At 32.7% G+C, this 71,405-nt stretch overlaps 6 protein-coding genes and 1 long non-coding RNA gene across 11 annotated transcripts; 5 read left to right on the top strand and 2 right to left on the bottom strand.

The window, feature by feature from the left end:
• The first annotated feature begins 15,243 nt into the window (after window positions 1-15,243).
• LOC129317102 (KH domain-containing protein At3g08620-like) lies at window positions 15,244-18,905 on the top strand. 3 transcript variants are annotated; one of them, XM_054961438.1, is made up of 7 exons: window positions 15,244-15,922; window positions 16,061-16,149; window positions 16,756-16,901; window positions 17,161-17,286; window positions 17,403-17,519; window positions 17,647-17,790; window positions 18,481-18,905. In XM_054961438.1, the coding sequence occupies exons 1-7, from the start codon at window positions 15,831-15,833 to the stop codon at window positions 18,625-18,627; spliced, it is 861 nt and encodes a 286-aa protein (XP_054817413.1). In that variant the 5' UTR covers window positions 15,244-15,830; the 3' UTR covers window positions 18,628-18,905. The 3 variants fall into 3 exon arrangements, with proteins under 3 accessions (XP_054817413.1, XP_054817416.1, XP_054817414.1); XM_054961441.1 differs by having other exon boundaries at window positions 15,246-15,922; window positions 16,065-16,149; XM_054961439.1 differs by having other exon boundaries at window positions 15,250-15,922; window positions 17,161-17,277.
• A 1,518-nt stretch (window positions 18,906-20,423) lies between these two features.
• Window positions 20,424-22,168, top strand: LOC129318640 (cytochrome b-c1 complex subunit 8-like). Its single transcript, XM_054963523.1, has 2 exons — window positions 20,424-20,749; window positions 21,970-22,168. Exons 1-2 carry the CDS (start codon window positions 20,580-20,582, stop codon window positions 22,016-22,018), a joined length of 219 nt encoding a protein of 72 aa, XP_054819498.1. The 5' UTR covers window positions 20,424-20,579; the 3' UTR covers window positions 22,019-22,168.
• Window positions 22,169-23,175: 1,007 nt separating this feature from the next.
• LOC129318464 (probable LRR receptor-like serine/threonine-protein kinase At1g06840) lies at window positions 23,176-34,525 on the bottom strand. 3 transcript variants are annotated; one of them, XM_054963238.1, is made up of 21 exons: window positions 34,507-34,525; window positions 34,344-34,418; window positions 34,078-34,249; window positions 33,422-33,572; window positions 32,954-33,025; window positions 31,907-31,978; window positions 31,532-31,675; window positions 31,305-31,376; window positions 31,111-31,182; window positions 30,443-30,517; window positions 29,927-29,995; window positions 29,688-29,756; window positions 29,445-29,516; window positions 29,074-29,142; window positions 28,373-28,875; window positions 27,619-27,780; window positions 25,883-26,166; window positions 25,361-25,412; window positions 24,879-25,129; window positions 24,069-24,203; window positions 23,176-23,729 (listed from the first exon to the last, which is right to left on the bottom strand). In XM_054963238.1, the coding sequence occupies exons 3-21, from the start codon at window positions 34,181-34,183 to the stop codon at window positions 23,385-23,387; spliced, it is 2,775 nt and encodes a 924-aa protein (XP_054819213.1). In that variant the 5' UTR covers window positions 34,184-34,249; window positions 34,344-34,418; window positions 34,507-34,525; the 3' UTR covers window positions 23,176-23,384. The 3 variants fall into 3 exon arrangements, with proteins under 3 accessions (XP_054819213.1, XP_054819214.1, XP_054819215.1); XM_054963239.1 differs by lacking the exons at window positions 32,954-33,025; window positions 33,422-33,572; window positions 34,078-34,249; window positions 34,344-34,418; window positions 34,507-34,525 and adding an exon at window positions 32,932-32,950; XM_054963240.1 differs by lacking the exons at window positions 31,907-31,978; window positions 32,954-33,025; window positions 33,422-33,572; ... (1 more) ...; window positions 34,344-34,418; window positions 34,507-34,525 and having other exon boundaries at window positions 31,507-31,549.
• Window positions 34,526-41,373: 6,848 nt separating this feature from the next.
• Window positions 41,374-42,562, top strand: LOC129318876 (uncharacterized). The gene is made up of 2 exons (XR_008595335.1): window positions 41,374-41,542; window positions 42,175-42,562. It is a non-coding gene; the product is annotated as an uncharacterized LOC129318876 (long non-coding RNA).
• Window positions 42,563-44,009: 1,447 nt separating this feature from the next.
• Window positions 44,010-46,552, bottom strand: LOC129318875 (bidirectional sugar transporter SWEET1-like). The gene is made up of 6 exons (XM_054963853.1): window positions 46,424-46,552; window positions 46,305-46,341; window positions 46,059-46,154; window positions 45,649-45,928; window positions 45,426-45,545; window positions 44,010-45,281 (listed from the first exon to the last, which is right to left on the bottom strand). The coding sequence occupies exons 1-6, from the start codon at window positions 46,455-46,457 to the stop codon at window positions 45,120-45,122; spliced, it is 729 nt and encodes a 242-aa protein (XP_054819828.1). The 5' UTR covers window positions 46,458-46,552; the 3' UTR covers window positions 44,010-45,119.
• An 888-nt stretch (window positions 46,553-47,440) lies between these two features.
• On the top strand, window positions 47,441-51,549 carry LOC129318910 (26S proteasome regulatory subunit 6B homolog). The gene is made up of 6 exons (XM_054963912.1): window positions 47,441-48,069; window positions 48,807-49,037; window positions 49,384-49,542; window positions 49,707-49,859; window positions 50,035-50,118; window positions 51,219-51,549. The coding sequence occupies exons 1-6, from the start codon at window positions 47,572-47,574 to the stop codon at window positions 51,351-51,353; spliced, it is 1,260 nt and encodes a 419-aa protein (XP_054819887.1). The 5' UTR covers window positions 47,441-47,571; the 3' UTR covers window positions 51,354-51,549.
• Window positions 51,550-64,048: 12,499 nt separating this feature from the next.
• LOC129318492 (probable inactive receptor kinase At5g58300) lies at window positions 64,049-68,774 on the top strand. Its single transcript, XM_054963295.1, is given in 4 exon segments — window positions 64,049-64,545; window positions 65,673-66,438; window positions 66,441-67,008; window positions 67,877-68,774. Coding segments are annotated over 3 exon segments (1,890 nt in total). The 5' UTR covers window positions 64,049-64,545; window positions 65,673-65,742; the 3' UTR covers window positions 68,503-68,774.
• Window positions 68,775-71,405: the final 2,631 nt, after the last annotated feature.

Below are 71,405 nucleotides of genomic sequence, written 5' to 3'. Positions count from 1 at the left end.
CTTCTTCTTTCTCTCCTTTTCTGCTGCTCTTTCTCTACTATGTTTTTCTAGCGTTTTTCCCGTGTATGCGTAGCTGTGTGTTTTGCTTTTTCTGCTACTGTGTTTACGTGTGTGCTCGCTGCTCTGTCTCCTTTTGTGTTTGCGTGCACTTTTCTGTTTTCTTCTGTGCATTTTCTGTATACATCATCTCTTCTTTTTTCTATGCGTGTTCCTTCTACCTTCTGTGCTTCTGCATGTGTATTGCTACGTGTTTTTGTTTTGTTTGTGTGTGTCTGTCTTTCTTTCTTTTGTTTTGCATTTACTTTCTGCGTTTTTGTGTTTTCATTTCTGCATGCTTCTGCTCATGTGTGCTTCTAGTTTTCTTTATGTGAGTTTCATGTGTGTTGGTGCTGTGTTCTCTGGCTCTATCTTTTCCTGCTGCACGTGTTCCTTTACTGGCATTTCGTGTTTTTGTTTCTGTTGTTTCTGCTGCATGGCCGAAAGTATGTGTGCATTCATGTTTGCGTCTAGCTGTGTTCTACTTTCCTGTTCCTTCTGCTGTCTTCGTGCACGTCTGGCTCTCTTTTCTATTTTTTTTTCACTCGTGGGTCTGAACTCAGCTCTCTCTATCCCTTTTCTTTCTTTTTTTTAAGAGAAAAATTTAAAAACATTTAATCCTCAAAAGTTGATCCTTAATATTTTTTGAATGATTGAGATGATTTAGGAGAGATTTTAAAAGATTCAAACAAGATTTTTGATTTTATTAAAATTTAATCTTAAAAAGGATTAAATTTTATTTTTATTTTTTATTTTTTTGATTATTTATTATTAAATTTAAAAAAAATCCAGACAAAATACGGTGTTCACACTATAGAATAAGCCATGTTTCACGATTGTTTCTTTCTTTCCTTTTTCTTTTTTCGTATTTGATAGTTATAAACTGTCAAATAAGAGCCCTTCATATATTGGAGGTGAGCTATATTCAACAATTGTAAAATCATCAAATATTGATTTAAATATATAATGATTATAGCCAAACGTCAAACATTGGTGCTCAAATGTTGTCAAAAATATGAGACAAAAAGGTATATTTGACAATTATGGTAAACAATCATTAAATGTGAACATTTTATTTAACAGTTATTATTATTATTTTTAGACAAGAGGACTGCATATCTCCCAGTCCCTTCGCATTAAAGACAATCAGACTGCAACCAAAACAAATATGCTATCAAAACCAATCTAGAATACCTCAAGTAAAAAACCTATCTTTTTTTTTTATCTAATCTCCTAATACATAAGAAATTAAAACCAATCAAAATATGTAAACCTAGCATATTATAAGAAATTAAAAAAGTATGGGTTATATATTTTTGACCCTATAAGTCGATACATTATAAAAGCTTTGATACTCAAGATGAAATTCTTATTTCAATTATACATATAGTCTTATATGTGCGGGCGCGCGCGCACATTATTTCCATTAAAAAATGTAAAGTATTTTTAGTTAAATCTCACTCTAATAAAGTAGTTATTGTTATTAAACTAACCTTATATTTTTATATTTACTTCTATCTTATAAGGTGTTTCACTTTAAAATAAATAGAAAGTAATTTATTCAATAAGAGCACTTAAAAAATACAACGATTACACCTTAAAAAAATTAAAAATACTTTATATTTTTAAACATTTAATCTCTTAAAAAATGACTTATATTTTTTAATGAAAGAAGTAATACAATTGCTCTGATAGGTTAAAAATATAATGATTGTATAATCTATTTATTTTCAACAAGATGATGTTGCACCTGCTCTTAAAGCATTGATTTTATTTAATTTTGCTTTTATTTTACATTTGATAAAATAAATTATGAGAATTATTACTAACAAACTTTATCAATCATTGCAACAAAAGATATAATTGACCTAGAGATTTTGTAACAAATGAACATTATTAGCGCATCAATATATTTATTTACCACAATTATTAATTAAAATAATTAAATAATAAATTTAGTAAATAGATAACAGAGCTTCTCAAATTGAAAAGAATTTTATATTCCAATTGTGCATTTAAATATTTATTCAATACTTACAGGGAAGATAAATTTTTTATCAATTTAATAATATTTTATATTACAAATGAAATTATTAAAAAGTTTACCATAGACATGACAATTATTAATTTTTATGTCATGAAAAATTGACGGGCAAGACTAAAAAACTAAAAATATATATTTATTTTTTTTGTATATTTATACAATTAAATTTAAATATATTATGCCATTGATGTGTGTGTGTGTGTGTGTGAGATTTTTCTTTGATTATCATACATACATACATATTTTGTTATTCCGCCTTGTCCGTGATTTACTTGATTTTAGATCCGATCCGAAGTGTTGGTTTTCTACCCAATTAATGTTAAGTACACAAGGTTTTTAAAGGACGTTGTTTACACCCTATCTATGACTGATCCTTGAATTTAACACGGTAGAACTAATTATAAGACAATCGTGTCTTAAAAAAATATAATATACTCTCTCCCTTTAAAAATATAAAGTATTTGTTGAGAAATTAAATGTTAAAAAATGTAAGGCATTTTTAGTCTTTCGAAGTATAATTATTATTTTTTTTTAAATATCTCTATTAATAATGACTTTATATTTATTATAGGGTGTTTAATAAAGATAAATATAAAAAGATATGGTTAGTTAAAAAGTAAATAATTAATTTATTGAGAAGTAAGATTTGATTAAAAATGTCTCACATTCTCTAACGGAGGGAGTGAGTAGCACTTTTTAATTTTTTAAAAATATTTAAAATATATAACTTCAGATAATGTGAATAACAACTTTTTTCAGTATTGAATAACAATTTTAAATTTTAAAGTATTATTGGAGATCTGTGTATGGATCTTTAAGTTCTTCTTTACCCAGATTTTAAGCACTCATGAGGACCATGCCGCTTTGACTCTCTCCATTTGAATGTGTCGGCTAGAAAGCTACGATGAATCAATGCAAAAGAACGAGAGAAGGATGAAATGTTGGAGATTTAGAACAATATGCAGTAAAAAAAAAACTAAAACACACTTCCTCCTCCAACAAAAAATGTAAAATATTTACAATCAAATCTAATATCTAATAAATTGAACATCTGTATGTATTTAAACTGACATCATCTTTTAATATTTACTCTTACTTAATATGATATTTTGTTTAAAAATAAATGTAAAATAATTTATTTTTTAAGAGTATTTTAAAAACAAATTAATTACGGATATTAAAAATATTTTATATTTTTTATAAGAAATGAATATAAAAGAACAATGGAGTGTAGTTGGTATTTTATGTTGTTACAGTCGAGGCTGTTTTTAGATATTTGCTGGGTCTGTTTTTCTTTTCTTTTTCTTTTTTGATCAACTGAAACTCCGTTCCACTGGAATAACACAAAGTCAGAACCTACAAGCAACCAGAAAGCACAAACACAGAAATGCATGAACAACCACAGACAAAAAAAAAAAAAACAAACAAACAAAAAACAAAAAACAAAAACAAAAACAAAGCAAAAGGAAGCAACAAAACATATAGAATCAACTAACTCCAAAGTAGAGCTTGTAATACAGACTAACATGCAGTTAACTAATTGGCACACAACGGGTTGGCATAAACTACATTTTGCTAGGTTATATTTTTGCCAACTTGTTAATAAAATATATTTTTATACTTATTTTTAATTTTAAACATTATAAATTCACCTCTTATTATTATTATTTTTACAATAAAAAACATATTTTTTAAAAAAACCTAATCATTTGACTAACAAAAAAAGTTTGCAATCACAGCTATGGGGGTCATCAAAACAACTTGCAACAAATTTTTCTTAAGACACTTTAAACTTTGTGCAAATTACATAACCCGCGATTTAGTTAGATGTAATTTATCATGTCAACATTTATCTATTTTTTAATCAAAACATGCATAATTATTTAATCCAATTTTGTTAAAAAAATTATATCTTTTAAACCATGAAATTGAATAATTAGACAATGTCCAGTGCTCCATATATGCTTTAGTTTTTTTCAATTTTTTTATTCATAGTACAAGTTATAAAAAATTTTGACAATAAAAATATAGAAAGTATTAATCTGCTATTATTGTCCAGTTTTATACAATCTAATAATATTATTATTTAATATAACAAAAAATATAATCGACTACATCAACATTTATAAGTAATAAATGATGTTACTCATTTATTAATTTACTTTCAATTCATAGGAGGTATATTAATTTTTTTAGTATATTGCATGGAGTTCAAAACCAATTTTAAGATTTGTTCCGCTGATGTTATTTTAACAACTCTATTTAAGTTTAATTTTTTGACTCACTTACCTGTTTATATGTTTTGAGTTTAGGATAATTCAATGAAACTAATTTTAAAATTTAAATAAAAAGTTAAGAATTACTATCCATTAAGCAAATAAGGATTTATCTTTTCAACTTATTTTCTATCAATGAGATCCAAGTTTTGCTAGGGTGGACCAAAAACGTCCCACATTTAAATTGAACATGTTCTCTCTAACCCAACGTGCTGCATTTTTTGTAGGTCGTGGGTTGAGCTCGCGTGCCGGCTACACCCTCATCTGATATTTGAATGTAGATGTACATTTGTAGCCATCCCAGCTTTGAGGACATCCATAGCTAGCAAATTAAGCAAAGGAAGTGATGGTGCTTTCATTCACCCATGGGGTAAACATCTTCATTACAAGCCAACAAATTAGTTATCGTGTTACATTCATGCCTGGTGAGAGAGACAGACCAGCGAAACCAGTGTTCGAGGTCGTCAAGTCCATGATATCTTAAACCAAATCTCGGCTGAACCATTCACAACGATCTGGCCTGAATTCCTCGATACATTTAACAACGTCTATTTTGACTAGCGTGATAATATATTCCAATGTTTTCCATGACGTTAACGATTGCTGAATGATATATACTTTAATTTTTGTGTTGTAAAGTTAATTCAATCACTTAATTGTAGTGATGGCGCGGCGTTTAACACGTAAAATTCAACACGACAATTACTCTAAGATACTCTTGTTTACAACTTTATCCTGGTAGCTATCATCGATCTTAAAGTAATTAATTGTAATCAAGATCAAATGTTTATTAAGCAAGCAATTATTATATATTTTGTCAATATGTGCAATAATATGTTTTTTAAATGATGCGTTTTGAACAGGAAAAAGGACGCGTGGGTAATCTCTGGGTTGTCAACGAGAAACAGAGAATAAAGGGGGGCACTAACTTAATATCGTCGGAATGCATCCGTTGAAATTGTAAGTCGATTGAAATTTGCAACCTTGTCATGCTCTAACATCATTCATTGGGTTGAAATGCGCACAATCACCACGATAAAAGCTTGGGTGGAACTTACTGATTTGACAGGATCCCAAGCAAATAAAATAAAAACGAATTAAACGTGTGTATGAATTTTAGTTAGGTATGATTAATTGTTAAAAAAAATGATCAATTTTGAATATAATCGATTATATTATCAGATATATAATTGATTTCTAAAATTAATTAATAAGATTGATTTTAATTAAAATTGATTGAAAATTAAGTAAAATCATGATTTTATAAAAGTGCAAAAAGGAAAAAATACATACAGAGTAATCAATTAGGAGCACTCAATATCTTGAAATGAGAAAAAAGGCAAAAGTATCCACAATGTTATATGGGTAGATACAAAAGTGATAAAATCATAAACTTTGACCTAATATCATTAACTTTTACTGTTAAATGCTGATTATGCATGTTACATGTCAATTTTTGCTGAATGTACAAATAAAGGGGTGAAAATATTCACAAAATCATTAACCAGGAGCAAAAATACTCACAAAGTCGTCAATTAGAAGCAAAAATACCCAAAACGTTATTAGAGTTGGTGCAAAAGTGATCAATCCATCAATTTTCTTAAATGTTGACCGTTTAATTGACACCTAAGTAGAAGTTAACTATTTGTTCACTGATATGGATAAAAATTCATCTGGAAATATTTTTTTGTCTACATCAATAAAAAATAGTCAACTTTTACTTAGGTGTCAGCTAAACGATCAATATTTAAGAGATTTAATGGATTAATGAATTTTGCACCAACTCTGAAAATGTTATGGGTATTTTTGCTCCTGAGTGATGATTTTATGAGTATTTTTGCTTTTGATTTATGACTTTGTGGATATTTTTGCCTCTTTATTAGCCCATGTCAGCAAAAATTGATACGTGATATGCACAGTCAGCATTTAACGATTAAAGTTAACGGCTTAAAGTTAATGATCTGGTCACTTTTGCACCCACTTATGTAACGCTATGGGTATTTTTATCATTTTTCTCATTTTAAGATATTAGGTGTTTTTGGCTGACCACTTTGTAGGTATTTTTGCCTATTTACCTTCTGTAAAAATATAACCAAATATCTCTATTACATGTTAAAATTAATTATGAATCCAAAATTATGTTTTTCAATATATATATATATATATAAACACCTATTATAGATGTCAAAATTAATTATGAACCCAAAATTATGGTTTTCTTAAAAATATCCAAACACCCCTATATATCCCAAAATCAACCATAAACCCAAGATTACAGTTATCCCATAAGATATTATTATCTACTTTTTAATTTATATTTTCAATTATGCTTTTCTAAAAATTTATCCAAAAATCATATAAGTTATTTTACAAATCATATTTTTAGATTTATAATTGATTTTGACATATATAAAGGTGTTTGAATATTTTAAAGAAAAATATAATTTTGAGTTCAAAATTGATTTTGGTATGTATAATGTGTTTAAATTTTCTTTTCTTTTTTTTTTTTTGGAAAACATGGTTTGAAGTACATAATTGATTTTAACATGTAATAAGGGTGTTTTGATATATTTTTACAAAGTCAAAATTTTAACTTCTATAATTGATTGAAGAGTTTATCCTAACAAGCGCTAACTCTAACTGAAAAATGGGGTTAAAGATAAAATGTATGAACATTTTTGTTAGGAGAATTGTATATAAGGCTCGTCAGTGAAACATGAGCCTTTTCAATTTTCACTCTTTCAATGAATTTGGGTTACTTAGACGAGGAAAATAATTACACTTGAAAGTTTTTTTTTTTTTTCGCCAATGGAAACATCAGAAACTAACAAAACACCAATCCAAAATGGACAGGTATAAATCCAGCAAAACAACCTGAAAAGAAAATGCAAATCAGAAGGACCAAAACAAAGCAAAATGAAGAACAATATCGTCGACACAGCAACATCCTAATCCAGGAAAGAAACCATTAAGGATGGGGACATAAAAGCTCAATCTGTAGGGCACATCCTATTAGCCGCACCACCAATAATTCAATCTGTAGCTGCGTTTGTAGTTGGCGCTCATCACCGTCATCGCTTGTGATCAGCACCAAGTGATCATCAAGTTGGGAGTAATTTTGGCTGTACATTTCATTTTAAAATAATTTTTACCGTTCATTTAAATTAATTTTAAATATTTTTAATATTGTATTGATTGATATAAAAAAGTTAATATTAAATATGAGATTTATTTAGTGTTCATGAAGGAATGAAGATTATGATACCCATCACTTTTGATGAGATCTAGACTATTTAAATTTAAATTTTTTTACTTTTATTTTACATTTATTAAAATAAAATTTATTAAAAATATAAAAAAACTCATAAATTTATTCATTACCAATTTGGCGAGTACAGATTTAATCTAGATAATCCCCACCTTAATATTAAAAAATTTTATAATTTAACAATCCAAATAAATTTTGGTCAATTCGTATATAATTTGAATAACTTAATTTAATATTTAAAAGTTATAAATTTTACAAATTAACTATTTAAACACACTTTAGATAGTTCAGATTTAATAAAATATTTTATATTAACAAGTGAAATATTAAAAAATTTTAAAAATTAATTTAAATGACTGCAGAAATAATTTTAAAGTGAAATGGAGCGCCATAAGCACCGAATGGGGACGCAATCGTAGACAAGTAGAGTCTTTCTTGGGACCCCTTGAAAGCAACAGCTCCTTAAAGGCTTGCCAAGATCAAAGAAAACAAATCCACAACAATTGTGCTATCCCACACTAGCTACTAGGCAAAGAAAATCACAATTAACGCCAACAACCATTGAGAAATAAACATCCTGGACTAAGAAGTCATGCATTGGGAGAAGATAAAGAAACTCAACACCCTCATGACTACTGAAGCATAAAACCAAACTCTCGATGGAGCCCATCTCTTATATCCAATAATCATTTGAATAGCCCACATAATGAACTCAAAGAGACCCCATATCAAGCAAGAGACCAAGGCAAAAGGTCAATATAAGATATTAGCATATTAAAACTCCCAACCAAAAAATCCAAATCATTCACAGATTCCACCAACACTAATTTAGAACCAAGGAGAAAACTCAGCCAACAATCATCAATAGATCTCGTAAGAAAATACTAAATCAAGCCATTTGAATCCAAAGAGAAAAGGGGTATAGAAGGATAGTACTATGAGAGCCCCAAATTCACTAGCATCGCCATAGTCCCTAATAAGCTCAATACCTAAATCTTGTGATTTATCTGTGAGAGTCAATTCTGCCTTCGATTTAGGGCGCCCAGGTAGCAAATAAAGTTTCGATGTCGACAGGCACCCATTATAGGTCGCTAGCCTTTAAATCAATCCCCCCTTTCATTGTACAAAATAAGCCTCAACTGATGTATCGAACCCATTCTGAACCATTGCCGCCATATTACAGACCATCCTTCCTCTCCTACCATTGCAATCCCATTTTAATCTCCCCAACTCACACACCCTACCCTTCACACACTCACCAACCCACACAACACTGACACCCATGCACTCTTTCTCGGTGGGAATTGAGAAAAGCAACAAACCCATCATGAAAAACCCTCTGTCATTGAGAGAAAGAGCAAAAACCCTTAGCAAAGCGAAGTTCTACACCTCAGTGAGAACTAAAGGGCTCCCAAGAGGCGAAAATGAAAAGTTATACTTCAAGCCTTTTGAATCTGCAAAGAAATTATGTTCATTGAATAGACCTTGTATGTGATTTTCTCCAAAATTCTTGAGACAATGGATCAGAGAGCATTGTAGAATCTAAAATTTGCACTTGAATTTTAATAAAATTTTAAAAATCCACAATTTCAAAATTTTCGCCCATTGGATCCTTATCCCTAATCTTCCCTAAATCTAATAATCTCTGTACAAATCATCCCCTCCTCCTGACTTGACTTTTGTAGGTGTGAAAATAGTAACAAGACCTCCAGTGATTATTTAATGTTTGTGCTGCTTAATTAGTCATTTAGTCTTATATCCCATTCCGGCAGCTTTCATTTTTTTTAAAGGAAAATTAACCTCTTAATCCTCACAAATTTAATCTATTTTTTAATGAGGTTCTTGTAGTTTTTTTATTTTTTTTATTGGGTCCTTATAATTTCTTTTGTTATAAATGTTAATCCTTGTGATAAAAATCTGTTAACTTTAAAGCAACGGCGCGAGTGACTGCTGAGTTGGCTAACAAAGAATGATTAGGCTTCATGACACCTGGACTAAAATTGCCACATTGATTTAAAAAGAAAAAAGAAAAGAAAAGCAGTGAAACCAATGAAGAGGGAGAATTATGCTAATATGAACGAAACGTATCTGGAAATATCAAAGGAAATAGATGCACATCTGACCAAAGAATAAGAAAGTCAACATATGAAGAGGGAGATCTAAACAAAACATAAAATAAATATAAAAATCAACACAACAAATCTGTTAGTAAAACATATGCAGATTTGAACAAAACATGCAAGGAAATTTGTACAAAGCATATGCATAAATCAACAACTCAGTCTCTCTCCATTGAATCAAGCCAAAAACCTTCGATCCGTCTCTCTCCCCAACCTTCTCTCCATTAAAGGAGGTGCGCTTCCAATGTTTGTTCTATAATGGCGATGGAACCTCAATCTTCACAATGCCTTCAACACCTCCAATCCCTGATTCCACGGTGCCTTCGAAAACTTTTGCACCCACCTGATTGAACCCAAGAGAATGATGACCTGAGAAGATGTAACCCAAATACTTGAAAGCTCCTGCTTCTCCCTTCCACAGCTAGAAACCTAACCCGCAATTTTTTTTTTTTTTGGTTCTGTTTGGTGCCTTGGAAAATCTACTGCTCTTTCCTTCTTCTTCTTTTATAAAGATAAAAATAAAATTAAAAAAAGAAGCCACCAATTTTAATCTATGCATGCGCTGAGCTAGAGCCTATTCATCCTCTGTTGGCCACCTGAGCAGCCGATAATCTCATTTTATACCCTGAAATTAACAGATTTTGACTATAAGGATTTAGGTTTGTAACGGTAGAAACTATAAGGATCCAAATAAAAGTAAAAAATTGTAAGGACCTAATTAAAATGTTCGTAAAATTATAAGGATTGGGAGATTAATTTCTCCTTTTTTTAAAATTTAAAACTCGCACCGAGTCGAGTAAACTTTGTGCCAAGCAAAGCATATTGATTGAAAGATAAGTGCTTATAATTTATTCGCCTTTTATTGAATTAAGTTTAGCTGTTGGCAAAAAAACAAAAAAAAAAAAAGAATTAAGTTTCGGAATGGTCCTGTGCGTTTGATCAAGTTTCTTTACTTGAAGGCCTGAGCCATGGAAAATTAGAAATAGATAACGATTTACAACAAGTTTCACTCGTTTATTCACAGGCACTATCATTGACTTGATAAATCAGGAGGGATTTACGTTAACCCCCCCCCCCCCCCCCACCATTGTCGTGCTTCGATAGTAATAGATGTACATGTTGAGATTTATAAGAGCCGAAATTGCAAAGACGGTGTTATGGACTTTAAGTGGGTCGTATATGGGCCAGAGTGCATAGACCTAAAAGTTGTGGACACGGGCTTCGAGCTCGATAAGAATTTATCAGAACCTGACCTTTCTTTCTTTTCGCTCGTTTGGTCGTTGCCGGCTCAAGCCCATAAAAACAAAAAAGCAAGGAGACGAACCAAGATCCACTTCAAGTGGCAAATACCACCCCAATTCCGCAAACAGGCCGCAACGATGCCTTTCGCTTTCTCATCTTCACTGGCTTGAATATTCGAGAGTAACTAAGACCGATATTAAGAGAACCTTGACTGGATAATTATATAAATGTCTCTAGAATTTAAAACTTTAAAATTGAAGCGTGATCAGGATGAGAAAATAAGAATGGCCTACTTCATTTTTTAAAAAAAAATTCCCATCCCTTAATTTCAACAGCCTTGATTTTCAAACCCTTGGAACCATGATAGAGATTGGTTGAGTAAATAATTTATTTTAACAATAATAGCCAACAAAGAAAAATGATACACATATAATGGCCATATGACTAGCGTTAGAGATATGCTGTGGCCTAGTAATCTTGTGAGCAAACACACAGGTAACTTGACTAGCTGTTTGTTTGTTTGCTTGAAGCTAGGATACCGTGGTGGGGGTGCAGAACCGTAAGAGAGATGAAGTCACATGGGAGGACCTAATTAGATCGCATTTGTTGGGCGTAGGGGCAACAGGGGTCCCTTTCTATTTAACATGTTGTACTGTTCCTGTAACGCCACCGTTTGGGACTACCTGTGCCGCTTTCAACCAACCTTTTGCCCCCCCCTCCCCTCTTTTCAGTGGTAAATTGTTGTCTATCTTTTGAAACTCCTGTAGTCATTCTACTTTTAAACAGCCAATGTAATTCTAATTTTTCAGGGTATCAGTGGCTCTTCTAAAAAACACTTTCAAAGCCAAAAAAAAAAAATCCATTTTAATCCTTGAACATTAGCTTCCAGATATGTTGAAGAAATGCTAGTGAGATGGCTACGTGAAATACAATAACAAACGGACCTTCTATTACCCCAAAAAAAAACAAAAGAAAAGAAAAGAAAAGAAAAACTGACCTTCTAAATCCATTGGCCAGCCACCAAAGAAAAATTGACATGAGACATATAGCATCTCCATTGTATTATTTTTATTAGTATTATTATTCACTGATCATTATCGTTTTATATTTTTGGAAGAATGACAAAAGAAATCTTATAAAGATTAATTAATTTAAGTTAGATTTCAAGTTTCAAACTTTAAAAATTTACAATTCAATCTCTCAATTTTATAACTTTATTATGATGAATTTACATCTTTTTTTTAAATTTTAACATAATTGAAGAATAAAAAAAATTATTTTTATATTAAATTTTGAAATGCAAGTTATAAATTTAACATTTGGGACCTAAATTAAATTAATTGGTACTTTTAAAACTTTTCTGTCATTCTCCTTATATATTTTTTTTTTACTAAAAAGTTTCAAAATATTTTATATATACATATATATTATGTCTTTAAAATTTCATATTTTTTACGTGCAAAATGGATTCTAAAATTCAAAACCAGATTTTACTTAAAATTATTTCAGTAAAATAGACCAATACCTGCAATTCATAACTAATTGGACAAATGATTGAGGTGCGAGTAAAAATCATGTTAGAAGGGTGGCAATAGTCTGAATTATTCGTGGCAGCTGGTTAAAAAAAAAAAAAACAGAGAGAATTATTTATGGCCATCTGTATTAGTTTCTTTAAATCACTCATTAGATGATTTCTCATACTTTCTAGTATAAATTAATTTTATAAAGTGATAATGTAGGATAAATTAATCTTTAATTAGCTACAATAATCACAGTTAATTGACTTTCCAATTTCCATCAAGCACCGCTCAAGTAATTTGAGGAAGGGGAACATGCAAGCACTTAGTTTTAAGGAAGAATTTCATTAAATTTTTTTGCATGTGATCTAATTTCAATCAGGTCCTAAAAAATTCTGAAATTTCGCTGATTGAAATGAAATAAATTGTCTAACTTGAATGACCAAAATGCCATTCCATTATAATTAGAATTATTGGTATAACAAATCAACTTATAATTTTTATATGTAATATTAGCAAAACAATAAGTCAAGTTATAGATTTTACCAATAATATTAATAAAATAAATGTAATTTGTTATTCTAATAACATGACTTGTAAAAATCGTAACTTAATTTATTATTTTAATAATATTGCTTATAAAAATCATAATTTAACTTGTCATTATAGCAATATTATTTGTAAAAATTGTAGCTTGCTTTGTTATTTTACTATTATTATTTCTAAAAATTATAATTTAACTCATTATTTTAATTATATTACTTATAAAAAGCATAACTTAACTTATTATTATAATAATGTTCTTTGTAAAAACTGTAATTTAACTTATTATTCTAATAATATTACTCATAAAAATTATAATTTAACTTATTATTTTAGTAATGTTAATTATAATTGAAGAGCATTTTGATCATTCAAGCAAAAAAATTTATTTCGTTTCAATGTTCCAGGCTTGTAGTGAAATTTTAAAAAAAATTAGGACCTAGTTGAAATTATGTTATATCCAAGGGACTTTAATAAAATTCTCCTTGGCTGTAATGTTTTTATGTATTTAACATGCATTGGCCTCAAATATATAAGTTGAAGTATTTAAGTAGGAATTCAACAATAATTATATAGTTGATAGTGGTTTTTTAATGTATAAAAATATCAGAAACTCTTGCATGAACACCTCATCTCATACATGATTCATCCAATAAAATTGCACAAGTTTAATTAAAAAAGATTTTATGTGCTATTGTTTTTGATCACTTTCTTTGAAATAAAGTATCTTTTTAATTTCTCATATTTCCTATGTCTACCATCATTGTAAATAATTTAAAGTGATATAAATGAAAGATAAGATATAAGATTAAATGAACTTGACACATTTTTTTATTTGATAGTATACAAATGACTTGGTACATTGAGTCCATACAAAATTTTTTCTAAAATACACTTTCTTTTATGCTAATTTTTTTCTAAAATACACTTTCTTTTATGCTTTTATTTGACAAAACCACTAGTTAGCAATTCTCCTAGTTACTAAAAGGATCTTACCATATCTTGCACGCAGGCTTATTGAAAAAGGGAAAAACGACAAGGAAGGACTCTATAAAAAAATCAAAGTGAAATTAAATTTTTTTCATAATTAAAGTTTTTAAATTTAATATTTCTTCTTCCATATCTCAATGTTAAAATTCTTGATTTAATATTAATTTTCTTTTGAGGTGCTCACTTGTCATTTTCCCTATTTTCCAGGAAGCCTTCCCCAATTTCTTCGTTCGCACTCCACAAAAATTGGAAACTCTAAATTCAAATTCAAATGCAGTGACATATGCGAACCGATAGTTCCACATTATTTTCACAATTCCTTTCGGGTCCTACATGCATTAATTTTTTTTTATTAAATGACAATGACGTCATTTTCTCCCAAAATAAATCGATCGCCCAATTTTGAAAAAAAATATCATTTACACATTAACTGCCCAGATTTTTTCCATAGAAATATTAACCCTGGTCTTAAATAAAATTATATAGAAAATATTCGAATAAAAAATTTCCAAATAGAATTTGCTGGGGGTTTGGTGAGCTGGAGTAAGACGACAAAGCGGGTGACGTGCAAACATTAAGACGCATCAGATTTAAGACAATTGTGGGGAGGACGATTATCGAAATCAATAATAGCAGCTATTAACCTGTCAAAGTTAATTTTTGCCCTAAAAAATTATTATATTCATAACAAAAATAATATCTCCACATTAAAAAATAAAATATATTTTTAATTAAATTTTATTTTCAATAAAGTAGTTATTTGTTTTTAAATTAATATTATTTTTTTATTTATCTCTATATAATAGAGTATTTCACTTTAAAATAAATATAAAATAATTATTTAATAAATTTTTTTTTTAAAAAAGTACAATAATCATACTTTAAAATGTTAAAAATATTTTACATTTTTAAAAAATTAATTATTAAAAAATGTTTTGTATTTTTAAATGAAATAAATAAATTATATATTTATTTTTAAGATATTTAGATTTTCCTATTTTTTTTAATGTGGTTTTTTTCCCCTACAACACGGAGGAGGGGAAGCTGTTGGCTGAATGGAGTTGTTCGGATGTTTGTTTTGGAAGATATTTTGTATTTGTTTGTGGTGGCGGTAAACGACAGTGTAAAACTTCGAGGGATAAAAAAAGTGAAGAAGGGACATGAATTGATTTTATTTTACAAGCGTGAAGCATGAGGGTGATTGGTTTTCTTTCAATCTAGAAAGAAGCTCATGATCTGGTGACAGAGAGAACCAGTGACCCACATTGCTCATTAGGTCTCTTGTTGATTGAATATCTCTCTCGCCACGCACCCTCATTGGAGCGTGCTTCATACTTGATGCTCTTATTCACCATTTTTACTTCTTATTCGTTGTTCTCATCTTGTTTTGATTTCAAGCTCTCTTCATTTTCTTTGACTTCCCTCTATCTTTATCTGTTTTCCTTCAATCTAATACATGGCTTTAGATTAGAGAGTTTCTTGTGAGTTTTTTCCCCCACAGCTCTGCATATGCAAAAGAAGCCAACGCAGGTACAATAAAATCAGACCAGAGAGAGAGAGAGAGAGATACAGCCTTAAAAGCTCGCTTTTACTACTGAGCTACAAAAGTGAACTCCCTCCATCTGTTTGTTGTTTTGTGCCTTAGGTTCTCCCCCCTTCCATTTTCTCTTTTGCTTTTCAAGTGTAGGTCATTGATTGTATGTTTTCTGGATTTTGAGCCTTCTCCCATCTTCTTTCCTTGAATTTTTTTTTTTGTCTAACCTTTCTGGCTAAAGCAAACTCTTAGAGAATTTGATGTCTGGGTTGTATAATCAAATTTCCTCACCTGCACCTGTAAGGGCCAATTCACCAAACATAAACGTGAGAAGCAGTTTTGATGTTGAAAGGTAGGGGACGATTGTTCTGATGTATATGATAAAACTTGTGAATTTTTTCAATGATCTGCGGGTGCACATATCATAAGTATGGTGTTTCAGAGCTAAATCCAAAACATAGCCTTAGTTCCTTATTTGCTTTTCTTCTAGTCAGTACTTAGCGGAGCTGCTGGCAGAACACCAGAAGCTTACACCTTTCATGGAAGTCCTTCCTCTATGCAGTCGACTCCTGAATCAAGGTCGGTTTATTTCATATTTTCAAGGACTATATTTGTGTTTTGATTTCCATGCTTTTCTTTTTAGTGTTTCTATTGATATCACCTCTCATTTGATTTGAAGAAGGCCTAGTTATAAATTCAATTTTCGGTTTACTTAGACTAGTTTCTCAAGTTATTCTTCTCGTGGGGATTATTGTCTTCTTTAAAATGCTGTGTCATGTCCATTTACTTCATCTAAACTTCCTTTAAGGATCGTACTGACACTCGTAAAATAAAGACAACTCCTATAGGTCCAAAAATCAGCACCTGTTGATCAATTCCCGAAAAGGAAGCATCTTAGACTGATAATTCTGGACATTATTCGATTAACAAGTAATGCCTATACATGTGTGTTTCTTTTAAAATACATACATGATAGCTCTGGATTTGATTGACGCCTGCTACAATCTGCTTATAGCACATCATCCTCTCTTTGGGAAAACAAATTATTTGGCTTCTTTTGACTGGCCTGACGATGGAACATTTAGAAAGCATTTTTGCAACTTACATCAGTATAATAATTCATTCATGTTATTGATGCTCTTGCATTTATATAAAAGTTCTAACATTCAATATTTCTTCAATCAGAGATTTTAAGGGTTTCTGGAAAGAACGGACTGATGCTGAACCAAGGGTTTAGTGACTTCGATAGAATGCAGTTCGGAAGTCCTAGTCTTATGGCTTCACCAGATATAATACCAAATTTCACTGGCTGGAACAGCCTATCACATGATGTAAGAATATCATATTTCGTAGTGGCAAAGTTGCATTTCGTTTTTGAACATTTATTTTAAGCAATATCTGCAAGTCTGTTTGATGTTTTATAACTCTCTGTTCCTACTAATTGGCTCATATTTGTTAAATATACTGTTTCTCTTCTACTGTTTCACCCTTTGTCTTCCATCTTTCATCTGTTTACCCTTTTGTCTCCAATGACTGTTCTTCAGTTTAGCTTGTTTCATTTACTAACGGATTAAGTTAATCATACATCAGAGGTTTGCTGGAGCACAGGGATTGAACGTGGATTGGCAAACAGCACCAATTGTCCCGAGTTCTCCCATTGTGAAGAGGATATTGCGCTTGGATATTCCTAAGGATGCCTATCCAAATGTAACACATGTAGACACTTGAATGCATTTTACTATGTTCACGCCATGACTTTCTATATTTCATCTGCTGCTTTGTAAACATATTTTCTATCAACTTAAAGTCACTAAAGCCAGTTAAATTACCAGTTCAATTTTGTTGGCCGCCTTCTTGGCCCCCGAGGTAATTCACTGAAGCGGGTAGAGGCTACAACGGGTTGTCGTGTTTTTATCAGAGGGAAAGGCTCAATAAAAGACCCAGACAAGGTATCCTTTCTTTCTATGCCATGAAACTACATTAGTTCCCTTTTTAAATTCTTGCCCCAGTTTTTGTAGGTTCCAAACCTGTTTTGTTTCGTAAATGTTAACCCCTCTCTTCCTTTTAACTCTCAAGGAGGAGTTGCTAAGGGGAAGGCCAGGCTATGAGCACCTGAATGATCCTCTGCACATTTTGATTGAGGCTGAACTGCCTGCCAACATCCTTGATATTAGGCTGAGGCAAGCACAGGAAATCATAGAAGAGCTGCTGAAACCTGTGGTATATTTCTTTAACTCTTTGCTGAGTTCATGATTTACTCCTTATAAGGTATTTTGCATAGTATTTTAATCACATTCCTCCGTGAAAAATGCCCTCTTCTGTATCATCTGCGTGCTAAGTAATGTTGTATATACTATATAGCATTTACTTAGCTGTAGCAGTGTTCTTGATGTCCCTTACAGTGATGGTATTTTGGCGGTTTCTTTATGAATGTCAGATTACCTACATTACTTACTTCTCCGGTTCTCGCCACTTGCTGGTGATTTCTGTTGCATCTTTACTATTATGTTCTTGCCCCTCAATACCACTTTCGAGTTTCGACAACCAATCCACTAGTTGTTAGGGATTATGTTAACACTATTTATGATCTCCATTCAGACAACTTGAGCAAGTGAGTTGAATTGATTCAGCACAAGCTATTGGGAGACTGTGCTTGCCCAAACGTAGAAGTCTGAGAGGTCACTGATGAGCTTCTTGCAAGGGGATGTTTTATATATTATAATAAAACTATTAATGGCCTTTTCATTTAACAGTATAAACTTTTTGATTTGCATGGATATTTCTGCTTTTTTTGGTATAAATTCATGGTTGCGTCGAAGAGAAAAGATGGTTTCCTTTGAAGCCAAATGTTAAAATAAACAACCGGAGTTTGCATAGACTTTTTTAAGAATATTCTCTTTCCATATGCAGGATGAGTCACAAGACTTTTACAAGAGGCAACAACTAAGAGAACTTGCAATGCTTAATTCCAACTTCAGAGAAGAGAGCCCTCAACTGAGTGGTAGTGTCTCTCCCTTCACTTCCAATGAAATAAAAAGGGCCAAAACTGATCAATAGTGGCTTTCTGCTGAGAATCACAGACGTTTATGTTTTCTCCTTTATCCAAGTTCTGTATAGCCGCTTGACAAGAAGACCTTACCGAAAAGATCCTGTTTAGGAGAATGCATATTTATTGTCACAATCAACTGCATAAGTGCGCTTGAAAAACTGGTACAATTCTTATCATACTATATGTAGAAATATGGGTCAGTTGGGATGTTATGAACAGTCTAGTAAGCTCATCTTATTGTTATAAACTGTTTATTGATTGTATTGAAATGAAGTGTTTCATATCAGATGTCTACTTTACTGAGCACAATAACTAGAGCACTTTGGTGAGCTTGGCCTCTTCTGTGAGGCAAAAGAATAATTAGCCAGAGGTGCACCAAGATTAGCAAACCCTTTTTGAAGCAAAAGGGCATATCTTAAGGATAATGTCTATATATGGTAGGGCCCATGAATCGAAGGCAAGATGTGGATGTTCTTGTCTTTAACTTTAATGAGACTAGATAATCCTCTTCTGCTTTGACTTGTTAATGATTGTCTTTGTAAAGTGGGGTTATTCTAGATTTCTAGTGTCCATCATGGGCCATTCTGTTTTCATCAGCTTCTCCATCCCTATCCAAGCCAAACCCCCCTTTTACCCTTCAGAGTGTTGAGCTCCAAGCGTGCTTTGATGGAATTTAACTTTATTTGGGAGAGTTTCAAGGCTGAATGGATCTGTTATTTTCATTGATGCTTTGCACGGAATCTTTCTTCGCACCTTTCGCTTCTTGTTTCTATTACACACACACACACACACACACACACACATTGCATGGTTAATAAATGATTCAATTCGGTCTTAATTGATTGGAATTTGGCATCTAAAATTGGTATATTCTATTTTGGCCACAAAAGAAAAACAGAATGGTATATGCTATATGTTTTTTCAGCTTTTAACTTTCACAGTCCATCTGCTTACTGGTCAATTCCGTGCTTTAATGATTTAATCGAATGCAGATCCATATGCATGGATTTGGAGTGTGAACGGGAGGCTTCCGTGAGAACTCAGATGTCCCTTGCTGATCGCCCAACGTTAAAATAACGAGTAAAATTGGTTATATTCAGAAGTGTTAAAATTACGCTTTTTTGCAAATCAAAATATGTGCACGCACACGTGTGTAAAAAAGTTGCATCATAATCCAATCCAATCACATTTTACATTGAGTTTTTATTTTTTTTTAAAAAACTGAAATTAGAATACAGTGTATCATCGCATTGCAAATCTGCCGAGCCAAAAAAATCTTGACAAGAAATTATCTGATAAAAAATCCTTTTGATTATTTTCGAATGCCAATTTGTGATGCGCCACGTGAGTGCTTATTGGTAACAAGGAGATGAAGTCCCTTTTAACAAGGAAATAAGGATAATTTAATTTGCCCTTCCTACCTTAAAGGAGGTCAGCCTCTACTATTGGTGGAAAATATTCTTATCTCACACAACAATAATAGAGAGATAGAGGCGATAATTTAATTTTACTCTAAAATTTATTTTTTAATTTAATCAAGTAATGTTATTATCGAGGAAAAAAAATCACGTAACATCATATATATCAGTATAAAATTTGTTTAACCATCACATCACTGTGTAAAATTAAAATTTAAATGCATCCCAAATATATGAATATAACAGGTTATGGAGATGAATGATGTGTACGATCATTTTTTTAATGGGATAATTATTTTTTTATCAGCCGGATAACTATTTTTTAATAGACGGTAAGGATTAAAAATCAGGGAATAAAATGAAAGCCCATAAGTGGCGGTACAGAACTCGAGCATCCGAAAGCCCAGTTCCCAACAGGGCTTTCAGAGACGAATTTGTACCAATCACCAATTCTCATTTCTTTGTTTTCGTCTCGATCTCAGCAATTCAATTTTTATCGGAGCGAGCAGAGGTTTACAATCGGAATTTGGAAGGAGGACGAGATGGGAAAGCAACCGGTGAGGTTGAAGGCCGTAATCTATACCCTATCGCCTTTCCAGCAGAAGGTAATGACTGGGCTTTGGAAGGATCTACCCACCAAAATTCACCACAAGATCTCTGAGAATTGGATCAGCGCCACTCTCTTGCTATGTCCTCTCGTCGGCACCTACTCGTGAGTTTATTGTTTTTCTTCGATTCCTCTTTTCGTGTTTGTTGATTACATGTAATGGTCAATTTGCTTTTTAATTGGTGATGATGATTTGATTTGACGTAATCGGGCTAATTATGGAATTCTGTACTAGAAATTGTACTTGTTGGGATTGTTGGAACCCTGCTGTTAAGAACAGGTAGGATTCATATGGCTTATGCCTACATTGTTTGAAGAAGGGCAAGAGAACCAAAATTTTAAGAACAATGAGGGTCCAGAATGGCAGAATCTATCGATCATTGAACATTCTGGTGATAGTTTTTTAAGTTTTTTCACAAAAGTTTCGAGTTATGTGTGTCATCCGGGTTATGACTTATTAGTTAATTAGTTAATAGCATCATATTTGTAAGAAATCCTCTTGATACAGTGCTAATGGTGGCAGTCCTTATCCAACGAGGAATTCCAGGGGCACTTCTACAAATGGGCAAAATAATCCTCCTTTTGTTTTTTTTCCCCAATTTCCTAAATAAAAACCTTCACCTCTTGCATTCACGACTTATTTCGAGTTATAAATTTCTTTTTCTTAATTTTGGGGAAAATCTAATTAGCATATATTTTCTGTGGCCTTGTGGACCTTAGGTCACATTGCTCCTGCTGGATAAGATATCCTCAGCATTACTAAATGTGTAACCGAATGACGCTACACAGAACTGGGAAGGAAGCGTGAATCAAGATTAATGGGGGGGAAAATCTATGAGTTTTGTGAATCGTAACTCAAATAGCTAAATGTATATATATTTGCAAAATCCATAATTTCATTCTGGAAGAAGAAAAATAATGTTAATGAAATCCTAGCGAACAACAGGTGTTGCTATGTGGACCACTGATCAGACTTCAGAGCAGAGATCTCGGAATCGCTCTCTAATAAAGATAATGAACAACTGATGGAACCCAAGGATTGTAATTGCTGCACTTGCTTCTCAAAGGAGCTCTTGACGTTTGGTAAAACCTTCTGAAACAAGTCTACTTGTTTCTGGATGTGAATTGATTAGAATTTAGAAAGGACAAGCAAGCTGAGTAATTATGGATTCACCCCCCCCCCCAAAGTATTTGGGGATATTATGATTAATTATAGTTTCATTTTTTTTTTCCCTTGTTATATGGAGACCAAATGAATATGAATATATAAAAGCTTAAATGAACTTAGCAGAGTGTGAATATAATTCATCTCTCAATGGATGTAGGTATGTTCAGCACTACCAGGAGAAAGAGAAGCTTGCTCACAGGTACTGATATCATGCGAGACAGCATGAGTTTATTTGGATGATCATTTATTGTGGTGAAAGCACATTTGCCCATTTCTTGTTCCACCGGCTAATAATATGTTGTTTGTTTGGATGTTGATGCAATGTCAATGTTATGACTTTGAGCCGTTTTAACTTTGATAGACCTTACCAACTAGTGAGATTGGTGACACAGGCCTTTTAAGTAAAACTTTCTAATCAATTCATAATAAATATCTAGGTAGCAGCGCAATTAGTTCGGCGAAATTGCAACATTTGCATGTAAAAGCTACACTTTATTCGGCAAGCTCAACTGCTTCGAAGACTTCTATCTGAACTCATGGTTGGGTAATTGCAGAAGCCCCATAACTGTGTAAAGTATAAACCATAATTACAAGCAATGCAACTAATTGCATGTTTGGATTAGACAAATAATCGATTTTTTGGGCCAAATAATTGATTTGATTGAAAATTGCCCAAACAGTTAAAAATCTCACAGTCAATTATTTTAACCCAAATCATGTTTTGACTAAAGCTGATGGGAGTAGCTTTTGAATTACAATTCTACTGTTCTATGTATTTATCACTTGTTAAATATTTCACTTTCCAAATATACCCCTTAATTAATGCATATATTTTAGTGTTCTTCTTTCACCTCCCGTCTGATACTACTCTCACCTTAATTAATGCATATGGTTCCCCTGATTAAATGTGTACCATGGATTTTGGCTTGTCCTAGTGTTGGAGCGAGATGGATGACCTATTCTTGTTTGATGCTCTCATTTTTGGTACAGACATTAAACTATTAATGTTAATATAATTTAAATCTCCGTAATTAATTAGGTATATAAGTTAAATAATATATTTTACTTATTAAATAAAATTAAAAAATTTAATAATATATACACAGCTTTATTAATATTTTAAGTTTCAAAAATAATGTTCTTGATGATAATTTGTACATATAAAATTGATTCTAATTAAATCATTTAAATATATTTAATTTTATTAAAATTATTTTTTTAAAATAATATCTAAATATGAACAAGTTATAAATTATAATATAATTAATTATAATTAAAATTAATTATACTAATTAATTTTTTAATAATTAATTATACTCAATTAAAATTCAATTAGACCCTAAATTTCATCAACTACGTCAAATTAAAGTATAATAGGTGACCCTAAAAATCTTATACAAAAGCACACCTGGCTATTGTTCTACAGATATATTTTACAAAGGGCTTCCTGAGAAAGAATGTGAATAAAGGGATGAAAAGAGGGTAATATGTTGTCATTGTTCCACGCACAAGGTCGAGAAGCTCAATTTACACAGCATGAATGCTGGTGGTGTCTTTTCCCCACTTCAACTTCTACCTTGGCCTGATGGTTGGCTCTACTCCACTAACAAGTCCGCTACCAGACATATCCCCCGATATAAAAGGAGTTCTGGTAACAGAAGACGAAGATGCTGAACTGAATAATTTTCCAGAATCACTGGATATATATTCAGGTATCTTGGCATTGGACTCGGGCATCATGGACCACATGTTTTCAAGCTCTCGAACCACTTCTGCCATTTTAGGTCGCGCATCTGGCTCGTCTTGGCTACACTTGAGGGCCAGTTTCAAGAACTTCTCCAGCTGCTCAGAAGGATACGACCCCACACGTCTGTCGATAACCGAGAATACCTCCCCAGACTGGTATGCAACAGTAACCTGAAAATCATGATTAGCGTCAAACACCTCATTACATTCATATCTTGAACTTATGAAACGATCAAGAACGCTGCTGTCACATAGGAATAAATTTAGTTTGATAAAAATTGTACTATTTTCCTCAACAAAGCCTGGAGTAAAAGTGAAGGCTAACAAGACGATTGTTGGATGCCACCACTGTGACAGTTGTATCAATTCAATGTCCACAAATAAAAGGAAATAGAATGATGATACAGATATATGTGCCAATAAAGCTCAATCGGCAAAAAAATAAGTCCAGATCAGGGTTGACTCATACACATAGCAGACAGCGAAATTAAGTCCGGATGTGATTTATACCTCTCTAACAAGATTTTTGCCATGTGAGATCGGTGGCTTCCCTGTCAAAAGTTCGAGAAGAACAACACCAAAACTATAGACATCACTCTTGTCAGTCAACTTATGAGTTAGAAAGTACTCTGGATCAAGGTAGCCCTACAAAATTAAAAATGCGAAGAAATAGCGTTAACCTCGCTTCTATGCAGAGTGCTAGTATGTAAGGATACGGCTACAGCATAATATCAACACATTTTGACTAGGGCTGCCGTCCCAGTGCTGATGTTTAATTAAAAAAGGCAACTACCTTTAGAGACGAGGAAATGATAACATTATAATAAGAGTTTATTTTTCAAATAATATTAAACCATAAGTCTTTTGAAATATATGAAAATATCCAAATGAGATAGCTTCCTTGAAGAAGGATGGAATAAATATCCATAAATTGTTGCTTCTATTTTTCCTATTAATGCTGCATCTGTGTTAAATAAACAGATTTAAAAGCCAAAAAAAAAAAATCAATATTGATGGTAAGCCTTGGTCTAGAGTCCTACACTTAATCTTTCAATACCGTTACAGTCCAAGTTCTACCCATATTTTGGCAGGCATAAATGGCATTATTAGAAATTAAAAAAAAAAAGTCGACAACAAAATCTCAACCCTTCAAGCAGCCATGTGCTAAAAAATTGATTTGAGTTCCTAATTGCATTAATGAACAATTATTTATTTAGATCAGTAGGAGGATGTCTTATCCTGATGATAAAACCGCTGATCTTATCCTTAATACATTTCCACATGCATGCAATTTTAGCTAAGGTACAGTGATGAACTTACCGGGGTTCCCTTTACCACTGTAGATACATGACCAGGCACAATTCCTTCAGTATCTGGAACTGGAGCGAGACGTGAAAGTCCAAAATCAGCAACTTTTGCATTGAGCCTGGAGTCCAATAGTATGTTGCTGGCCTTGACATCTCGGTGGAATATTGGAGGATCAGCTTCCGTATGCAGGTACAGGATGCCTTTAGCTGACCCTAGTGCAATCCTCAATCTCATATCAAAACTCAGAGGTTCTTTAGAATTAGCTGTTGTAAAGACATGAAATACACGCATAAAAAAAATGCACTAGTTGTAAAATAAATTAAATTTACCAAAATCTCTTGGCACATCAAATATTGGAACAACAATGGGCGGGAAAAACTGAAAGTTTTTGTTGTTTCATAACATAGTTATCACATCAGTAAAATGCAATGAATTATAAACATCAAGATCAAAAAACATGCGGCAAATTTTGGTAGTCAGAACAAGAGATGTACCAGAAAGATGATCCCTTAGTGTGCCATTTGGCATAAATTCATAAACCAGCATCTGCAAGTATAAGCAACAGCTCAAATGAGGAAAAAATCCGAAACAGCCAAAGAAAGAAAGAAAAGAAGATTAATATGAGCAAACAAGACCTAGGCAGAAAGGAAATTAATACAAAAATGAGGACTTGGATTCTAGACACTTCTGAAGTTCTATTTTGTATCTAAATATTAAGTGGCCCTTGTTTCATTAATTCAATAATGCGTTTGACACCCTTTTTTCTATGCATTTATGCCGGGCAAGCTGCCTATAACCTTTAACATCGTCTAATGTTTAAACTAGTTGATCTAAATCAGCATCCTTTTTAAGTAAAATCACTTCCTCATGCAATCAACATGTGGGAACTATGCTCACGAAACTCACAGATATTAGAACTTCCAATGATGAAATTGATAATACAAAGATCAGTGCAAAACGTAATAAAATTATAATCTAGAGATCGTCAATTTTCATAGATTTAAAACAAAACGCACCTGTTCACCTCCTTCATCACAGTATCCAACCAAAGTCACGAGGTTGCGATGATGCAACCTTGATAGTAACTCTATTTCTGTTAGGAACTCCCTCTCACCTTGCAGTGATCCCACCTGTGCACGTTTTATTGCTACAACAGTGCCATCAGAGAGAATACCTTTATAAACTTTACCATAGCCCCCTTGGCCAGCTTGAGCGGAGTCACTAAAATTGTTAGTAGCCAAGGCCATTTCTTCATAAGTGAAGCTCCGCACACCATCAATTTTTATTGATATCCTAGAAACTGTGGATAAACAGAAGCCTACGTCAAGACTCGAAAGATATTGTCAACTCATATTTGACAGTTTATCGGACATGGTTTACATAAGTGACTTCACAGTTCATTATTTTGTCATGTTTCAGCAGCCATGTAAAAAGTAGAAACAGAGAAAAATAGTGAAGCAAATTGAAACTTCTGCTTCTTTGAAACCTATATCAAAGTTTTGCTATCTTACAAGTGCATTGCTCATCTAACTTCACTAATGTATGTTTGATCAAGACACAAATGAAAAAAAAAATCAATTTTGATTTGTAATGTTGCCATTTTATTTGCTATATCAATCAGACCAAGATTTAAAGGAAAACATTACAAGATGGAAAAACCAGGAGGGGTGTTAAAAATCCAAAAATTCTATTGATCCTGAAATCCAATCAAGCTTTTAACCCTAATTCAAACTGCGGCATGTTAATTATCAGAAATACTTGTGTGTAACACAAGAGGACAAAGCAGTAGAAATCATAAGTTTTAATTGGATTAACGCGTTGGCCCATAATCATCACTATCTATCCCCATCTGTCCTTGAGTCTCCTTGTTTATGTTTTCCTTGATTCTTTCATTCTTTCTTTTATAGTGCGTTCGGTTGGAAGGATTTGGACTCTCATCCCCTTCTTTGGTTAAATAAAATTGAAAGGAGGTGCTCCCCTCCCTTCTATAAAACTCCTCACCTCCTCTTCCCTTCCCTTCATTGAACCAGACACTGTGATAAGGACTATGTATGTATAATTGTAATCAAAACCGTCAGAAGGATAAAAAAGTTTGATATCTCTTCTGTTTTCCCTGCTTCTTCTGCTTTTCTGGTACGTTAACACAGTGATGTTTGCCTCAGGTTTTCAAGGTATCAGAGACAAGGTCTGATCAAGGGAGCCTTAAACTCATGGCACAGTGTTTTTATGGCCTGGGTTGGGTAACACCGCTTATTGCCTTTAACTCCTCCATTCGATCATTAAGAATACAAAGCAATGAGCAATGATAGTTACAGAAAGCATTTGAGACAGTCTACCACTGGGTATTATACCAAGGTAAAAAGGAAAATCTGTCACTTAGAATTGAAAGAAACAGACAGTTTTTGTCCAAACTCCGAAGGCTTTACTTGAGTTAATTTCAATTTGAGACTTTGTTCCACGACAAAACATAGAAATAAAGACAAGAAGAAGAAAGAGTCTTAGTTGCTTCGCTTCTAATGAAACTGTTCTGTGACAAGGTTATGTAATTGTTTATTCTTAATCTCTATGAAATTAGATGCTCCTGCTTCACTTTGAAAGACAATTAAAGAAAAATAGATCTTAAATATGATTTCGACAAAGTAAAAACTTGCATTAAGCTATTAACATCAACAATTATTTATCACTGTGACCTAGCACTTGGGACAAGTCAAAGAGCAAAATAGTAAACATAGCTTGTTTATGAGGTACTCACATTGTCGCTTTGATGAAAGTGCACTGTAATCTCTCATCCGTGCCCTCATGATAAGAAGAGTCACAATTGCAGATACCGTAACTGCACCGGCAATTGTACCTAAGATTATGCCAGCCAGAGCACCCTTGCTTATCCCTGAGCTTGTAGTGGGGCCAATCAACACTATGACCATGATGAACAGTATGAGAATTATCATATAGTAATATTCATACATGGATGAGTACAGCAGATACTATGGAACATGTCTTCATCGATGGGCTTAAAGACGTTAGGTATTTCATTTAAATGGAAGCTCTGCTTCCAGAAATTGCCACAGCAAAGTTATTACGCTTTTCTCAGAGTGTTTTTACAAGCATTAGAATGAAAAATAAAATAAAATATGCTTCGAGAAACAATCAAATAGATGCCTTTCAGCCAGAATATCACTAATAGGCAAAAGTCAGACAAAGCTGACCTTTACTCAGCTACAGAGCAATATACAACAACTGGCAAGGGAGTTAAGCAAAAACTTATACTTGCGACTTGCGAGCATAGGTTAGGTTAGAGAAAGCTAAATTGCTTCAAGGAAGCTGGAGAATAAATTGCTCAGAAAACATCATTCGATCAATCAAATTAATATATATTAGACATGAACATCATTCTTTCAACCAGCTAAAAAAGTTTCAATCACATTTTTATAGTTAATAGGATGATGTATACATTAAATCCAAAAAGCAAGCATTCTGGCAGATCATAAGTAGTTTCTGAGACTCACTATCTTTATAAAGATCCAGAAGAGTGAAGTTGAGCAGCTCATAAGGTCCGAAAAATTCATTGTCTGAAACAACCCATCCTGAGAACATGTTATAAAGACGCAGAACCTCGCTTTCGTTGAAATTACGGGAGCTTGTGCTATCAATAGATTCCGGATAAAGCTTCAAGTACATTTTCAGTCGAAGTCCTTGCCATTCAGGGGTGCCAATATCAACCTGGTTATTCATTAAACTATAATTGGATGCCAGGAAGTTCTCAAAATCTGCCTGGTATGGATTAAAATCGTAAAATCCAGGACTTTTCAGTCGATAACCAATGAGCAAAGGCGCTGCACAGAAACACTTCACAGAAGATGTTTTGGAATATTCATAAGGAGGAGGGCATGCTTGAGGGGGACAGTTAGCACTGGAGTCCGTTGGACTCAAGTTGTTTGTTTCATTGGCACTTGCAGATCCACAGAGCTGAACTAGAGTGTTATTGGAACAAAGAGGATTCCCCTCGAGCCTGAAAATCAGCAAGGTTCATGTAGTCACATAACCAAGTTATGTGAGGGGGAATGTATGATTAATTTGATGTGAACAAATTTCAACCTTTAGTAAAAGGATATAACCCTTTAAAAAAATCCGTAACAAAGAGAATGAAGACAGAATTCTCCACTACCCAGATTTTGGCACTCAGAGCAAAACGACTTTAGAATCATACCTGACTGTGATGTTAGGACGAAGATCAATAGTGCTTGATATGCTTGTAAGATCATTATTTCGAAAATCCCTGCAATATCCAAGATCACAAAACCATGCTCAGTAAATCGAGAGTACCAAAGTCCGTATGTGAGAAAGATTCTGGAACTATCGTTTAAGAACATAGACATTCAATTAATTGTTTGAAAGTGACCTGCCATGGGGAATCATATGTGATAAAATGCCAATCTATTATCTTGTAACTGAGATAATCAGCAATATCAAAAAAAATAATCGCATCTTAGCTGAGAAATCCAACAATACACAATTTGCAAGTATGATAAGGTGGTAAGGAGTTTATTGCATTTTGCTTGTAAGAAGAAGACAACTTACAGTAGTTGAAGACTTGGGAGATCAGAGAAGTAGGATGGAATAGTTCCAGTTAGCTTGTTGTTTGACAAATCACTGCACAATTACTCAGACTTAAACATCAGAAGTATAGACTGTCAAGGTATCATAATATTCTTTAGATTTGCCACAACTTAAAATACCAGTAGACTAATCACGCTGGGAATCCAAATAATCGGATGCCTGATTAGTATATTATAGATGACACAGAATGATTGAAATTCTTACATGGTTGTGACTCTTTCAGAAAGTTTATTAGAAGGAATCGAACCATTCAATTGATTGGAACTGAGGTCACTGAAATTAAAAAAAAAAAATAGTAGTCAGTAGAAGAAATTACATACTGTATAGATTATCATTAAAAAATGTACAGCTAAATACTTACAGTCAAAAGTAATTTCTCTCAAAAAATAATTTGAGAATTCATCAGTTATAGACTGATTTGAGGCAGAATTAGATTAACTTACAGATAAAGAAGGTTTCGTATGCTGCTTAAATCAGGGATTGGTCCTTGCAAGTTGCAGTTCCTAAGGCTCCTGGAAGAAACAAGGAATATTGACGGTCAACCTGTCAACCTTGACATTTAACCTTTCAAATTAAGACTTCCTTTTTGTGATGAAAGTAGAAACTTATTATGAGAGGCATGGAGATGATCAAAAGGAAGAGGAAGCATCCTCCAGATTATTGACCTTAAAAACTCCATGTTTGAGTTTGGCATTACTCATATAGGTGTTCAGCCAATTTGTCTTGCACCTTACATGTGGTTTCCAGAAGCACTTTAACAATTCTACTTTTTGCCTTTTGCCCTTACATTCTCTTTTTCCTCCCACCATCACCCTCTTTTTAGCCTAACACTCTCTCTTTTGAATAATTATCGTTTTTACATGGAATTGTGTAAGCAATGACAAAGGTTTTAGCACCTTGACCTCAATCATTATATTTGGGAACCTACAAATGGACAACGGTTAAGAAAATGTACTTACAACTTCAACAATGTTGAAATGTTGCCATATGAATCTGGAATTGTAGTTCCACCAAAGTCATTGTTATCAAGTTGACTGCGAGAACAAGATTGAAGAAATAATTTAATTACTCTGATTATTCAACAAGTAAAGTTTATTAAATTAGCCAGTAATAAAAAACTACAAGAATTTTTACACTGGCAATGGTAGCAAACTTCATGAATTAGCATATGATAACTATGATATTGATATCTTTGGCAAGGAACCCACTCCTCTGTTTTCTACTACTGAACACTACTAAATCCTCTTCTCGACTCCACTCCTTGTTTTCAAACCATCAATAGCATTGCCAGTCGAACCACGACTACATAGCTCTTGCTTCCCACATTTTTTACAGTCAAAACAAGTCACAATTTTACGACATAACTGAGTACACTAATACACGTCTAGCATTTAACTGCAATAATTGTATTTAATCTTTAACGATTCAAATTTAGATCAATCTGAGTTATCTAAAATTTATTTTATCAAAAATCCAGATTATAAGAATGTTCGAAGGAAAATTATATTGCTAAAGGAGTTTAACACCAGGTGAAGAGAAGGAAAATGTGCCCAGCTTACAAGGAGTGAAGGTTACAATGTCAAAAACTGTTTTTACACACATTTAGGTAAGAAACGAGAAACCATACATTATGCGTATGCTTGGCATCTGGGAGAGCTCAAGTGGAAGATATCCTGATAATTTGTTATGGTCTAGAAGGCTGCAGATCCAAAGATACATATTGTGAACAAGATAAAGACATGACAATTAAGGATTAAACAAAAACCCACAAAATATGTTAGGGGCTTCAATTAAGTCACTGGCATCCAACAACAAACTTACAGGTGAGCAAGGCTTGTCAAGCGGGAAAACTCCGGAGGTATTTGTCCAGTAAGTGAGTTATTGTTCATGTGACTGCTCCATTTCGTGAGGGCAGAGAGAGATAAAAACACTAATTTACTTGCCTTACTTTTATAAGAATAACAAAGGCGAATGAATTCAAAAACAAAACTCAGATAAAATCACAAAAGCGGTCATTCTTAACTGTGTTTTTACGATAAAGAACTCACAAGTGCCTTGTCGTGGTTAGGTTTGCAAACGATGGAGGAATAGGTCCTGTTATATTGTTCTGATCAATTTGAAATCTATTAAGATTTGGAAGATAACCAAGCTCTGCGGGCAGCTGACCTACTAATTTGTTTCCATTCAGAAGCCTACAAAATAGTACATTGAATATGATAAGCAAAGTAGCTATGATGTTCCCTAGATGATAAAATCCTTGTACATTTAGAATTATGCCAGTAATTCAATTATTTTCCTCAGTGAACAAGTATTGGAATTTAATTTGCTTAAAATACACATAGGTTCTGTCGTAAGAAAATAACTAGTTATTTAACAATATATTGCTGCATAACATGCTGCTCAAAAGGGAAGGTTCAACTTACAAGAGTACCAAACTTTTGATATTGCCAATTTCCTTTGGTATACTCCCACTTATGTTGTTCCACATAAAGTCCCTTTCAAGAATTAAAAGAAAAACATGTATCACAGTATCAGCGGAGGAAGGAAAGTATGAGCCCCCAAAGGGTCATAATATCTAAATTGTAAAAGCGGCAGATAGGAATTGCAAATTGATAACTGTTCACACAGGAGGGGAGCCAGAAAATTTTGTTAGAAAGGCCAAAATGACAAAGCATATATGATAATAAAAAAAATATCTACATATATCACTAACATAACATAAATATTTCAACATATATATTTACATTCAATTTTACACACACACATATAACAAAAATAAATATATATCTTCATTTTTTAAGTTTTGCTCTTTAAATTTTTATGACATAAAAATAATTAATTATCATATTTATGATAAATTTTTCAAAAATTTCTTTCTTGATATAAATTATCATTGAATTGGTGAAGATTTCATCTTTCCTACAAGCATTGAATAATTTAAATGTATCATTGAGATCTAAAGTTCTGTTTAATCTAAAAAACTTCATTACTTACTTATTGAATTTACTATTTAATTATTTCAATTGATATGTTCTTTATTCAATATATCTTGAAATTTTTGCCACCGTACTTTATAAAGTTTATTAGTAATAATTCTTATAATTTCTTTCCTCAAATATAAAATGAAAGCAGAATCAAATAATATCATTACTTTAAAAGCAACTGTAATATTATTTTGTTAAAAATAAATAGATCCTGTGACAACTCTATCTTTAAGCTACTATAACAATTGGACTATACATGCGTAAAAGACTACTATAGAATTAAAATGAGAACTCTATCTAATATTTTAAAGCTTTTATAGTGTGCCAACTTAAGGTGTTGAAAATATATAACCCTATATTTTACTAAGAAAGAAAAATTAAAAAGTTAGGAGGGTTCGTGGTTGCTGCTAATCCCCCTATCTCTACCCCTATATTCACATATGTAAAGAGATTGCATTCTATACATTAATGAAAATACAGTCTCACAAGATTTGCAGATAAGACAAGTTTCCAATCTCTGGTGCCAATGTTCCAGACAAGTTCAGATTCAGCAGTCGCCTACATAAAGATGAGAAAAACATAATAAATAGAGGAGGCAATACAAGGATAATTCTAAAACAAATGTGTGAAAATGACAATTAAAGATGTCTCTAAAGTTCAATTGTCTTGAGTGGAGGCTGGAGCTTTTAGTTTGTGTAGCTGCCTGGCTGGCAAACAAAAAGATCATTTTTCAAGATACTCAAATTCATCAATATAAGTTAAGAAAATCATCATACAGAAATTTGCACCGCGACCCAAAGCTCCCAAGTTAATGGATTTAATATCTATATCCGGAATTTCTATGGTGTAAATTATTGAGAATTTTTTTTTTTTTGGCGCACACCAACTATTGTGAATCTTATTTTCAGTTTCATAGATGAGAGGGATAAAGGAAACGAAGGAATAAAATCATACAGTTCTCTAACATGTAAATAGCCATCAGCCTGTGTACTGTTGAAGCAATGAACCCCGCTCCAGCTAGATGTACATGGATCTCCGCGATCCCAGTTGCTCAGATTTCCATTAGGATCAATCAAACTTCTCTTGATGGATTTCAATGCGTCAACTGCAAATCAATGCAAATGAAATCATCATACCACCAAGAGAACCAACAGACATTGTTTGCACATTGCAACGATCGTCTTTTCATCACGAAAACAAGTATACTTATTTTTGCCGTTATATCACTTGTACGTGGAGCTTGTGGTAAATAAATAATACATTTTTCAATAAATTCTTGGCACCAAAATCAATAATTGCTAGGATAAGTGATGAAATGCAAGAAGGATTTTAGCATCGACTATTCCAGGACAAAACTAGATATTCTAGATGTAATCAAATTGAAGTGCACCACATAACTTAATAACAAGTCAACAATTACACGTCAAAATTATATTATAGCACCTTCTCTACATCCATACAAGGAACACATGAATATAATATCCGCAGACTTTGCTACTAATTTTACTTGCTGATGTTTTACACGGCAACAATTCCCATCTTGTAACATTGAAGATCCACCACTCCCAGAAAAGACAACCCATTGAACACTAGATAAGAGGAGCAAATACCTTCGGTAGGGTGAGTGGCGGAATCCTGTGAGGTAACCAGAAGCAACCAGCAACAGAACCAGAAGCTGAAAACAGCTTCACACTTCCCGACCTTCGAAAGATTCATCCCGATGACTGGAGACTTCTGATATATTTTTTTTACGAACCTAATAAGCAGGGTATTTTTATTGCCCTGATAACAGCAAAACAAGAAAATCATACGGCTGTGAATCCAAATGGAACAAATAAATAAATAAAACTCATTCGTGAAACTAACAAAGATTAACCTTTAAACCCGATCCCTTGTGACAAACAGAGCTACCCAAGTTCTGTATAGCAGATGAAACCTGCTAGTTCGAAAACTGAAGGCAAACGAATTCTTACTTGCGAACCGATATTATATACGAAGCAGTCAATAAATAAATAAATAAATAAATGTGCTAAAATTACAAGAAGAAGAGGTAAGCATCGTCTAGAACGACTGGAGTCTGAAACCTCGACGGTGGTAAAATTCTGACCAGGTAGCAAATAGCAATTATAGTCGCTGTCGTTGATTAGGATGGCCACCCCTTTCGTCACAGAGGATGCGATATGGAATTAAACAATCAATGAATTAAGAGGAGACCTCTTATCTAATAGGATCGTGGCTTTGACTTCTGGGAATTGAAGAGGCCGTGGATGAATTAAAAAAAAAAAAAAAAACCGTTGAACGCGTTGAGATAGTTCAACTGAATTTCTTGGCGGCAAAGTTGGGGTTAATTAAACATGCAATAAAAAATAAATAAGAAAAATTAAAAAAGGCACAAAAAATCGCGTTTGTTTGTTTAAATACTCGAATGAAACGTCTCGCCTCGCCCTTCCTGATTGTTGAGTTGTGTCAACTGAACCCAAATTTAGTTTTTTTTTTTTTTTGAATATTGGATTATATCTATTTTAAATTCGATATATGCAGGGACATATCGTTAGAGGTCTCCTTTGATGTTGGGGATCGTAGGTATTTGGCTAAGGACACTAAAATAATATTGAGTTGTCGTTGTTCATCTGTCATTAATTTCAGGAGAAATGAAAATAAAATCCTAATAAAATATATAAATAATAATATTTTTTTAAATGCCATAATGCTTTTTTAATCTTTGAATACTTTTTTGACATTAATAATTTTTTATTAAATAATTAAATCTCTTTTATTTAAAATAATAAGTCACCATTTTTTTAAGTAATCACAACTTTTATTATTTAAATCTTAAAAATTAAACAAAAAATTGCAAATTTTCATGTGAACTTTTTTTCATCATCTAAGTTTTAAAAATAACTAGTCACAATTTTTATTTAAACAATCATAATTTTTATTATGTAAATCATAAATATCAAACAATAAATCATAATTTTTCATATAAAGTTTCTTTTATCATTGAAGTTCAGGTTCTAAAAAAATAATTAATTATAACTTTTATTTAAATAATTATAATTTTTATTTTATAAATCACAAATATTAAACAATAAATCACAACATCCCATGTGAAATTTATTTTATCATTCAAATCTAACTTTTGAAAATAACCAATTATAATTTTTATTTAAACAATTACAATTTGTTATCCTATGAGTTGCAAATATTGAACAATAAATCATAACTTCTCACATGAATTTTTTTTATCACTAAACAAGTTACAATTTATTCATTTAATGTAAAATTATTAATATTAGAAATGTACCCAGAGACTTAAGAGAAATTATAATATTTCAAATGATCTCATTGTTATTTATGTATTTCAATGAGATTTTATCAGCATTTTCTCATAATTTAATGACTGTTAGTGTTTATTGGTGTCTATTGATTCATTTTGTTGTTGTCATGTTGTGTTATTTTTTTAAAAGACTCATTGAATTAGATTAAGGGCTTATTTAGTTTTCTGTTTATTCAAAGTTCATTCGGTAAAATTAATTTAATATAAGACATTTATTGTAATGAAATTTTTGTTTGCATATATTTTTTTAAAATCGATTTGACAAAATTAAAAATTGTTTGGATAGTATATAGTAAAAGTAATTTTTAAATGTGTGGTTACTTAAAAGAACCTATTATAAATAATTTTGTTATGCAAATCTCAATATATTGAAAAATTTTGATTTACAAATAATTTATAAATAACAAACATTTCCAAAAATTTCATAAGCATATTGATCTGTATAACTTTAAATAATTTATAAACAAATACATTTTAAAAATAAACGATTTTGCTCAAAGAAAAGTATAAAAAGAAAATAAAAATTAAGATTATTTCACTAAAAATACATCAAAAATAATATAGGAGATATCAAATAAAATAAAAATTTATTTTATAAAAATTAAATAAATATGATTAAATAAATTATTTTATAAGTATGATAAGAAAATAAGCTACAGAGGTATTATGATTACAGTAGCTTTACTTCACTTTCAAATTGAAAAATGTAGATAAAAAATAGCTAAAAGTTAAGTGTGCATTTAGTTTTTAATTTATTAAAAGTTCATTATAACAAAAGTCAATTAAATAAAGTCAATTATTATAATAAAATATATATTTAAAAATATTTTTTTAAAATTAATTTGATAAATTAAAAATTATTTAAATGATGACAGTAAAATGTATCTTTAAATATACAATTATAAAAAAATATTAATTTATGATGATTTATAATTTTTATTATATAAATGTAATATATTTAAAATGTTTAAAAATATGATAAATTTTAATATGTTAAAAAAATAAAATTATAAAGTTTGATATATTGAAAAAATTATATAATACTAAAAATTAACATAATTAAAAATATATATGATAAATTTTTTTATTCAAAAATATATTTAACCACTTGGACAAACATTTGTTGAGTAATAAAAACTCTAAATAACATTAAAATTAATATATTAATTAATAGAAGTATAAAATATAAAATTTGATATATTGGACAAAATTTATATAAATAGTTGAATATATATCAATGCTAAAAATTAATAATATTAATTGTTCAATTTATAATGTCAAGGAGTTGATCTCTAATAATAATTATTATTTAAATAATAATTATATTTTTAACAAATTAACAATATATTTTAAATAGAAGAATAATATATTAAAAGGACAACATAGTTAAATAACATATCACTTTTTAAATTCACTTTTCAGATCCTTTCTCAAGTTACTTTTATAAATTTACATCTAAATCACTTTAAAAAGTACTTTTTAATAGCACATTTTTTCAATCATTTTATTTCAAACAACTTTCTCCATCTCAAATGTTCTAAAGTGCTTTCCAAATGTAAAATGTAATTTACCTAAATATGCCCCTTAAGTTTTTCAAAACAACATTTTATAACTCTTTTAGCGGACTTCTTAAATGGACTTTAAATTTTTTAAACAAAACCAAACAACTTTGACATTTAAAACTATTCAAAGCACTTTGTAAGTGTAAAAATAAGTTCTTCAAAGTCACATTCCATAACTTTTTCAATGGTTTCCTTAAATGGACTTTGAAATTCTTAAACAAAACCAAACAACTTTGATATTTAAAAATTTTCAAAAGCACTTCACAAATGTAAAAAGTTTAGTATGTGTTTCATTTTTAGTTTGTTAAAAGCTCATTTGATAAAAATTCATTTGGTGAAAATTAATTTAGTAAAAGTCAGTCATTATAATGAAATTTATATTTAAATATAATTTTTTAAAAGTTATTTTCATACATTAAGAGTTATTTGGTTTGTGATAATGAAATATGCTTTTAAATATATAATTATTAAAAAGGATATTGATTTATGATAATTTATAATTTTTATTATACAAATGTAATATATTTAAAATATTTAAAAAATATGATAAAAATTTTAAATAATAAATTTTAATTTATAATGCTAAAAATTTGATCTCTAATTATTTGTATTTGTTTAATTTGTCATTTTAGAAAAAGTGATAAAGATTTATAATTTTTATTATACATTAATGCTAAAAATTAACATGATTAATTATTCAATTTATAATGCTAAAAATTTGATACCTAATTATTATTATTATTGAAATAATAATTATATTTTCAATAAATTAAATAATTTTTAAATAAAAAATGAGGGATTAAACTTGGGGTAGTATGGTTAAATAACATCTATTTTTAAATTTATTTTTTAAAAGTTTCAAATAGTTTCGTTTTAAAAATTCACTTTCAGCTACTGTTTGAATGTGCTTTTATAATGTATTTTTTTATAAAATATTTTATTTAAAAAATTTTTAACTTTTTAAAAGTAAAATTTTATTTTTTGAATATAAAAAGTAAGAAAATCAAACCAACCCTTAATATCCCAACACGCACTAAAATGTGAGCTGTCAATGTAATGTTATTATACTGTGCGTATATTTTTTTGAAGCTAGACGTAGTGCTAAATATCTCATAATTATAATACTATATATGTAGTCGGAGATATTAAAAGCGGATATTCTTTATTTCCTTTTCTGTCTTCACACTGCTTGGATTTTCTTTATTTTCTGTTCATCATCAAGTTTAATTTTAAAAATATACAAACTTATGCGTAATTTAAACGAGACATATAAATAAATTTATGTAATCTATTCTTTTATTTATTTGATCATGCCAATTTAAATATGTTTTTCTCATTGATCCCCACTAACTTCTTCCGCTCCAGGCACGATAATGTTTTATTAGTTAATTAGCCGGCGTTAATTTTGATTACACGTAGCATTAGAGTTAGCTAGAGTATTCGTAAATTGTAATATAAAAATTCAAATGAAAAATTAATTGAATAATCACGTGCCGATATACATGCAGTTAAAAACGATATACTTTAAGGAAAAAAGATAAGAAGACAGCTGGTAAGATGTTTCCTTTGCAATGCTTGTTCGTGTGATCCGCCACACATTGCGAAACTAATATTAAGAAAAAAAGAAAATCAAGCTTATGGTATTTTAAATCAAATAATAATGATGTTCAAACTTGAAAGCTGATTCTAAAACCTAACGCACAAACTTTTTTTTTTTTTTGGCCCGGGGGGGGGGGTGTTGTGTAGCATCCAATAAAAAGAAAATGTTAAGTCGATCGTGTTCAACTCTCAGTAATCCTCGCCCATCGCTCCATTCAAAAACGAACAATTAATTAGTTATTCAAAGGTTTGATACGTCATATGGGGTTGGTGCAGAATAACAACGGCTACAAGTTTCGTCCCGCGAGTCAAGCTTATCGTCAGGGTGGGGAAGGGAGACTGGCCACGATTTTCGTAATTTTAAAATTTGTTTTAATAAAATTTGAGGATTGTATATTTTTAAGATCTTAAATTAGCATATTGTAAAAATGTGAAAAAAACTAGATAAATTCTCATTTTAATTTTATACATGGTATTTTACATACATACAATACAACTATTTTAATAACTTAAAGATATAATTATCATAGAATCTGCTTATTTTTAACAAAATAAAACTATAAATATTTTTAAGGCATTAATGTCATTTAATTTTATTTTTATTTTATATTTGATAAAAAAATTATGAGAATTATTATTGATAAATTTTGCCACCCATCGCAACAAAAATCTCAAAACATATTAAACGTTGTGTGCTTAATATCTATTATAAAATTATAAATTAAGATATTTTTTTAAAAAATTACTTTTTTAAATATATAATCAAGCTATTGAAATCTACGATACAAATGAATTTTATTTTAATATAATTCAATGCCATCCATGTAAAAATTTTCTGACAACTGAGCTTTATTAACTTGTTGATATATTTATTTATTATGATTATCAATATAATTTAAAAAAATAATTAATAGAATTTATTATGATGAACAAAAATTTAGATCTCAATTATAAATTTAATTAATTAATCATTTAATGCTCATAAGTCAGATGAAATTTTTACCAATTTAAAAAATATATATTGAGAAGTACATTACTAAAAAGTTTGTCACAAACTTAATAATTAATAATTTTTATGTTATGAAAAATTAATAAACGAAGCTTAAAAAATAAAAATAATTATTTATTTTTGTTATATATTTGTAAAATTGAATATAAATATATACATTAAAATATTTATATTATATCGGTAAAATATATAGATTTAACTTTCTTTCTATTATCATACATACTTTATCATTTCAGCTCTCTAATAAAAACATTACACGTCAAATTAATGCGTATTACATTAGTTTGATTATATTTAAGGTGAGGACGAGTTTTCTGGTAAAACCGACGTATGCGATCATTAGAAAAGTACAAGCCTGGTCGCTTACACAACTAGAAATGGTCAGGGTGGGAGATACGTATTATGGTAATTCATCGCATTTAAATATGTAATTAATTAATTTGTTGCGTGGTTCAGCCGTTTAGGTAGTCCCAAGCGTTTAAAACGCCAAAAGTTAATTTGAAATAGCTAGTAGGAGTAAACGTGTCCTTTTTTAATCAGTAAAAGCGCTTTTAACCTTTAACGAAAAGTTTTGCAGCCGATGTTTTTAAAAAATAGAAAGCTTCTTCTCCGTGTGAGAATGTGTGCCGTACTCGTAGTCGTACATGTGTTATACATACAAGGAATTTACACTTGCTTGACAGACAGATCCGATCCGCTCATGGTTTGCTATGATAAATATGTTTCGTGGTTTTGCGTGGATGTGTCCAAAAAATAAGTCTTACATTGTCCAGAGGAGTTCTAAGTCCTTAAATAACAAGGAGTGAAAATGGGCTATAATCAATAGGCCAAGGAGAAGAGAAAAGGACTGGCGCACACAATACCAAGTCATCGTGACGAAATCAATTGAAATTTCACGATTCGCCTCTTTGCAATGTCGGGCATATTGCCCTATTAATTATGATTATCACACGTGTTTTACTGGTGTGTTAGAATAGTATTCTTAACTTTTTGAACAAGGACCGAAATCTGCATCTCCCAATAATATGAGAAGAGCTACCCTTTGAAAAAGAATATATAAGTTTCAAACAAACGTAATAAATGTTTACGGAGTTATTTTTCTGGATTGCTATTGCGACTTTGCGATCGCTATCATGTTTAAGTACTAGACATTTACTATATTTTATACCTTTTATGTGACTGCTAACTCAATTATATAGCCGTCCAAGGCTGTTGCTTTAAAATGTTGGTACGCGTTAACTTAATAAGTATAGTCAAATAATAAGAAAACACTGACCAAATCAATTTCCTAGCACACATTCAATTCACGGTGTGGAAGCAAACCCTGGGCATGAGTGCACAGCCCTATGAAATAGTCTAGCGCTTAAATAAACCCCAGGGCCCAGACTAGTACTTTAAAACGAATCGTCGGCTTCAAAATTGAAACGAAGTCGTAACTCATCCTTGTTCGAAATCGCAAGAGACAATGTTAGTGGATTTGGTTGGGGTTAGATGGCCTGCGATGACGTTGCCAAAATTGAATAATTCGATGTCTTTGGTTGGATGACACCGGATTCATCGAGCGCCAGGTAAGCGTTCTGCTCTTTTTTTTTTTACCAACAAGTGTTCTACCTTAGTTATTAGTACCATTCATATCCAGGCAAATTATCAATTGCGTCGCTCTAATTTTCATATTATTATATAGCCAGTATCTTGTGCACGCATTGTGGCGGATTCTATTATCTGAACGTTTGAACCTCAAGTTCTAATTATCTTACCATCACAAGCTATTCCCATCTTTTATATTGGTTTAGATTAGATAATTGTATTTAATACAGGTATTGAGTGCCTATATCATTCAAGTCGTTGACATTCAAATCAACAGTTTAAATACACTCACATATTTATTAATTTTAAATAAAGTATAAATTAATAATTATTAATTTAAATTTTAATGATTTAAATAATATAAATATTTAATGCCTGTGCTAAATATCATCTCTGATATCATAGATATTGTGAGGAAGAGCGTTGCTTTGCTTTCCAACTATTTGGTATTTGAGCAGAACTTTTCACGGATCCACTGTTCCACTTCCACCTACTGGATTATGCCAAACATTAAGGTCAAGGGGGATAGCTGGGTATTTGTTATTCAGGGTCTAGAAAACGACAAAGATATTTATAGTTTACCTTTTGTGATTTGTTTTTAATTGATGTCCAGAACAAGATTATTACGGGACACTACATCTTCAGAATCATTGGCGCGAATGAACTCTCTAAATTCGTTCTGCGTAGTTGTTAGTAAAATTGAAGGGAAGATATCAAGGAACACTACTGCTGGCCGGTTCTACCGATTCTCATGCAAAGTTATAGAGAGAGTGTGTTTCAATGACTTTTATTTCCTCCTCGGTTAAATTTATTTCAATTTTTTTTGAAGTGGTGCACAATAAAAATGTTTGGCCGTTTAGGCGATGCACAGGCATCAAAAAATATCCAGGGGAGGAGAAATCAAACCATGAACAAAGTGTATATCTGCTCGGGTGAAGGGGACCAAAAAAAAAAATCATCCACTCATAAATGCCAAGGAGGAGGTTAAAGATTTTATTGCACGTGATTAAATTGTCTCAGTAATTAAGATCATGCCTTCTAAGAAACAAGCAAATGTACGGACTGATTTATTCAACAACCCATGACATGATTGCATCATTCAACTTTTAAACAGGTCCAAAGCACAACATAATAATAAAATAATAATAAAATTAATATATCACATGTTTTATAATATATTACATAACATGTGTGTATAAATAGGTTGGTTTGTTAGGTTCGTAAATTAGGTTTTGAAAAACTCAACTCAACCTATTTAACTAAATGAACCTAATTAAATGCCTGAAGTAGGCTAGGGTGCAGGCACCTATGACCTCTTCTCACCCTTACTTAAAATATCAAAAAAATATATATAAAAACTAACGACAAAATTCAAGTAAAATACAAGAATTTGATATTATATTTTTCTTTTTATTGACACCAAATAAAAAAGAACACCTATGCGTGTGGGATTGTAATTACACACTTATCATCAACGTAGGGTCGACCGAATTGAGATTCTCTTTATATCCTCTCTCAATACTCAGTCTCATTCATCCATTTAATTATTTATTTGATTTAATGATGTTGTATTGCTAATTATGGCATTACATTTAATAGATTATTTACTATTATCTCTTGAGTTATTTTGGAAAAAAGTTCATAATGCTTGTTTGTGATGATCATTAGATGAATAGTATATTTATTTTAAGGGAGAATGACAAAAAATCTCTTTACATTATGCAAATGATAATTAGATATTATGAACTGTAATAACCCCTCTGAGGTCTATGGAGACTTTTACGGCATTAATTTTTCTTGTAAAATAATTATAATGCTCCTAATTTAAAATAAAATAAATTAGTTGATTTGGTTCCCATTTCCCGCTATCTCTTCTGCTCCATCTTCTTCCTGGATACTCAAGCTTCTGTGCGCCCATCATTTCACCCCAAAGACTTATTCCTTTGAATTGAAGTTGAAATTTTTTGTTGATCTTATCGTCTGCATCAGAGGCTCGTTGTTCCTATTTATTCATCGTTGGCATGCTTTTTCTGCCCAAGGGTTAGTGGTAGAGTCAGAATCTAAAGTTAAGAGATGCAAGATAATTTAATTTATAAATTAATAATTTTTAAAAAAATAATAATTACACTACAACTAAAATTATAATAAAATTAGTAGATCGATCATTATTTTCAATTAGAAAATTATATCAAATACGTTTTTTATTGATATTAAATATGTTAATATACTCTTTTATGTAAATATGTTCTTTATATTTTATCTTGATCATTAAAATATTATATATTTAAAAATATTTTGAGGGCAACTATTTTTTATTTAGCTTAGAAAGTACAAAATATTAAAAATAGAGATGTACAGCTGCAAAATTTATACACCTTATTTATATATATATATATATTTTTAATGGGAAGGTACATTTGTCGGCACTCATGATGATGTGGCTCCATCGCTGCTTGCTATGCCTTGTATTGTGGATGATCCCCTTACTTCCATGATCCATGTTTTTGTTTAATCTTATATGGCCTGAAAGCTCATATATTAATTCATTAGGCTTCATTTGAAATAACGTCACGTCACGAGTCCTTTGGTGTGGTCCTATTTTTAATCCTCCCCATTTTATTTATCACTGGTGTATTATAGTTGAAAACTAAGCGTAAAACATGATCACGTGATACGTGCTTTAAGTACCAACGAAGAATATCTTTTCAAATGAATAAAAATAAGACACATAGATTTTCTACAAATTATCTAAACAATATTAAAAGTAGAACATTTTCAAATTATTAACAAGTACTGGTTCTAATAAAAGAAATTATGACAGTTTAAATATGAAATTTTAAGTTTAAGTTTGTGTGAATATACAAAATTTTATTTAATCTCAATGAACCTTATGTTTCCGCACAGAGCCTTATTTAATCCTCTTCTTGTGAGAAATCAAAGCTTTACTGGTTCAAGCCCCGCAGTGATAATGACGACAACTGACTGATGTTTATTCACTCTGCGGCACCTAAGTGTGATTTGCATATTTTAAAAGGATCTTTTTGTTATTCTCCCTCATTTTAATGCCATGATTAACCATGTGATACCATTAAATTAAACGGATAGATATGATTAAATATTAAAATATGTATTAAGAGAGGGCATAAAGAGGAGAAGATCTGGATCGAACCCACCCTATACTGAGTACCGCCGTGTATCTGTCAGAAAAACGAGGTTGATAACTTGATATCAAGAAAACAACTTTACTGGTTTGAGTAGGACCAAAAATGGATCAGATAAACTCGAATTAAAATTGCCGCAAACTAATTACATGCAGAACCGTAATTAATTCGCCCAACAGGCAAACTAATAGACATGGCTCCAAGACTAGGCACATAATTAGAAGTACAGACGAGAACACGGCACGTTTTTTCTCCTTACTGTTCCGTATTTAACTTGCGAACTTTGACAGTCAATTAATTAATAGTAGAGATCTTACAGTTGGAAATTAACCTGCACACTAAACATCGAAATTCAGCAAAAATAATTAACAATATCATAAATATGGCGATGAATCTCCTACGCGGCATTATTCGCATCGAGTTCGTGCGGTTTTCTGGCAGCCATCTCCACAGACTCCTCTTGCGTCGTGGGTCTCTCACAAGCTGACTTGCTGTCACGATATATGAAGTAGAGTAGCAGTTGTATCGCTCCTAAAGCAGAACCCATACCATTAGGCACCTGCAATAGCAAAACCAGCCCAGCAATTATAATACAGCAGACTTCTTTTTGTAGTATTACATATGCAAAATGTATAAATTAAAATTTTTCTGGCACGAGAAAGCCATTGGATTTCGAAGAATGGAATAAAAGGATGGGGCTTACGGCGACGAAAGGGTCCCTGCCAAGAAGGCCAAAGATGAACCAGGAAGTGCCACACAGGAACACAAGCAACGACACCAAGAAGGGCATGTGCTCCACGCTCTTTGTTTTTATCACCATTCTCTGCATTCCATTACGCCAACTTCTTCTTCATCGATTAATTATATATATGTATCCTCATTTTCACTCTTGTCAAGTAATACTCAATGGCTAGAAGGGCGCTTACAATGATGGAAAGGGGTGATCCGTACATAAATATGGAGAATACGGCGGCGGTGAAACCGCAGAAGAGCATCCTGGGCTTGCCGTGAAACGCGAAGAGTGAGATGACGACCACTGCAGAGAACACCGCAAGCACGAACGCGAAGAGTCCGACAATTTTGAGCTTCTCCTTCTTCGGTGCCAACACGATGAACGTTAACACGTACATGGTTTCAATCACCGCTCCTGTTCCATTCACTGTTGATAATAGTACGTTCCAAGGTGACACAAATGGCAAGCCATACCTGCACTCCGATCTCTTCGTCGTTAGAAAAGGGTTCGTGATTTTCTTGCCTTGCGTGCATGTTTTGTTTTATAGATGACACTTTTGGTACAAGCAAGGAAATCGGAAGCTGTTCGAAGAAGGATATATACCAGGCAGGGAGGAGACGGCTGAGGAGTGTCAAGATGTAAATAACGCCAGAGAATTCCTCCGTGGATCTGTTCTGTATGATTCTTTTGAATAACATCCTACAAACAGAATATGGTAACATTTTCGCCTAAAAAGCGTAATGATCACATGAAGCAAAAAATTACTGTTCATTTCAGGAAACAGAAGTTGAGAGGCCAGTGGAATTTCAGTCGTGAGGATAGAGGAGAAAGCTGGTGGAACATACGTACACAGGAGCCAAGAAGAGGAACAGAGCAGAGGCATTCCCTGCAAGAAGAATGAAACAGAAGAATGAATAACGGAGAAGAATATATATTACAAATCCTAGGAAGAAAGCATGTAGACCCACCGAATATTCCCACGAAGAAACGCAAGAAATCCATGATATTCAAACTTCAAAGAATGATATGTTCCTTGATTAAATGAATTGAGGGATGGACGAGAGTAGAGAGGAATGGGAAAGCGGAAAAGAGAACAAGGTGGCAGTGCGTGTTGTTTTGGGTGTAACTGTAATTAGCGATAACTGTATCTGCCGAATTTGTGATTGAGAACCGTCTGCTTCACGGTTGTAGATGCAGTGACGTTACGTGGGTGATTATCTGCTTTGGTTTTCAGTACCAGTTACCATTTATGTGCATTTGCAAGTTTTGAAATTTCCAACTCACGTAGAAATATCTATCTTGATTCAGATGAGATTACAGTACAGGTTTTTTTTTTTTAAAGTGACCCAATTGCATGGCCTAGCAGAACTGGTGTGGCTGCCCTTCAACTAATGTAATTAATATCGATAGATGGGTTGGGCCATAGTCACTTAATAATGTGGTCTTTGTTGTAGGAATGAATGGGCCTTTCAGTGGGCCTTAACAAAGCTTGAAACCAATAAAATGCTTTGAACAATTCTTGGCAAAATTTAAATGGACGTATTGATGATCGATATTTATTTATAAATAAGGATTTATAATGTTGCATATATTCAGGAAAATATAAATTATAAATAGTATTCTCTTTGATTTTATTTATAGGATAGAGAGAGAAAATTTTTTTTATTCTATTTATAAATCATGTCATTAAATTTTGATCTTAATTTTTTTATCCTCCATTAAATGTTGAAAAAAAAAATATTATTAAAATGTGTATATTTAATAGGAATAAATTTAAAAAATTATTAAATTTTAAAATAAAATTAATAAATTTAAAATTTTTTTAATACTGATAAAATATATTAAAAATAATTTATAAATAAAATTATAGGAATCTATTGCATTTACAAAGTTTATTGGACCAAATGTAAAATGAAATGAGCATGTATCACAAACGAAGGCGGTTTCAGGCCCAAAAGGCCTAAAGATCAAAGAGTCGGTTTTAGACTTTCAGTGGCTGCTAACCAGTGTTTTGGGGAACGCAGCTCCGGCCAATTCTGGTTTCCTTCGCTTTACTCCACCTTTTCATTCTCCGTCGTTTAACTTCTCTCAATTCCGAAGGACAGATTTCGCAGCTATGGCAGCCTCGCCTATGGTCATGGACTCCAAGCCATCTTCGGAACTACCTCCTTTCCTGGCCTCGACGAGATCCGATTACCTTCTGGGTTTCGGCGACGGAACCTCTGACGAAGACGATCTCTACAGTCGCCTTAAGTCGCTTCAGCGCCAGTTGGAGTTTATTGACATTCAGGAAGAATACGTCAAGGATGAGCAGAAGAATCTAAAGCGCGAGCTCCTTCGAGCCCAGGAAGAGGTCAAGAGGATCCAGTCCGTGCCGTTAGTCATCGGCCAGTTCATGGAGATGGTGGACCAGAATAATGGTATTGTTGGCTCGACGACCGGATCGAATTACTATGTTCGTATTCTTAGTACCATCAACCGCGAGCTTTTGAAGCCCTCGGCATCCGTCGCTCTCCACCGTCACTCTAACGCGCTTGTGGATGTTTTGCCGCCTGAGGCCGACTCCAGTATCTCGCTTCTGAGTCAGTCAGAGAAGCCTGATGTCACCTATAATGTAAGTTCGATCATTGTCTCATAATTGCTGTTTGATTAAACGTTGCTAGGAAAAAATTGAATTCTAGGGTTTCATTATAACTTAAAATTAGTTGCTTTTTTGCAATTCAAACCAACCAAATAAAGAAAAAGGAAGAAGAATTCCAATTACCATTTGGTTTTCATTCTCCAGTGTTCTGCTATATAGCGATCATATGCAGAGTTTGAATTAGTGTCAAACCGTCAATCCTGGGCATATTATTCTACATCAACGGGTGCCCTTAACGTTTTATTGGAATTTGTTATGTGAATGGGGAATTGTAGATTTTACTGTGAACTAAGTCATTCTCTTTATAACTTTTATTTGGAAAATGGCGTCTTTTGTTGAAGCTCAATGACCAATTGGGTTTTTGAGCATTCTTGTGCACAACTGTGATTCTCACAATGTTCACTGGTGTCAATCCTGGAGATATTGGTCCATTAGTCGCAGTTCATTGTTAGTGTTAGGGAACTAGAGCTGGGAGTCTGGGACTATGATTGAACATCTATCCCACTGCTTTGTCAGTTATCTTTAAGGCTTCTAAAGAAATTCTAGGGCGGGTTTCTCTGAAATCTGAAATACACTTGCATTCCCACCCAGAGCAAAAATGCATTTTGTATTACACTTGGTAGGCTTTTTGTTTAGCATGTGCACTATGATTATCTTAAAGTACTTTCATATTTGACCCTTAATCCTTGTTGTTATGATAATTTCCTTAGGACATTGGAGGATGTGATATTCAGAAGCAGGAGATTCGTGAGGCAGTGGAACTACCCCTTACTCACCATGAACTGTACAAACAAATTGGTATTGATCCTCCTCGTGGTGTATTACTATATGGTCCCCCTGGCACTGGGAAAACAATGCTTGCCAAGGCTGTTGCTAATCATACCACAGCTGCCTTCATTAGAGTCGTTGGATCTGAATTTGTGCAGAAGTATCTTGGTGAGGTATGATTTCCAAGTCATATGTTTTGGAATGATATAAATGACATTGTAGCTTGTTCAGTTGTCTTAGACCATTTAAGAATATTGGTTCCATGTTTGTATTTATTAATTTAATATTGCTCTTTGCATCATCACAATAACATCTTTCCAGTTTGAGGATCAAGTATACTCTATGGGGGCTCCTTCTGTCCTTCATATGTGGACTTTTTCCCATGATGTTAACTACTGTGCTTTGTTTAATGAACTATGAGTTTCAGATTCATATTATCTTTACTGAGTAAAGGAAACATATAGGTTACCAATGATTTATTGTAAAATCTACAAATCCGTTAGAAATTTTCTGTTTTAGGGTCCAAGGATGGTACGTGATGTTTTCCGTCTTGCCAAAGAGAATGCTCCGGCAATTATATTTATTGATGAGGTAGATGCAATAGCTACTGCTCGATTTGATGCTCAAACTGGGGCAGATAGAGAAGTACAGCGTATTCTCATGGAACTTCTCAATCAGGTACCTATTAAAAAATATTGCTTTCAGTGCTTTGTGTTTCACTAGTATAATTGCAACTGTGTTTGGTTTTGACCATTCTATGAATTTCTGATTCTTCTCTATGGTTTTGCCTTGTTGATTTCAGCTGCTAAATTTATAAGTTAACTCTATTTCCTTATAATCAGATGGATGGATTTGATCAAACGGTGAATGTCAAAGTTATCATGGCAACTAACCGAGCTGATACATTGGACCCTGCTCTTCTGCGTCCTGGAAGGCTTGATCGCAAAATTGAGTTCCCTTTGCCTGATAGGCGTCAAAAAAGGCTTGTGTTTCAGGCAAGGCTTTCTTCTTTTCAGCTTTTGCTTTAATCTTATTTATGTTGGTATTCAGTGCTTTTATTGATTAGGACGATGATGTCCTCATTAGTAACAGAACTGTTGGGGCTTGTGTCTTTGTCAATGGACTTTCAGTGGCTTGTAGCTAATTATTTAGTGGTGTGCTTTTGGACAGGTTTGCACGGCGAAAATGAACTTGAGTGATGAGGTAGACCTAGAGGATTATGTTTCTCGTCCAGACAAAATTAGTGCTGCTGAGGTTTGTTTATCTCTTATATTCTAATTCTAATTTCCTTATATTAAGAAATTTATGTAAATGCCATTTTCCTTGGTATTGATTTCCTGATGGCAAATGGTAAATGACTGATAACTCTATCTTTCAAAAAACAATTGATCTGTCATCTTATGAATTGGCTTGAACCAAAATTTGTTAAATATGTTTTCTTGTACTTTTAAAATTTGAATTTGATTGTATTAGATTTGTCATATGGAAACATTAAGCAATTGATAGATTCATGTGAATGGAAAACAAAGTTCAAATATAAAACCATGATGTTTATTTAAAATCATTGTTTTTTCAATATACATATTCCCTCCATCCTAATTTGTAAGATATTTTTTAACAAAAATCACATATACTAATAAAGTTATTCTTCTTCTTCTTCATCTTCTTTTTTTTTTTTTTTTGCTCAATACTGAAAAAGCTCATTAAATACACTTTTATAATAATATTTTTTTCAAAATAAAAATATAAACCTCTGAAAATACTTTTAATTTAATACTCAATTTGTGAAAAAATATTAAAGAAAGAGGATATAATGAGAAAAGTAATGTTGGAAAAGTATCTGAAGCCTTAATTTTCTGAAAGTGTCTCATATTTTATGATGTCAAATTTCTTCCAAAATTATCTTATAATTTGTGATAGAGATAGTATTTTGAAGTGATTAGATGCACTTGATAGGTTTCTTATTGTGGTTCGCTATTCTGTGATAACAACCAAAGTTGGTCCAATTGATAGAGATTAGACTTGTGCTCCATATGAATGAGTTAAAATCTCACTACTAATGGAAGGATTTTGTTGGTAATTTGTAAATACCTTTGTTAGTGTTTTTTAAACTAAGGCTTATCTTCATCTAATGAGATTTCAAGATTTGACTCACCTATAGAATGTCCCAATAGTTGCACCCAGGGATTCCTAGATTGGAGTATTTGCTCTTTTATATGAAGAGATATCTGGATAAACAATAACAATACTACGTTGATATTGTATATAGTGTGAGCATGGAAGATTGTAATGTCACCGTTTCATTGTGTTATGTAAACAAAAATAACAGTGAGATGGATCTTTGGTGTCTGCAGATAGCAGCTATTTGTCAAGAAGCAGGAATGCATGCTGTTCGTAAGAATAGGTATGTCATACTACCAAAGGACTTTGAGAAGGGCTACCGGACAAACGTGAAGAAACCAGACACCGACTTTGAGTTCTACAAGTGATGAGGAGGGCTGGATAAGAATTTGGAAGATTCCTGTGTTCTTGTTGAAAGAGGAAAAAAAACTGTAATCCTTGTTCTCGCTATAGCACTTGTTAATTTGTGTACCGACTTTGCTGAGTCACCGAAGGGCTGTACTGCTTACAATATATTGTGCATTGGTTTTCTAGAAATCAAAGATCATTCTCATTTCTTCATTAGTCCACATCTATTGTATCGTTCATTTATTGTGCAGCTTGAGAATTTGACTAATTTGGGTGTCATTTCATCATCCATGGTTCATTTGTGCCCTGCTAAGTGCCAATAGACAATCCACAAGGTAGCAAAGGAGCATCAGAATTTGCCCCCAACGCACAGCCTAATCCACGAGAGGTGTTGTTAGTGTCATTACTATTATGATTTGTACTCACTGGTTATCCGATTTAGTTCAGTTTCTGGCTAATTTTTGGTGATTGTTGTCATGCTCAATCTGTTCCATACTACTCGCTCCTGCAATTCTATACGAGGCAATGGCCAAAGCATGTGGGGAGGAACGGGGTGATAAGCTTTCGTGCGGGAATTCTTCGGATTATTAGAGCTTGCGTGGCAATCATTTATCAGCAGATGGGCAGCTGAGTGTGATTGGACAGGGTTCCCGATGCCTGAACCCTTCTAATTTTTTTTAAAAAAATTACAACGGCAAGCTTTTTAACGAGAATAGATGCTCATATACGATATCTCCTGCAGGGGGGGTGGGTAGAAGACCAGCTCGTGTGCCTAAAGAAACCGCCAACTAAAACTAAGAATTGAGACAAGTTAATGCAAAGGCCACAAACTGAATCCTGGGAGCAACTTCTTGTGGAGGAAAAACTGCCAAGGGGAAGGTTTTCCGAAGGAAGCAAGCCAACGAATACATGCATGAGCCGGGCCTCACGTGAAGGTCTTGGACCATGGTTGTGGGCCCCTTGAACCATTTATGTTGGGACCATTTTGTAAGCAGCCAACGGGGGCGTCCATGATCCTGAGAGGAGACCGTGAACCGTTTAATATTTATTGTCTGTTGCTGTGTTTGGACCGAGCCCTGCTTTAAACTCCCACTCCTACCTGTTCCTTTAACCATTATAAATTGATTTGGCATTAGTGAGAGGCACGAGATATGTCACAGTGTTCCCAATGTGTATTTATTAATTAAATAGCATGAGAATATTGAAGCAGAGACTGCATTCATATATTCAGATATTTTAACAATTAAAAAGATGGGGCCCTTCACTCTTGTATTCACCCGTTGCGCCTGCCTCGCTTCGGTCTCGCTCCCAGAAACAATTGCTCACTTGCGTACGCTTGGGATAACATTACCCTCAAAATTAATGAAACCCATTGGGGCTTGCCTTCCCTCTCTCTCCCTTATCTCCTTCACCTAGCTGTCCCTCAATCCTTGCATCTATTAAAAGACAAGAAAAATATACATCAATTTCTGTACATTTTACATCTTTTTTAACAGTAAAGTAATAATTTTTTTTTGAAAGTGGTATGAAATATCTCTCAGGTCAGGAGTCAGAACATTTTACTGCGACTGCGAGTGTCGGTGTCGTGTGTGTGTGTGTGACGCTGGCATCAGGGAGATGTGATCGTGAAATCAGGTTGCAGTGATGAGAGGCCGGTGTGGGAACAGTGAGAATGCGTGGTGGCCTTGTTTCGCTGGGGGACCCCTTTGGATACCATTCATTGAATGGCTTGCTTCTTCTATATGCTTCTCCTCACCAACTTCAACAGTTCCTCAATTCTCCACATTAAATTACTCTCGAAATAAATAATTAACACTATTTGTCTTCATCTAACCTGCACCCACATTTTGCTCGTCAATTGTATTCAACCAGATTCCGCCCAACTTGAAGATGTTTAGTTTAGGTTCTTTACTCTAGTGATTGAACTGATGACTGTGCAGGGTTTAGATTTTTTTTTCCCCCAATTAAGGAAGGGTAACGTCACTTTTAAATTTCCTTTTCTTTTTTTGCAGTAAAACTGATTTAATTTGCGAATAATAACCTTATAACCTAATGGCATGTTTTCTAAAAATGAAAAGTCATGGGTTTGTTTTTATTTATAATTTTAAGTCGGTTAGTGCTTGCTTTTTTAAATCAAAAAAGTTTAATTTTGAGGAGAAGGAAGAGTAAGAAAGGTGCCTTGGTACCACCAGTTTTGTTTGTAATGGAAACGTAAGGTATCTTCAAAAAACAGAAAAGAAAAGAGCCATGTGGACAAAAATTCAAGGAATGAGGATTGGATTATTAATTAGGGATTTAGGGTTGTCACTTGGAAGATTCCCTATCCCATTTTCCGACAATCAAATACTTGCGCGTCAAAATATTTATTTTATTGTGTCCGTTTCCAGAGTCTTTCTCTCTAGTCTACTCACTACTGCATATCTTTCCAATGGATGATAACAAAATATTCATAATTTTTTTATTGCACATCACAAATGTTCTGATCATTTAGTATTTCCTTTTTAAAAATATTTTATTTTATCCTCTATTTTTAATATTTTAAAATTGCTTTATGCTTATTATGATCTTCACGTAAAGTTAATAATGTGATTTCACTAAATTAGCCACAGGCTTTTTTACTTTGCCGGATAAAGGGGAATTTTTTTTTAATGGAAATAAAGGGGAAGTTTTTTTAGGAAAAAAAGAAGGAAGGAATGAGGAATGACCCTTGATTAGGTAAAGATTGACTTAATTTCCTTACCTGATTTTGTGTCTTGTTTTTGTTTTTAGGTTACGTTAGGTACTTAATTATTATGAATTTAATATAATATATGTTTACTGGATTCAGCTTAAAATCGCATTGGATTGTTGGTATACTTATGAACATGATTAATTAAACGTTCAAAATCATAAGACTATCCCATGCGAAAATGACATGTAACTAAAAGTACGCGTAGTTACTTTGCATTTCCTTCTGACATTTCTGGAAATTGATATATACATTATATTAATATAATGCAAATCCAAAGTCCAAACTTAACAATAATCTTCTCATCGTCGCGCAAATAATTGAAACAAACATAGTGCATTTCTTGGCAAAAAAAAAAAAAAACACACAATGCACTCGGATATTTAAAGTACATATCCAAACTAAAGTCCAAACTCGCAATTAATTACAAGGGAATTTTTCCCCAACTGTGAACTCTTTTAATTTATTGGGAATTAAGACAATGACAGTTGTGTTTATTAATCTTGAATCACCCAATTCTATCATTTAATTGTTGAAACAGTGAGACCTGGCTATAACTATGTACATTGCTTATCATGAGAATAAAATTGTCCACTGTCAAAGAAAAAAATGACATGTATGTGTCATGATTTTTTAATGAGCCTCTCTTATCCTCGAGTATTTTTGTTTCAAAGGTTCATTTCTCAATTACACTAAAAAACGCCTAAAAATTATTGCTATTGAAATCTATTCTCTAATGTGATTTATTTACTTCCTCGAAATAACTAATTATAAAATTCTCAAAAGAAGATTTCAATTTTGTTATACATTGAGGACTATGAGAAGCCGCTTGCTGAACCGAAGATAACACGAGATAAATTAACATGTAATTATATAAATATATATACAAATTGACTTTTGATAGTAGTTTCTGCTGGAGTCCTCGAAATAAGCGAGTGGTAGAAATATTGAAATGGCTTGTCATGATTGAAAACAATAACCAAATATAGTAAAACATGACAATATACTAAATTCATAAAAATATAAGTCATGAAAGACGTAAGACCCTATATTAATTCAAAACAAGTGCACGATAGTCTGCTTAGTCACTAAAATAATACATCTGCGAAATGGATGCGAAAATAACTCATCGTGTTTTTCATTTTTCGGGAGGCTAAGTGACATAAAGTAATGGCCTGGATTCTTTATTCTAAGTTATAAATCTGATGTCGTTTTCTCTAACGTTCATTTCAACACCTTCCACGTGATGCCAGTTATTTACAAATGTCACCATGGTTTGACTTAATAAAATATCCAAAGTCAGTTGATGTTTTATTCAAAAATCTAGGCATCAACGTAGTATAATATATATATAAAAAAATCCGAATTTCTGATTAAGTTAATTATAAATAAAATGATATTGAAGCTGCAATTAATGTATAATATGATATAGTTTAATTAATTATTACATCAAGCCTTATTTTTAAAGTCCGTGTAATAATTCCATGTTAATATTTCTAATTATTGTTTATTGCTTAATGATTAGTGTTGTTTAATCGTCTTGCTTGACCTAATAATTGTAGGCTCAAACAATAAAAAGTGAGTTGCAGCCTTGAATAAATTAACAAAATGCTTAACCATGATACACATTTACGTGCTCACTTTTTATATTTTTCTTATTATGGGAATTTTTCAGTATCTAATCAACTAATCTGTATTTAAGTCGTGCTGCGTTTTATATGACGGGAAGAACTGAAGAAGCTCTTTGAACAATGTTTTTTTTTTTTTAATTCACGGTACCTGATTTTAAAATTTTACTTAAAATACACCAAATTTACTCCATGTACAACGGTCGTGAGCATGCCTGTCAAACTCACAGAGTCACAGTAACTTACTGCAGCATTTTAAACGCAGTGAATATAAAATACTCCCTTCATTTAAAAATATAAAATATTTTTTAAATAGTTGTATATTAAAAAATATAAAATATTTTTAATTTTTTGAAGTATAATTATTATTATTTTTTTTAAAAGTGTCCTTATTGATAATAACTTTATATTTATTGTAAAGTATTTAATAGAAGGTAAATATAAAAAATAGGGTTAATTTAAAAGTAAGTGATCATTTTATTAGGAGATGAGATTTAATTAAAAATACCTTACATTTTCGAACGAAAAAAGTACATGATATGTTATGGTTTGATTCACATGAAGAGTATTTTGTCAGTAATCTCGTAGTAAAATGGCATATTTTTCTTATCTTATTTATAAATCACACTCTAAAAGATTCAATTAATTTCATTTTTAAATTATCGTGCGTCTTTTTAAGTAATATTTAAAAAATATTTTTAAAATTATCCTTCATAAGAAAAAAAAAATAATATGATATCATTTTTAAATTTGTTATATAATGAGATATTTAAAATTATACATACTTTTATTTTTTTTACTTTTCTGTATTTATATTGACGATATTCATAAAAATAAATTATAACGAGAATCAAAAGAGTATGAGTTTTCTTGTAACTTCAACTTATCAATGCTTGTCCTTTTAATCCTCAGAGTGAGACTCACATTCATGTCACGTGATCCCAATTTTTTTTTTGTTTTTTGTTTTTTGTTTTACCAACGTCACATGATCCCAATACGCTGCTCTAATTTTTAATATTCTATTTCTTTAATTAACAGGGACTGATATTTTGAATGAAAAGTACAGATAATTCAAACGGATCGTTCATGCTCTAATGATCATGATCCATAAAATATGGCTTCCGTGTGATCAATTTCCACACCCACGAAAGAAGAGGAGGGGGTGGAGTTCGGTCCTTCCTTAAAAAATTATACATCATGATGGTCAAAAAAAAATGCTATAATTTTTAGACTAAAATATGAAATATTATTCAAATAAATCACAAAGCTGTTTAAATTAAGTAACTAAAGAATCAGGTCTAATATGAATAAAGGGACCGACCTCGAGCTTAATAGAAGGTTATGATAGAATAAACATGTCAAAATTTCACTAATTATAAACATTATACTAATAGCATATAAAGACACGATTCTGAATAATTTTAAAATCTAAAAACATCATACCTAAGTATTTCAGTGAGACGGATTAATTATCCAAAGTGGAGAACACTGAATAAAGATCATGCCATGAATTTTGTGAATCCCTGATTTTTCAGCAAAACATATAGGTTTCAAAGGAGAGGCTACCATCACTCTGATACTATAAATAGAAGACAAAAATACAAAAAAAAAAAAGGCAAGCAACACTTAATCAAAGATTCGCATTCTGCACCTTTAACTTTTAGTTTTATTAGTTAGTTTTTTTTAATTTTCAAATTAGACTTGTAAACTATTCACATCTTAATAAAAATCAAAATAATTGTTCTACCAAAGCCTGATGTATTTTTTACATCTTAGTGAATTACGGTAAAAGAGCTTGGAATCTTTTTATTATTAATTGAGACTCAACGCCTCTGATACGCTTGATGTTTGTTGTTCGCACAACGAACATATACTTCTTCCATTAAAAAATATAAGGTATTTTTTGAGGAGTTGGATGTTTAGAAATATAAAACATTTTTAATTTTTCAAGATGTAATCATTATTTTTTTAAGTGTCCCTATTGATAATAATTTTATATTTATTATAAGGTATTTAATACAGATAAATATAAAAAGATAGAATTAGTTGAAAAGTAAGTAACTATTTTATTGGGGGTGAGATTTAATTAAAAATGCTTTATATTTTTTAACGGGAGGATTACATCATTGCTTTTTTATTTTATTGTTTGCAGGATATTTTTATACATTAAATCTTATATTTCCTAACAATGATTTTAAAAAAACAATAGTTTAGAGATATCATATTACATTATTAATTATAGTTTAAGCAACACACACACACACGGTAATTAAGAGATAAAAAAAACAGAAAGATCTAATTAAACTTTCAACTGTCTTATTATTTTTATGAGAGGAAATTTACTATTTTTCGTTAACATTAATTATTCATTGCGATGTTTTTTAAGGATAGTATTTTTCTTACATTAATGATAATATTTGATAGAGTATATAATATAAAATAATCTATAAAATCTATACTATTCATAAATGATGAACAGCATAAATATAATAGCTTAAAATATAAAATTTGACTGATAAACTAAAATAAAAAAAAACAAAAGAATAAAAGTTCATGCAATCGTGAGGAAGCTAGAACAACATCGCATGTATTAGAAAAGGCACAAATAAAAGTGTGCAGAAGGGGCCTTCACGGTCATGCCAGATGAGGGCCTCCCGATTAAAATATGTAATGATTTGCGTTTTCGTTAAAGTTCAGACATCATTAATTATTTATAGAGGGAGCGGGAGGGAGAGAGAGTTGCTGAGTGGGACCATATTAATATATTCAATTAATAATACATTTTGGTTCAATTATTATTTTTTAAATAAACACAAAATTAATGAGCATGATCGTCAGTCTGATGGTTGCAGTGCATATTCCATAATCATGGTTGCTTCCAATTCAAAAACTTTTCATTGACCTGACTAGAATTCCTGTCTCCTCTGATTTGATTCACCCCTTCTCTCTTCTTCTTTCCTAGTAACACTTTCCACTTCCTTTTTTTAAAAAAAAAAAATTAACTGACATTTGTTCCATCATTACAATTGTTCACTCTAAAATTAATTGCTTGACTGCATGTGGCATTTTAAAAGTTAATATTAATTTAAAAACATAAAATATTTTTTTAAAATTAAATGTTAAAAAATATAAGACATTTTTAATCTTTTAAGACGTAATTATTATTTTTTTTTAAAGTGTCTCTGTTGATAATAAATTTATATTTATTGTAAGATATTTAATAAAAGTAAATATAAAAAGATAGGATTGATTTAAAAATAAATAATTATTTTATTAAAAAATAAAATTTAATTAAAATATTTTATATTTTTAAATGGGAGAATATGTTGAAGACGAAACCACATGTAAGTTTCGCAAAATGTCACTGTCTCTTGACAAAGAATTGGCCATTGGGATATTATCAAAGTGGTGAAGTGTTATGCGTGTGTGTAAACAATGCAACAAAATAGTAAGTTATAGGCACGAATATTTATGAAAGCCCTTTCTTTTACTGCTAATTTAAAAGGAGTGCATATGCAATATTTTGTCTTATGATAATTAAAAGTCGAGGAGTGATAGAGACATGATCAAAAGGACAAAAAAGAATGAAATATTAAATTTTGGTTTTTTAATCTGCAACAATTCTTGAGCATTCCCTACATTTGTACGATAAGTAATAGGCAAAACAGTGAAAAGTTTTACGCCCAAAAACTGTCATTCATACGCATAACTACAATTATTGACTTTGCATCTGTTACAACAACTTTTGGCTGTTGTCACATATATCAAAGATGTTGTAGTGATATGTGAAGAAAAAGTAGAAAGGGGGAGTTGGGTTGGGACATCAAATCATGGTAAGGTGCTTTATTTGTTGAATGATGTAGGGTTGTTTGTTTGTACATGGAGGGTATTCAATAATTTTAAACCTAATACTTGTGTTCGAATATTTGGAAAATGGGAGAGGTGTGAGAATCGTCTTGTTTACTGGATTGAAATATGCATATTGAGCGAAGGGGTTATAAAAGAAGGGAGAGATCAAGAGGGATTCAGAAATAATGCAAGAGTGAGGTAGAAGAAGTGGTTGAGATGTTTTTAAAGAACAAGAGGTCAGAGTGGTTGGATCCATTCTCGTGCATTTCCATCTCTCTCTCTCTCTCTCTCTCTCTCTCTCTCTCTCTCTCTCTCTCTCTCTCTCTCTCTCTCTCTCTCTCTCTCTCTGTCGCGCTCGCGCTGAATCTGTCATATTCACACTCCATTCATCATCACAAAGCTTGTGGTTCTCCTTCTTCACTTACACAACACACCCAAATTAAACCACCTCCTCTATGGCAATAAATACCCATTTCACTTGCCCAATAAAACCTAATCCCATGGGCAAAACTCTGAAGCGTATCTTATCACCCTTCCCGGTGTTCAAATCTCATTAGTAAATTTAAATTTTGTTCATGAATAATTCGGGGTGACATTGTGATAAATGTTATATATCAAAGAGGTGGTTCTGATTTCAATTAATCCAAATCTTTATTGTAGCAACACTGTACTATAAGAAAAGATAGAAACACATGTTAAGTGGGCCTTGCATAGTGGGGAGTCAAGATCTTGAATTAGGTGTAAAATAATTTAATAAAATTTAAATTTTTTAAAAATAATAACTATGCTAAAACTAAAATTATAATAGCATAAATAGTTTTATTATCATTTTTTATTTTAAAAAATTTATATTGAACAGATTGATATGGTCTTTTATTATAAATATATATCTTATATAATATTAAAATATTATATATCTACTAAATTTTTAAATCATAAATATTTTTTATTTAATTTAAAAAGTGTAAAATATTATAGTAGAGGATGTGAAGTTATAAATTTTATATACCTCATTTATATTTTTTTTTCAAAGTGTGGTGCATCCCCTCAAATCAATGTGGCCCCGCCATTGCCCTTGCATGTGTTGGAGGCCTCGCGTTAGCTACTGCTATGTTTAGTTGTTTGCTAACATGATACCGTGCGATTAAAGCTTGAATTGCATAATATTTACTAATATTCATTTGACAAGCAACAATAATATAATCCCCAACAATGCAACAAACAGTGATAACATTGTGAGAAAAAAATATTAATACCAGTTGAGTGGCCCCACTTACAAATAATGTCCAATTTCAATGTGCAGTTTTTTAATGTGAAAATATAAGCGATTCAGTAGTCTGTATTGAATTGACGCATAAAGATGTACAATTTTCAATGAATAATGTGTGAATGGATCTATAGACAGAAGGGCACCATATCGCTTGGAGTCACCGGCACAAAGTGATATTCTTTATTGAATAATTGGACTTTGGTTAGTATATATAATAAATTAATAAATGATTTGGTGGAGATGCTAACTGCTTTTTCTCTGTTAATACTATAGTATTCTGTTGACTTTCCTCAAGGAATCAGATTGAATCCAATGCCATTTCTCACGATCATCAAAGTAAAAGTCTAAAAATCAAGAAAGCAGACAGAACACGTGTTAATAATTCTCACATATATTTTTCTCTCCTTAATAATTGAATATTTATGTGCCACCCATGTATAAAATCTATTGTAATAAAACATGACAATTTGTGTATGATCACCGCTCATTTTACGTTCTTAATAGATTTTGCGTGTAAATTTTGTTAGTTTGCATGTTAAGAGGATAATATTGCATTTTATAATCTTATCTTCTTTGTCTTTTTGGAAATATATTGTCCCAGTAAACAGTAAATCAACGTGAACACATTTTATTTTCTTGATAGGCTATATCACTTCAAAATGAGTTATCCAAATAATTAACGTTTTATATATTGGCGTTGACAATATCGATATATTTTAATTTTAAAACATGTGTATAATTATATTAATGCTACTTCCTCCAATCTCATTTATAAAATACATGTTAAAAAATCTATTTGATGTTATTTATAAGTCATGATATACTTTTTTAAGTAATATTTAAAATATACTTTTTAAAATTATTTTTATAAAAGAAAAAAGTTATACGACATTATTTTTAAATTTATTATATAAAAGTATATTTAAAAATTTATATATTTTTATTTTTTAATTTTAATATTGATAAAATTAATATAAATGACTCGTAAAAAAATAAAATGAGTATAGATATCATGAATCTTTTTGACCTATTTAGACATCGTGAATAGGACCTTCAAATTTCAATATTCGTACATAGTCCAAGGGAAAGACAAACCATAAAAGATAAAAATTCAGGAACATTTTGACCTTTTCTGTTATTTTTTATTTAAGTTACACAGGGACACTCATTTATCGAGATTTGTCATTGAAGAGAAATTCAAATTTTAAAAACGAGAGACTTGCATTTGACTTTATGTCAGTGTAAAGGAACTAAAAGAATAAGAGGCGGGGGCAGTCGAGTCATTTCGCGCGAATTTGAATTGAGATGCAAATTCAAAAGCAAATAGATGGTGGAGGATGGTGATTTGACGCCTCTCATGCGCATTGATGTGCTTGGTTGACCACAACCGAGAGAGCCTTCTCCCAAAAAAAAAAAAAAAAAAAAACCCTCGTTTAATTTTATCCGATCAAAGTAACCAATCTCATCTGAACGTTGGAACATCATGGTGATGAGCGCTCTCTAAAATCTGGACGATCCGCATTCATAAGTTTTATTTTATTTTTTTATAATTATTAAAATATAAATTATAAAAAATTAATAAATTTATTTTATCATTCACCTGCACAATATAAATAATCTTATAATTCAGTTTAATATTAAAAGTATTTAAAAATTTTATTTTAATAAATAAAAAATAAAATAAAATATGTCAATCAGGATCATCTAGATTAAAAATTTGAACAGTTCAAATTACTCATTTTGATGAGTACTAAAACGAATTCCTGTCCCAACATGTTACACTCCCCACTTGCAAATGGAAACGCAATCAACACTTGGATTAGATATTATTTCTTGAGATTGATTTATTGGGAACACAGGCACGTTATTTTTTCGTTGGGTTTAATCTTCTTTCCAATCACTCTGATAAAGCTATTAAAGATGTTCAATCTTCAAATAAAACATTGTAAAATAAATAGATACATGAGTCATATTCTTATAATACTTGTTTACTCTCTTTATTAAAAAATATAAATATTGTTTGAGAAGTTAGATATTAAAAAAATAAAAAAAGTTAATCTTTTAAATATAATTATTACTTTTTTTAAAAACGCTCTTGATAAATAAATTATTTTATATTTATTTTAAAATAAATCATCTTATTAAGCAGGAGTGAATATAAAAAAATTATTAATTTAAAAATAAATAAATATTTTATTAAAAATAATATTTCGTTAAAAATGTCATAATATTTTTAAGGGAGGAAAGTAGTATAATTGAATAAAAAGCGTGGTGTGAGACGTGGCATGCAAAGCTTAGGAAGCAAGTAAATGTGAAATGGGGAGGCAGTATTAATGAGGGCACAGAAATACGTGCTACCGTGTAGCCAGCTATGCCGAGGGAAAACTATTAACACTCAGAGCAATATCAAAAAAAGAGGCTGCTGTCATAAATATGTTCTCAATACACCAACCTCAACCCCTATATTCTGAGGTGGTTAGTATTTAGTTTCATTTATTGTCTGTGTTCTGGTATTATTATTGGCGAAAACAACGTAGTTCCTCACAAAACTCCAAGAAAACAGTTCGAGAAATGACGAATGTGTACGCTCATCTTACTAATAGTATACTATAATGCGCCTGAGATACGCCCCTCTGCTAACGTGAATCAGTGAATCAGCGGAAGCTTCATGGTAGGTTGTCCTTTAACCATCATTATCATGTTTGTTGTCCTCATGGCTTGCCTTTAAATCCTTATTTTCACCAATTAATTACTCTCTTTAGTTCTTATTGCAAGGCCTGTGATTGAACCACTTCGCACAAATGAGTGCCAGTCTTCTAGAGTAGTCTTGCCTTGAAGTAGTTTTTTCTTTTTAAGTAATTTTAAAACTTTTATATATTACCAAGCACGTGGTAATCTTATGCTGTTACGATGTAATAAGAGCGTTTCCGAATTCAGGACTCAGGAGTCACAGCCAATCTAACGGAAGAGTCTGGGCTGAGCCCCAGAGGTCAGATAATAGGAGGCTGCACAACGGTGCGTTTCAGTGCTTCGGTTGAAACAAGGAAAGAAATGTGGTGAGTAGGTATTGTCAATTATTAATTAAAGTAATTACAGGAAAAAAACACTCTTTTAGTACCACTGACAGTATTAGCCACTATTTTTTTAACTAAAGGCCGCCCAGAGGAGGATCTCCCAGTGTCATGTTCATAGTACGTGTCTACGTGCCCATTGCCTTCTGACCAATCTCTCTCTCTCTCTCTCTCTCCTCACCTCTCTCTCTCTGGCTGTGCGCTCTGCTTTGCCCTACTGTCCACTTTTTTCTTTAATTCTCTCCTTCTTGGCCTTGCTTTTACTTTTCTTCCTCACTATTTTATTTGTAACTTTCGCCAGAAAATTTGCTCCTTTTCCTCTCCTCTTCATCTTTTTCCCTGTCCCTCCAAACTTTGGTGTTCTTGTGAATCCGCTTTCTTCCTTTCTTCAGTGCTTGAATTGGAGTTGCTTTCACTCTCACGAGCCTAAAATGCCAGCCACTTCTAACCAGATTCCCCGAATTTATGGGCTCTTGTGTTCCCATCTGATGAAACCCACTTCCAGATTCTTACTTTCCTGATAAAAATTTGAGAATCCGAACGACCTCCGTAACTTCCACCGGTTCTTTCAGCAAAATGCAACTTGACTGGGGGCTTCAGCTCTGCTGCTAACGGCTATTTATGAGCTCCCATGAAACCCATTGCTCTCGTTCAGCTTCATTTCAGGTGATTACTCTGCCAAAGTATTTCCTTGTTACTGCACATCATATGTTACTCGTAACTCAGCTAGCTTGTAGATCTGGATCAGTTGGGTAACAGTTATGGATGCTGACTTCTGGGTTTCAAACTTAGATTTGGGGTCGACATTGTGGGCCTGGTTCCCTGAATTAGCTTTGGGGAACTTTCTTTTGTTTATTTCTTGGCTTAATTTTGTGTTGGAATAGTTGGGGACTGGTTGGTCTTTAGGATCTGAACGTAATTGTAAAGAAAGTGTTTTTGGTATATTTTTTCTGAAGGAGATTGGGTTGTTCAACGACTCTGATTCTCTCATCTGCTGGTTTCCTTCATAATCAATCAATGCGTGTGAAGAAAATTTGTGCTTCTTTTGGCTCATTCTTTTCTTTGTAGTGATTCAGGTTACTTTCGTGTTGGGAAAAAAAAAATCAGGAAGAAAGCTTGCATTGGTTTGTAGTTAGCTAGATAACTATTTATTCAGAGGATAAACTGGAGAAATATATGCTCGAGTTTTCTGTCCCGGTTAAAACAGTTTGCAAAGAAAGACGAAACCTAAACGTACCTACTTCTACGACTACAGTTTACATTAGATGCTATCCTCGAGTTATCGTTCAACAATTTTTCTTCATCTTTTCTAGCAGCTGGATTCACGCGTTGAGTAAATTCTATCCTCTACTCACGCTTGAGCTATCTTTCAAAAAAGAGAGAAGTATATTTTACTAATTTGGGTAAATTTCTTGGTGGATCTCATTTAAGACGTTCATATCTCTGGTGGTTGAAAAAGGTGTAAAAGATGAAAGTGCGCCCATTGAACACCACTAAGCTTTTTCCCCTTTTCCATTACCATTGTGTAATGTTTTCTTAATTATTCAAGCAAGCCTTCATGTATCATAATTCAGCTGCACAGTTCAATTCATTTGGATGCTGCTCTCATCTCTCTCTCTCTCTCTCTCTCTCTCTTTTTGTGGTGTGAGATTTGATGCTAACCATTAATGTATTGGGAGTCATTCATTTTCTACGTTGTCATTATTTTAATTCAATCTAGGTTGGTCATATGTGACTCACTTCTTCATCCTGCCCATTTCTTACTTGAATTTGTGATTGTGCTTCTAAACCAGGAACATGAAGTTCGGTGGAGGTTACTCAATTTAATTTGCAGGTTCTGTGAGTTATAGTGAACAACTCTCCATGAAGTTCTATTCAACTTCATTGCAACCTTTCCTTTTGGGTATGGTCATTCTTTTTCCTCTGGCTATTGCTGACTTAAATTCAGATAAGCAAGCCCTTCTTACTTTTGCCAATGCTATCCCCCATCGCCGGCACCTTAAGTGGGATCCATCCACCTCTGTCTGTAAGTCTTGGGTTGGCATCACTTGCAATCCAAATGGCACTCACGTTGTTTCTGTCAGGCTCCCTGGGATTGGACTTGTTGGATCCATCCCGACTAATACACTTGGAAAGCTTGACAACCTTAGAACTATAAGCCTTCGATCCAACCTAGTCAGTGGAAGTTTACCTGCTGATATTACTTCTCTTCCTTCTCTTCAGTATCTCTACCTCCAGCACAATAACCTTTCAGGTGATATACCTGCCTCATTTTCATCCCAACTAAATGTACTTGATCTGTCTTATAATTCTTTCACCGGTGTAATTCCAGAGACATTACAAAATTTAACAGGACTGACTAGATTATACCTGCAGAACAACACCCTTTCTGGACCGATACCTGATCTCAATGCCCCTAAGCTCAAGCTTTTGAACTTAAGTTACAACCAATTGAATGGCTCTATCCCGACTGCTCTTCAGAAATTTCCTAATTCATCCTTTGAAGGGAATTCTCACTTATGTGGGAAACCTCTAAAACCTTGCTTTCTGTCCCCCCCACTCCTCCTCCAGCCACACCATTGGCTCCAGGAAAACAAAGCTCCAAAAATAAATTAAGTAAAGTAGCTATCATTGCAATCGCTGTTGGAGGAGCTGTTCTGCTGTTACTTATAGCTCTTGTTATTCTTCTCTGCTGTTTAAAAAAGAAAGATGATGGAAGATCCAGTGTAATTAAAGGGAAGGGTCCTAGTGCTGGGAGGGGTGAGAAGCCAAAAGAAGAGTTTGGCAGTGGGGTGCAAGAACCGGAGAAAAACAAGCTGGTTTTCTTTGAGGGCTGTTCTTATAATTTTGATCTTGAGGATTTGCTAAGAGCTTCAGCTGAAGTCCTGGGAAAGGGTAGCTATGGTACTGCATATAAGGCTGTATTGGAGGAGTCTACTACTGTTGTGGTGAAAAGGTTGAAAGAAGTAGTGGTGGGGAAGAGAGACTTCGAACAGCAGATGGAGACTGTGGGAAGGGTTGGCCAGCATCCAAATGTTGTACCCCTTCGTGCTTATTATTACTCAAAGGATGAGAAGCTTTTAGTCTATGACTATATCCCAGGGGGCAACCTGTCGACCCTATTACATGGTATGCATTTCTGATAACCTTAATTTCTCTTTATTCCTGTGTTATCATTCCTTTTTCTTGTTATTTTCTGTGAGCTTAAAGAGAAAGTTTGTCCTCCAAATCTTTTGCATCAACAAATCAGTACTAACAGAGTACAGTTGGAATCAGTGCTGGATAAATGCTATGACTGTCAAAGAGGAACACAGTAAATGTAAATTACTTCTGGGAAAATTGATTTATAAAATATGTTGCGATAGCACTTCTGCAAACATTGTTGAGTCACATATATGGTCTGGTATCTTTCCAATGCTGCTGACCTTTATACCGCATTATTTTGAATTATTTTTCTCTACAGTGCACAGGGACTTTACATAATGAGATTTCATACCAATTTGCTTGTGTCTTATCTATTTGCATGGAAGGATTGGCTTAATACATGTGTGTGCTTTTTAAGTGATCACTGTAGAATTCAGAGTCCATACAAGAAATGGTGCAACATTGTGAGTCACTTGGGTGGATGTCTGCAAGAAGACTGCTTATAAAGTTTCCTAAATGTATTTCCTGATCATTTGATTTATAATGTGCCATTTTATGATGGATTTTCACTCTCAAATTCTTGCCTGCTGCAACAAAGATAGCAGTAAAATAGTCTTGCGCCACACACCCCCCCCCCAAAAAAAAAAACAAAGAAAAAAGGCTATCTGACCTCTAATCTGGAGTGGCACAAAATTTGTATGCACAGAAAGGAATAATATTATCTATCTTTATTCAAGCTAAAAAATAAGTGCTTGCATTTCCTTGAGGATTTTGTAGAGGCTGATGTGGTTTTTCTGCAATAAAAAATACATATGCTATCCCTTTATTACTGATGATGACAATTTGATGACAGGTAGCAGGTCAGGTGGAAGAGCTCCGTTAGATTGGGATTCCCGACTGAAGGTCTCCCTAGGAGCTGCCCGAGGAATTGCCCACATACATTCTGTTGGGGGTCCAAAATTCACTCATGGAAATATCAAGTCCTCAAATGTCCTCATCCAAGATAATGAAGCCTGCATTTCTGATTTTGGCTTGACCCCACTCATGAATGTTCCAGCAGCCCCCTCCAGAGCTGCAGGTTATCGTGCTCCCGAGGTGATCGAGACACGTAAACACACTCATAAATCAGATGTGTACAGCTTTGGTGTCCTCCTCCTGGAAATGCTTACAGGGAAAGCACCTCTCCAGTCACCAGGCCGTGATGATATGGTTGATCTCCCTAGATGGGTTCACTCTGTTGTTAGGGAGGAATGGACAGCTGAGGTTTTTGATGTGGAGCTAATGAGGTATCAAAACATCGAAGAAGAAATGGTTCAGATGTTGCAAATTGCCATGGCATGTGTGGCAAAGGTGCCGGATATGCGACCTACCATGGATGAAGTAGTGAGAATGATCGAAGAGATCCGGCAATCTGACTCAGAGAACCGGCCATCTTCGGAAGAGAATAAATCCAAGGACTCCAACGTTCAAACTCCATAAATTACTTTCTGGTGTTCCTTGGTGGTTCCAAACAAAATTGATTTCTAGACATTCGTTACTTAGGAAGCTACATTGAGTGGTATATAAGTGTGGGTGCTTACTCAGGTTTCTAAGTTGTATCCAAACCTTTCCTGTCCAATTGTGCATTATTTATTTTTCTTCGCTGACGGAGTTCCTTGGGGTGTTCTGTTCAAAATGTAGGTTTTTCCCCTTGTCTTTTCATGATTTCTTGTAACATCATGGGTTTAATTGATGATCTTCATTCTCGCAAACCACCTTTGATTGTTGTTTTGTTGGCCCTTTAGGGATAAGCTTTTCGCACAATCTCGTGATGGAAAACGCTGAGAAGAAAATCAACATCTTGTTCTTTTGATGACACTGTACAAGTACGTTGATTGGTTTAGAATTACAGGGAGGAGATCCAGAGTACCTTCATTTCAAATCTTGCTTGCTTCACCTTTGACAAGAAGCCCCACGAACAAATCATTGAATCTGAATAGTAATCCTTATTCATTCTTCATCACTGCGTTTTTTATGTCAGTTTTTTTTTTTTTTTTAAATAGAAGGTTATAGGACAATTGTGCAAGAAGATTAAAATTTAATCATGTCTAAAGTCATGAGGTTTTTATAATTGGGAGGTGGGTTATCAAGAACATGAACATTAAAATTTTCACATGATGCTTTATGAGCTAATAGATTGTCCATTTGTTGGCTTATTTATAGACATGGTCAATTTCAACCATATCAAATGCTAGTTGCATGACCCTAGATTCAATCTTTTTGGAGGCATTCCTCTTCTATTTGGAGCAATTGGACTTTGAGTTCAGTGGGCTTTCACGAGCAGCTCATTCCTTACTTCAACCAATTGTCTCCTTTATAACAAAGGATTTGGTTGTATCACAGTCCTCGGTTTAATTTTTGTTGATATTCTTTCTTGTTCTCAAAATGGGGTTTTGCATAGACAAACCGGGCTTCATGCAATCAAGAATGCTTGCAAGCCTAGTCCAATCAAAATGTAACGAAAAAGTACCCTCTTTAAGAAACTTTTTCACCTTGTGCATTGCGCGCTTTGAGAAACATCTTAATCATCCATTCATCTCTGTGTATCTACCGAGAGTGGTAAGATAAAGTGAATATTAACATAATAAAAGTTGATATTTACCAAAAAAAATGATAAAAAGTTATTAAAAAATGAATTATATGACTGTATACAAAGATTTGAAAACAATTGGATCAATTAGCAGCTTTAGTATTTCATAAACAATTTAATTGTAAAAATATGTATATCCAACCAACCAACGCCAGTATTTGCAAAATTTAATGGAAAAATATATTTTAAGGGGAAAAATAAATTGTGTGAGGCGAGGGCCAGCCAAATATGAATTATTGCTTGGGTATTTGTACCGAAAAAGCAAAAACAAAAATACTGCTTGTGTGTCCATAACTGGCGTCTCTCTTCCCAATCCCAATGGAGTCCAACAATCTCTGATTATCTGGACAGGCAGATTGACGTTGCTCAAATCGATGGGCAGTTTCTTGAAAATTACTGGAAAAGCCATTTTGTGAATGCATGAAAAAGTTTCTGATGTATACCTATCGATCAGTTGCGTTGCTGGCATTCTTTTGTTAGTTGTATCTTCACCTGCCAACTCTGATTTCCCCATATATAGAATTTCCCTGTTATGCTGGCAATTTCATAACAAATCTCGCCTTCGCACTATGTCCGATCTTCGCCCATGGCAAGCTAAAACCACGTTCGACCTACTAGGCAGTCTCTTCTTCCCCTTCACGCTCAGATTTCGTCGGCAATGGCGGCGGAGTTTCCCCCATCAACCAGCAAGCCGGCGTTAGTCAGAAACCCCTCTGCCGCCGTAGCCGCAGCCAAGTCTCGCCGCTATGCCTCCTTCGAAATGCTATTTCCACCGCCTCCGCCGCTGTTCCGTTGGTCCGGCCGCAGCGATGTTCTTGATTCCGACTTTGATCACGTCCCACGCGGACGCTACCGATCGTGTTGCATCTCAATTTACGCGTGGGCTTGTATCGGGATATTCTCTCTCACCATTATCCTCCTCATTGCTGGTATCTCCTACCTGGTTTTCCTCAGGTCAGGGTTGCCTCACGTGAACATCGCCAAATTACAGGTCTATAGCTCGCAACAGACGCATTCAGTTCTAGAATTGGAGCTAAAAAGTCTCAAACAACAACCAAAAGCTCAATCTAATTTATGGGCCTTTGGCGTTTGATGTGACCAAGGAGGATGTGAAATTGGGGAAGACAGGGATTGCCGGGTTCCGTTAGAGGCCCCAGAATGACACTTTCTTAGATGTACACATGAAAGTGTATAATGCTGGAGAAAACTCAAGTGCTGCGAGTGATAATCAATCTGAGTCGAATGCTCAAGAAATGGTGTTTGATGTGTATTTGAGTGGTGCTATTGGTTTTGAGGCTGGGACTCTGCACATGATTACAGTGCCTTTTCTATCAGCTTGTTATGAAGTTAAGCTGACGGATGTTCGATTAGGAAGAAGGCCTAAATGTAATGTCAGAATGTTATCTTTCCGGTAAAATTGCAGCTATCATCCAACGGGTTGCTAGTGAATTAAGTACAGTATTTCGATTATTGGTATGATTTTCAATAACACGTCCTTTCTTATGAGGATGGTGGTAATGAATAGGGAATGTGTGTGATTAAAGTTGCCTTTTGGGGATAATTATTGTGATGATAAAAATATGGCATAGTTGGGTGAGGAGATGCCTTGCTTTGGTGCATGGTTAATCAGCAGAGTCTGCTGTATACTTGGCAGATCAAAATAACTCATTTCAATCTTAACTTCGAATGTTTGTCATGACCTGCTGTCCTGCTCAGGGCTAGCTCTATTATTCCGATATGGTAGTATTTACAA

Source organism: Prosopis cineraria, unplaced genomic scaffold (assembly GCF_029017545.1).
Source record: "Prosopis cineraria cultivar Desert tree isolate PC_DT_omini unplaced genomic scaffold, ASM2901754v1 PC8, whole genome shotgun sequence".
NCBI lineage: Eukaryota > Viridiplantae > Streptophyta > Magnoliopsida > Fabales > Fabaceae > Prosopis > Prosopis cineraria.
This window is presented reverse-complemented; position numbering and strand designations above follow the sequence as displayed.

Excerpts from the sequence above, each read along its gene's own strand:
- LOC129317102 (XM_054961438.1), top strand. The coding sequence starts at position 15,831 with ATGTCTGGGTTGTATAATCAAATTTCCTCACCTGCACCTGTAAGGGCC. Across the intron at positions 17,287-17,402 it reads CCTATCCAAATGTAACACAT|TTCAATTTTGTTGGCCGCCT; the intron begins GTAGACACTTGA and ends TTAAATTACCAG. Across the intron at positions 17,520-17,646 it reads CAATAAAAGACCCAGACAAG|GAGGAGTTGCTAAGGGGAAG; the intron begins GTATCCTTTCTT and ends TTAACTCTCAAG.
- LOC129318640 (XM_054963523.1), top strand. The coding sequence starts at position 20,580 with ATGGGAAAGCAACCGGTGAGGTTGAAGGCCGTAATCTATACCCTATCG. Across the intron at positions 20,750-21,969 it reads CCTCTCGTCGGCACCTACTC|GTATGTTCAGCACTACCAGG; the intron begins GTGAGTTTATTG and ends CAATGGATGTAG.
- LOC129318464 (XM_054963238.1), bottom strand. The coding sequence starts at position 34,183 with ATGAATCTTTCGAAGGTCGGGAAGTGTGAAGCTGTTTTCAGCTTCTGG. Across the intron at positions 31,676-31,906 it reads ATCAAAAGTTTGGTACTCTT|GCTTCTGAATGGAAACAAAT; the intron begins GTAAGTTGAACC and ends ACTATTTTGTAG. Across the intron at positions 29,996-30,442 it reads ATTTCAACATTGTTGAAGTT|GAGCCTTAGGAACTGCAACT; the intron begins GTAAGTACATTT and ends TGTTTCTTCCAG.
- LOC129318875 (XM_054963853.1), bottom strand. The coding sequence starts at position 46,457 with ATGGATTTCTTGCGTTTCTTCGTGGGAATATTCG. Across the intron at positions 46,342-46,423 it reads TTTCTTCGTGGGAATATTCG|GGAATGCCTCTGCTCTGTTC; the intron begins GTGGGTCTACAT and ends TTCTTCTTGCAG. Across the intron at positions 45,546-45,648 it reads GATCACCCCTTTCCATCATT|AGAATGGTGATAAAAACAAA; the intron begins GTAAGCGCCCTT and ends AATGGAATGCAG.
- LOC129318910 (XM_054963912.1), top strand. The coding sequence starts at position 47,572 with ATGGCAGCCTCGCCTATGGTCATGGACTCCAAGCCATCTTCGGAACTA. Across the intron at positions 49,038-49,383 it reads TGCAGAAGTATCTTGGTGAG|GGTCCAAGGATGGTACGTGA; the intron begins GTATGATTTCCA and ends TTTCTGTTTTAG. Across the intron at positions 49,543-49,706 it reads TCATGGAACTTCTCAATCAG|ATGGATGGATTTGATCAAAC; the intron begins GTACCTATTAAA and ends CCTTATAATCAG.